The following is a 72,089-nucleotide window of genomic DNA, read 5'->3' as shown; positions in this document are numbered from 1 at the left end:
AAATTATGTGAGCCTTGATCTCCTTTTTATAATTATTACATTGCTTTTACAGATATGAAATTTATTCTGTCTTCTAACAACCTAGTCAGCAAGTGTTGTTATATCCAGACGTAACTTTACAATCAGAAATACTTTTTTCCTCATGCAAATTTTCTATCAACCGCAAAATTTGTTACCTCACTATTCCTACCTTTTAGAATATTCTGAACAACACAAATAACAGCACAGATACCTGAGACTGGCTGTCACCCTTCATTGATGAAATAACAGTTTATTCTTATAATTTATTTCCTCTCTTAATCATTACTTAGTGCATGAGAGGATTTCTTCCTTCTATTTTGAGACAGCTTAATTTCTTTAAAAGCCTATTATAAAAGATCTCTTGAAAGCTTTTGAAAATCCAAGCACACTAAATCCACGTGAATAACCTCATCATGCTTCTTGAGTACTTTAAAATAATTTTAATAAATTTGTGAAACATAATTTCCTTTTGAAAGATCACTCTTTTGTTTACTCCTCCTCATGTTCATACTTCTCCCTTATTTTGTATTTCTCTACTAATTCTACTACTAACTATAATTTCTACATATTTTACATATATTGAGGTTAAGTGGACTGATCTGAAATTTACCAGATTATGTTTTGATGATTTTTTTTTTAAGACTTCACTATTTTCTTTTTCCTTCTTTTGTTTTTTTTTTTTTAACAAGTTACATAACAGACATTCAGGTGTTTTATATTGCAGTTCCTTCAAAATTCAGGGGCAAGCAACTGCTTTCCTGGTGTCATTAAAACTACAGTACAGATGGTAATTATGGACGAGTCAATCACAGATCCTGCTTTCAGAGAGGTGATGCTCTCTCATCTCCAGAAATTGTGGAAAAGTTTTTCCTCATCACAACGTTTGTTTGTGCCTGTTTGAGAATTGTCACGATGGAGCTGGCTTTATTCATGAACCCATTAGTCTCATTCATTCAAAGTGAAAGGCATCTGGGATAAATCTAATCGTAACAGACTGGGCCTCAGGCTGCCACCACTCTTCCTGATATTACGCTGACATGTATATGGGGAGGGACATGAGAAGGTAGGATCCTCTACCTTCAAGAAGAAGAAAGATTTTGCAACTAAATAATCATGAAGTCTTGAATTAATTGCAAAGGGAGAAGTATGTTTTTGCCCAAAGGCATTAGTTTGAGGAAATCAAAACATTACACAATGATCAAACTGTTAAAGCCAGAGATCCAATCAATGTACATTTAGAAGCAGTTCCTGTCAAGAAAATTTCCAGTGTTTCTCACCAGCTGGCCAACTTCAGCAAAAGTCAGGCTTCCAAGTCAGCCCGTCAGATAGACTATTCCCATGAAGCCTATAGAAATTGTTGTGAATATTATCCTGTTGTTGGTGTTTCCAGAACTTGTACTCCTGAAACATAGGAACTGTTATGTCCCAACTGTCTGGATCGCAAGGACTACTGCATCCACATCCGCTACCACTTCCATGTTTCCAAGGCTAACAACCAAGCAGCCTGATACAGTCATCACCCTGTAATGGTAGATTTCAACAACTTCCTGTTTGTTTCTATTTGTAATGAGAGGAAAACTAAATACCAAACTACTGAATTTTTACCAACCAAAATTTCTTCTTTCCTATAGAAGCCTCATAACTTTTAAATAAAGTGAGGTCAGAATTGCATTTATAATCTATGATGCACTTGGGGCTTTTTTTCTTGTAGAAGCAAATTTCTATATCTCTGTGAGGAAAGCAGAGGTATGCAAAACAGAAGAAAGATGCAGATACGAAGAAATAAAAAAAAAAGTAAGAGAATAATTCCTAACTTCACAAGATTTTTAATACATCTGCTTGATTTCACTATAATCTCTACAGACTTCACAGATCTGCACAGGCATTTCTCAGGTTTTTCCCTCCCAGATCTCCTTAGAGAGTTCATGTGAGCCTTTAAAATAAATGTTCATAAGGGGGATTGTGTAGCACAGTACTTCATTTTTTAAGTCTCCCATTATCTCAAAGGAAAAATAAATTAGTCTCTTCTGCCTATCTGCAGCAATGTTTTGAGAATATCTTGCTGGTACTCTACCACTGTGCAGTTGTATAAATAAATTACCATAATATCAGAAGGTAGGAAAGGAAAAAGCAGATGGTAAGGTGAGAAATACTAAGTAAAATACTGTACAGGCTCATAAAGCTTTTGCCCAACCTTTCTCCTTTTTTTGTTTTACAGATTTCTGTACTGCAGCAGAACACTTACATGTTTACACAATCAAGCGTTTAAATAAAAAAAACCCAGTCTGTATCTCAAAACAGCTATGCCATGCTAGCAGTAAGTGTAATGTGGTCTGCAATGCTGAATATCCTGTGAGGTCTTTCATGTGGCTGTTGCTCATGAATGTTGCTACCTTCCTGGAGGAACTCCTCTGTGTCACTTGGGCCTTCCTACCCCCTTCACTAATTGCTAACTAGTATTTAAGCTGGAAGCTGACAGAGGTGTAAAAGAAGAGGAAGAACCCTTGAGAAAAATAATGGAACGGGACTTCTCAATGATCAGGTACATTTTCCTATCTGTTACAGAGGACCATATATTATGAGACTTTTCAGGTTAAAGCAGCAAATGCTTAGTTCTCTGTGTGTCACCACAGCCTTCTCCCTTTTCCTCTGTATTGAAGAAAAGAAAAAAGACATGATGTGTGTATACCTCTTGCACAAGCCAAGCTTTAACTCTCTCCATGTATTTATTGATGATATTCTGTACTCAAACTGTTATTTCAAGATAAGTTTAACTTTTGCAATATTACCCTGTCAACTTCTTTTAAAACCTCTACCTAATAGCCACTTAAAAGGGATGCAGTGGATCTTTTTTTCACCTTTCTGGTTCAACTAACCAGACACTTTAAAATCCTTTTGTTATGATGTAAAGAACGATCAGAGCAGATAAATACTCACTGAGTGTCCATTTCTCCAGTAAATCAGAAAGAGGAACAGATTGGGTGACCGTATTTTCTAAGTAAGACTAAGTAAATGTCTAGAAAAGTCAATATGAATCATCAGCCCCAGGGCCTTGGTAAAACAGGTAACAGCATCACATAACCTTTTGTGTAGACTGATCAAGCTCTAACTTCAAAAAAATTCTCCTGTTTCTGTTTCAAAAGCTTGCTGCTTTGATCAGTAAAGCCCTTTAAATTTACATCCTGAATCACGGACTCTTTATAGCTAGTTGTTGTGCCAGAGTGTCTATAACTTTTACCTGCATCAGGTCATAGATAAATGTTAAATAATATCAGATCCAGCATTGCCCTGAAGTGTTTTACATGTAACATCCCTGGAGCATTTAATACAGGTGTTTTCAACACAATCCTCCTTTACTTCTCCCCTCATTTTTTAGCAATTTCATAATTCCGGCACCAATTATTTCTTCCCTAACTTCGTATACAATTTCATGCGTGAAATCACATTTCTTTCGTAATGTCTGAGTAGGTAAGACCTATTGCATTCCTATTGCTCAGAAAATTTTATCAGGGAAAGCAATGAGTTTAATCTGGTGTCCTGGTTTCAGCTGGGATAGAGTTAAATTTCTTCCTAGTGCTGTGTTTTGGATTTCGTACGAGAAGAATGTTAATAGCACACCGATGTTTTCAGTTGTTGCTAAGTGCTCGGTAGTCAAGGACTTTTCAGCTTCCCATGCTCTGCCAGGTGCACAAGAGGCTGGGAGGGAGCATAGCCAGGACAGCGGGTCCAGCTGGCCAACGGGGTATTCCATACCATATGACGTCACTCTCAGTATATAAATAAGAAGCATGGTCCAGAAAGCAGTGATCGCTGTTTGGGCGTTGCTCGGCAAGTGGTGAGCAATTGCATTGTGCATGACTCTTTTTGTATATTCTATCATTATTATTATTATTGTTATTGTTATTATTATTCTTTCCCCTTCCTTTTCTGTTCTATTAAACTGTCTTTATCTCAATCCACGAATTTTACTTTTTTTTCCCAATTCTTCCCCCCAACCCACTGCGGGGGGAGGAGTGAGCGACCGTCTGTGTGGAGTTTGGCTGCCTGCCAGGTTAAACCACTACATCCTGCAATTTCAAACTTTAGAAAACTTAGATCTAATTTTTGCTTTCAAATTAATTCAAAATGTATAAAAAGCTTTGGACAGTGTCTTACTGAAATCCCATTGCCCGGGACTTTTGATTTTATATACTGTGGGTTTTTTTTGGGGGGAGTCATTTAAATGGTGATGATTGCAAAGATCTAGTCAGCTTTATTTGTCTGAGATTGGGATATGGAGAGGAACATGATATCCCTCAAATTTTCAATGCTGTATAAGTGTTACATGGCGGTGATGGTGCAGCAAAAATATGTAGAAAATGTGTCTAGTTTCTCAACTCTTCTTTACTATCTTTCACTATCATAGGATTCCACTATTTTTTCAGACATTAATGTATTGAGTCAGTTACAAAAACATTCTTTAATTATAGTACTAAACATAATTACTGGACCCTTTTGAACATGTAACGAGACATATCAAACCAGAACAACTTATTTCACTTTCCTCCTTTCTTTTTAAAGGATGTTCTCAAAACAATATTTATTAATATTTCATATTGTTGGTCCCAGTAGAATTCCTTTCTTTTTGTCTTAGATAAAAATAATGATATAAGATGATGCATGACCAGGAATAAGATGTTGTCAATAAGAAGCATTAATTAACAAATTAATTAGACACAATTTGTTTCTTTCCCTCATGAGAGAAGAAAAGAGTTTTTCTATCTTGCTGAAAAGCATACTAAATAAGGAGAAACATGCGTATATTGGTCCCCTAAATACTGCAGCCTTAATAAACTTCCTCTAGGGTTTCTTTCTCCAGGGTAGATACAAATTGTTTTCTTAAACTGGCTCACCCATCCCTAATCCACAGTTTGCCAACATAATTTGCTTCTGCTTTTCGTGATGTCTTAGCAACTGCAGCAATAATATAGCCCCTCATGGCCCTCACTCACATCTAAACCAAAACCACTTTGATGCAATGGAATAATTTCCGTTTAGTTACATTTCCTCAGGCCAGATGTATAGTAGAGTATATTAGATGCTCTGCCCTCTGTGCTGGAAGTGTTCTTCCATTTTAAATAAACACTGGAAATGCCTAATTCTTTACTGTTTCAACCTGGGTCTCTCCTTAAGGCTAAGTATATGTAGGTGTAAGGGAAAAAAGGGGGAAAAAAGCACATCAACAAATAAAAAAATAACAGTTAAGAATATAGCTCATTTTCTCACATGCTTTGTCATTCTTGTTTGCAGAAAGCATTTCTTTTGCAGAAAGAGGAATGGTGTGAAGAAATCTTGTAAAATCACTTTCTTAAAGTATTACTTAAGTGCCATTATTCTTTGAACAGTTGAACACAATAATCATCAGAAAATTGAAAAATCAACAGCAGACTTCCCCCTCCCCCCATTAACGAATGCATTTCCTCTTTTCTCTCTTTTATTTCTTTCACTTAGCTTGGTAATATTTTTTTGAAGGAGTCATGTCTTGAGTAAAATTAGTGAATGACACTGTTGGCAGGAGCTTTTTTAGTTGTAGAAAAAGCCTCTAGGACGCAGCAATTAATCACATTACAAAACAGACATTGTAAGACGTTTAAGGTAACCGGATGAATTGCCCTCTAGAGATGTCTATTTATCGCAAACTATCAAGAAGCCCTAGGTAAGTAACTTAACCTAGGCACCACCTTGTTCTCAGCTAAATTGGGATGACATGAATCTCAAATGAAAAGTTATTTTCTGGAACTTTCTCTGTCCTAGAATAAGAAATACACCTCTGATTCTGAATATAAGGTATTTAATTTTTTTAATGGGTCATGAACAACAAATTTTGTTTGACCTGAGGAAGAATATATTTGGTCTTACAGTTAAAAAAATATGAGAAAATATTAAGGAGAAATAAATGGAGGATTAAAAAAAAAACCTAAAGTGAAGAGAGCAGGATATAAGAAGCAGCTGTTTCTAAAATGCCACAGAGCTTTGCCACTTTCTCTTTGCAATATATAAATAATCATAAAAATGACAATGAAGAATAATATGGCTGTTTGATGACAGTGGAACTGTCAGTGTCAGAACCAATCATGCTGCCGATTATTTTATAACTGTCATTTAATAAATTACTGAATTTCTACAGATTAATCCTATACTATGTGTCTTTGTGGTTCCCTGTTTACTTCTGATTTTCTCTTAATTGAGTCTGACTATACGAACCATGAACAATGCCAGAATATTGCAAACAATATAGCTCTGAAGTAGATAAGGTAGCAAAAGTTCAGTTACAGAAAGAATTAAAAACTAATAATGTGAAAATTAAAGTGAGCTAGTAAATACATTAATTTATACCTTAAAGACAGAAAGGATATCTACCTTTCTGCCTCTATAATTAGCCTCACCAAGGGAAAACCAAATAATTTGTTCCTACCTGGAAGATGCTGAGCCTTTTTAATTACTGTATGTGGTAACTAGATAGTCATTAATGAAAATATGAAACAACACGAAGCCAGAATTAGAAAAAAATATATTATGATATGCAAAAATAGCTAAACAAAGTACTCAAATCATCTTGAAATTTTCTTTTCTTTTTTCTTTTTTTTGCAGTCCAAAATGTTTCTTCCAGCTTTTCCATAAGTGCATGTGATGTCATGATATGATATATATCATCACGTGTTTTCACACGATAGTGGTAAATCATCATCATCATCATCTTCAAAGCCAAGAACTGTGTTTTTCACTTCAAAACGTAGTGTATTTTGTGTCTAAAACAGCAACTTGACTCAGTAAAGTTTGACCATATAAGTAAAATAGTATCCACTTATGTAACCCTGATGGTTGTCAGGTGATAAGCCAAGATGAAAAGTTCATTCTCTAACATCTTTCCCATGTATCAGCCTTGCCAGCTACATAAGCAGCATGCCACTGCTGTATTTACTGTAATCAAATTTCTCTAGAACAGCAAGTTGTTAGGGCTATTAAATGTCTGAACTGGAAACCTCCCATATGGCTAAATTGAAAGGTGGCAGTTAAACAGGCTGTATGAACATTTAAGTAACGTGCCCCAAATGCTTCCATCATCAAACATACAGTTTTCAAGATCACTTGTTTACTGACATTTATTTTGAGCAACCACCAGATTTCTCTTAAGGCTTCTGTCATTAGCTGGTTTCTCCTTATGCTGAATGCTGCAAAAATGTCACTGCACCAGCAGTCAAGATGTTCAGGTTCAAGTGATCTTCAGTTGGGTCACAGACCCAATTATGCCCTGAAGTCCAAAGTTGGGCTTCCTTTTCACAAGCAACGTTGCTTCACTAAATAGCACTGTATTGAATCTGCCTTCATCTGACACAACTTAATGGGAAGAACAGATGCCCTAATCATCCATTCCTTAAAAATGGAACAGAAATAATATTGTATTTGCTTAAATAAAACCTCTTCATTTAAGGAAAAAAAAAAAAAAAGGATGTTTTGTACAGTTTCTTTAGTTTTGAACTCCTCATTGGCAAGTTCTTATAACCTGGCCTTTAATGTCGTAGAGAGAATTTTATACAAGAAATTATGTATTTTTGTGAATTTATATGTATCTTTATAAAGAATATCACCTGTTGCAGTTGGGTTTTGTTTTTTGTTTTTTTTTTAATACACTTCAAATAATCTGCAAAGTAATACTTAAAAAAAATTAAAACCAGCTATGAATTTTAAGAATCTTTCCAGGATTAGAAAAAATAGTCTAATTACAAATATGCCTCACCATAAACAGATAAGTTCTTCCATTTATGTTAATTCAGTGTGATGGTTCAGAAGCTGTATTTTTACTGCAGCATGAAATGAAACACAAAACATCAAAAGCTTGCAATGTTTTGTAGAGAATAAATTGGTGGAATAAAGCTTGAGATGGTTTATATGACTGTTGCTGACACATAATGTCCTAACAAAATTGATTAAGTTAGAGATCTTTTAGAAAACTGAAATTGCCTCTGTACAATTGAAGTACACACCAACTGAAAAGGTGAATATCTACTTAAAAGCAAGTTTATCTTTTTTGGTTTTTATTATTACTAAAAGTGTTTTATATGGCAGCTGTTTTGAACAGATTCCAGATAACTTTAAGTTTGTATTCATAACTTCATGGTCTAGTTAAGAAGAGGGATTACTATTGCCCTTCTCTGACATCCTGAGATGACCTCCTGCCTTCTTTACTCTCTGGCTTTTCTTGTCTCCTCGGACATGAGATTAAAAACTGGGTCTCATGCATAGGCTAGCTTGCATCAAGTTCTCTAATGTGTTGGTAATCCCCTCTGTTTTGGGCTGTGATGTTTTTTTCTTTCTAATGATTGTATGTTTTGGGTTTTAGTTTTTTTCATTCTAGATAATGGTGCATTAAAATCATTAGCTCTTGTTTGCTGTTAATGATCACACTCCTTTTACTGATGATCTTTGCTTTTAAATTTGACCTTTTCTTCCTGTCTGCTAAAACTTAGAGAATTGTGACAAATTCACAATAGCTATTTAAGCATCAACACTAGACTCTGGAGAGTTGGTTTTAACCTGCACAAAGCTTTTAGCTTTTTTTTCTCTAGTATTTTATCTGCTTCTGCTTGAATATATTTCTGTGATGGTGGACTGAAGACTTGTCAGGTTGAGTCATTCACTAATCTTTATCATTACTTTAAAGTAATTGAACTAATATAATCTAGGGTTTTTTTAAAAGAAAAAACACATTAAAAAAAACTAATTAAGGGTAAGACTGAACTGCTGTACCTTCTCAAAGTCTCATATGCTTCAACAGGATGTTTTAATTTGAACAGATCATAGATATAAAAGGTGAAGATTGGCCTTTTTGAAGTAAATAGCAAACCTCCCACTGACTTCACTGAGGCCAAGATTTCATGTCCAGAGCAGCTTGCAGAAGTTTGTGAATTAAAAAAATGTTTAAATTGTTAACTAATGTTACTCAGAATGAATAATTCAACCAAGTCTGTTTAAGAGAATTGTCCAGGAAAGATTTACACCATTTATTTTAAAAGAAAGAAACAGAAAATTGTAATAAATGAGGTGGTGACTTTTCTGAACTATAGCTGTATAAAAATATTTCCCTCCGGATAGAGGTGTTACTTTTATTGTGCAATAATAGTCTTCCATCTTGGACTTCAGGCATTTTATCAGGATCTCAGTAAATGGTCTACCTTTAGGACAATATTTTATCATGATTGCCCTTAAAACTAGTTACTATTTATATGACAGAACATTTATAGTTTTGATGGTTTGGCTCATTGGACATAGTCATGCTGCTGAACAGCCAGTGGTGACAGAGACAGTTTCTTACATCAAACTACTAAAAGAAAAAGCTGTTTTAAATGTAAGAAATTGAGTGTATGCCATGAATGCTAAACCAGTTCAGCATGCTGTTCCCTGAATCCCTAGAATATCCCATATTCCTAGCTCCAATTTGAAGAACAGACAATGGAAAAAACAGGCAATGGAGAAAATTCTCCAGATATATTCTTTTGATTCCTCAAAGAGAGAAAGTAGGTAGGAAATATAAGTGCTAAGTAAATAAAACCAAAGAAACAAATAGAGATATTCACTCCTCTGCAGAACAACTTGCCACTCTTAACAAGTCTTTTCAGAAGCCAGAGATCAGCCACTATAAAAAACTATAAAGTGTTCTGAAGAGTTAATATTAAAGATATATGTTTATATGAAAAAGGAACATGATGTGGCAAACTGAAATGTATTCTACTCATATGTCAGTGCCCATTTAGTATGTAAAGAAAAATATCAGCAACAAACATGTATCTGTGCCACTGTACTGTTACTTCTCTGATATGTAAACAGTTTTAGAACTGTAATGAATCAATAATGTTCACTAAATCCTGTTTTTTTTTTGTCATTAACTTCTTTACTACAGACTTCTGGTAGTGACAGGGAGTATGCTGATTAGTCCTTTGTGCATACAGCATTTAAAATTACTAAATTAATAGAATTTTAATTATTTTCCTCTGTTTTCACCCAGTGCAACTCTCCTTTTCTTACTACTACAATGTTGTTTGGAGTGAAAAAGAAGAAAAAAACAGAGAGCCAATAAGGACAAATTTTGTTAGGGGATTCATTTAATTAAACTTAATGAATCTGAAAGGAGGAACTTGAAAGAAGAATTCCTTCAGAGAAATTTTATGCACAATAAATATTTTAAAACCAGCCTGAATACTGTATGTCACATATGACATCATCAGAAACTGCTTGTATCTCTTAATATATGTAGAAGAATCAGAGTTTCTGCATAGAGAATATGTGCCAGATAGAATCAAGCAGAAGGACTAATCTAACCTAGCTTTAGACCTCTACTGTGCAGCTGTCCACATCTGAACTAGTTATCCCACAGCTGCATTGATAGTCAATGAAAAGAAACAGGGTCCTTTAGAGCAATTACGGCTTAATTTACCTGACTGAGGATGAGATGAGGGTTTCATAGAGGTGCCCACATCAAAGAATCTAGTTTATTTATTTATAGTATTATTTATTTAATCATTATACTGACATTCATTTCTTTCTTTTCCATTAAAGAAATTATGCTGAATGAAGAAAGGTCATTGGTCTTTCAAGGAATTTGGAAGACTTTGTCATTAAAAAGAACAGGAATGGCAGGAGTGTGGACTTGCTGAAGTGGGATCAGAATATTTTTTCAGCTTCAGGATCTATTGTGGAAAAGGGCCTGGAAAGGAAAAGAGCAGGAACTTTTGAAAAATCTTGAGAGCACTCTTTCCACAGTGAAAGTCATGAGAGAAGTGGTGAGAGATGTAGACCACAGTAATGCTATGGAGACCACCAGGAGGAAAACGCCTGGGTTTTGAGAGCATTTCAACCTCCTCTGCAGAGGTGTCCATCTTCTATCGACTCTGTAGGAAGTTTTGGGGACTGAGATCCTCAGTCAGCTGCAGGTAACATGAATCCCCTATAAATGTTTAACGGTGTGGCCAAAACAGAAGCAATGAAAGTTCTTTCCTTACTCTGTCTCATTAAAAGCAACATCATTAATTTTCAAACTTGAAATACCTCTGTCATATAAAACCTTGCTTCGCTACTGCTTATTGCTGTGAATTATTGATATTATTTGTCACACATTATAAAGGCCGACATCACACAGCTGGGCTTTGGCGAGATGGACATTGTGCTTGCAAAGGGAGCAACAGTGCATAATGTACCTTTGAATTCAGGAACAGACAAGCTCGTCTCTTTATAGAAAGCTTTTACTCTTGACACTTTATTTGTTTTGTTGAAGTACATATTTGTAAGCTCAAGGAAGAAACTGTATAAAATATCCTGTCACTTTTTTTGATAATGTACACATGAAGATTCTGTTGAAGGAAAAATTAAAATTAAGAGTTAAAAAACAGTTTAAAATGCACCTTAAAGGAAAATACAGATTTGTTTCTCTAAGGTATAAAACCCCACGTCTACTGTCCAGAACTAGTGTATGCTATACCTTGCTTTATCTGTAGATTACAACTTCAGCAGTACTTCCGATTTCATTTGTGGTTTTTTTCCTAGTCTTAAAACAGTGTTACCCATATCGCTGTGTCTCATTGATTTGCCAAGCTTGCGATTTTTCTTAAACACATAATCGCTTATATCATCTGTTGGAGAAGTAGGAAAATTTCCCTGCTGACATCTATCACCATGTCTGTGATATCACTGATTTCTTGTCATCAGTGATGCTCTCCTACATACTTACTCACACATTTCAAAGAATCACTGATATGGTAGTTACTCTCCACTTTGGTATTTAGTGGCATTCGAAAGACCATTTGCCATTGACACATCCTATGCAATGTAGTGTAAACAGAACATTAACTAAGGCTCATTTTAATTAAGAGACATTTTAAGACAGTTTAAGGGAGAAATAGTGGATCTAGTTCCATTGATGAACTACACAACAAAAAACAGCTGCTAGTATCACTGTAAGTCTATTTTTCCACTGGCACATTAAAGGTCAGGAGCAGGAAAATATTTATATGGTGTTATTGTAATAGACCTGTAGTTTGTTAATTGAAGTTTCCAGCACACATCTGTGTCAGTTCTTATGGTGACAACACACTGGTGAAAGCAATATAGGTACAGGAAGAATAACTGTCTGATACTGTGTCCTTTTACATACCAGATGTGATCAGGATCTCAGTCATGCTTACATTAATTTCATTTCCAGCAGTACTGTGGTATCCAAGGAAGAACAAAAATGTAAGGAGACATTTTTGCTAAACTGTTTTGTTACTTTGTCTTTCCATCTCCATTCAGTTCTTTTTTCTTTTTCTTGTCAGCTTTTGACATATAACATAAAATTTTCAGAAGTGCCTAAGGGCCATATTAAAAAAAGGACTGAGGTATCTGAAGTGGGACTTACTCTGCAGATACCTACAATGAAAAGTGTGATCCTGAAAAGCCCTGTACAACCTCTGTAGGCATTTTATCATTCAAATGTAAAGTTTTCTGGGCACTAGAAATACATACCCAGAAGTTCCTAAATCCTCATACAGTTAAGTTCAGCATCTGAGTTTTCTTGGGATACAGAAATTAGGTATTCCTCCGCCTAAATCCTTCTGGAGTTGGCTCTGGGAGGCGATCTCAGAGTATGCATAATACAAGAGGCACAGAACTGACATCTTTCAAACTGTCTTAGTTTTTGCCACTCTCCTTTGAAACATTGGTGGAAGAGAAAGAACCCTTTAGTTTTTATATATTGATCAGAAAATTCACCAGGCTGCTTTGTTCCCTATTGTCCCTGAAAGACTTTGTATTTCCATTTCTCAGCTTAGTGAAACAGACTTATACCACTAGATAACACACTAGGTGGGGAGATCATTTTATCTTCTTCTTTGTAGAAGCCACAATTCAGACTTAGATTCATTTGGCCAGAAAGAGGGAATAAAAGAATCTATAGGCTAACAGTTACTGTTAGTGTGGATCCTTGCTTTCAAGGACTGTTTAGCATTTTAGATTAGACTTTCCTGGCCTCCCAGGAAACAAGCTTATTTTTGCTCTCTCTTAAGCATTGAAGTGGCATCTTCCTTTTTCTAGATTTTAATGACTTATGGGGGAATTAGTTTCAAAAATCACTTAGGGACTTCTGAGTGTTTGCTTCTACACTGTAAACTATGGGATAGGTACTTCTTTCAACATACTATCCCTTATCAAATAAGATGCTGTTATATTGAATGTAATAATAATAATGATTATTATTTATAATGTATATAATAAATGTATAATAAAGTATTGGACCTTTTTTTGAATCCTGTTCAAAAGACTTGAACAAGATTCAAAAAACGTGTTTTAGATCATTTAGGCTGTCTTTCCTCTCTCATTTTGCTGTATTGTCCTGTTAATGGCACAAGAGCATCACAGAGTGAAACCCAGACTGCTCGATGCTACAGAGGCAGCAGCAGGAGCTCCTAAACATTCCTTTCCAGAGAAGATGAGCAACAGCCAAATTACTCATCTTGATCACAGAACTGGCAATGTCTGCTGCCTGAGTGTGTCAGCTCCAGGTGGAAAGGAAGAACAGACTGATATATTGTGTGTGAGGGGAGATGTAGGAGGTAAGGGAGCAGGGAAGGGGATGGTATGGGAACCGTCTACTTCTAGCAGTGAATAAACTGTTGTGCTAGCAGTAAGGTTTTGAGCAACTCACCTGAGTTGTGGTGATAGGAGCTGTCCTGTCCCAATAAAACTGCTCCTACAGCTGAGTCACTGCTGAGGCTTTAATAACATTGAAGAGATCATTCACACAGGTATGTTTTTTCATCTCAGTAATAAACATGCAGAATCATGGTAGTTGAAGAACTTTCCTTCACATGAAGCTCTGTTTGATAGCTAAAAGCAGTGACTCAATTGTGTGTATCATTCCTTAGTGGCCTGAATAAAGGGATGGGACCTCCTTTGCCAAAACTGGTATAAAGCCTGTCCTTTAAAATGTCTTTTTTTGTGTGTTTCTTTTTTTGTTTGTGTGGTTTTTGTTTTTTAATATTCATAGCTGTATTTACTTCCTAATAATGAATGAGACTTAAAAAGTTTTCCACAGCAGCAAGTGATGCGCAGTGGAAACCTCTTGCTAGAACAGAAACTTTGATTTCAAAGGAAACTATTCTTTAATACTGTCCACGTAAGTGGCGGGTATCCATTACTGATAGTGAAGTACAGCAAGAAGTTTCTATCCTGCGTGCAATCATTGTAAATAATAATAATAAAAAACAACTACTCTGAAAAAAAAGATGTGCTGCATTTGCACTTTTTGATAGCAAATTTTAGCATGAGTCCCTCAGGATTCACATGAGCAAGACCAATATAAGATTGCTGCTGAGATTTGACTGCTCAATGGCTTCAATACAGCAGGGAACCAATTTGAGGGGAAAAATGATTTTAACAAAAAAAAAAAAAAAGGCAGTGAAGTCAGGGAGTTTGAGAATGAAATTTACAAAATGATTTCTCATACAGTTGACCCCTGTGTCACTCCCTCCCTTGAGTGTCAAGCAATGTTATAAAAGGTGTTGCTATAACAACACTAATTAATTATAGTGGGATTTCATGTGTGGCAGTAAAAAGCCAAGCCGCAGTAGTCCTATTTTATGTCATAGCCAGTGGTGTAAGACAAGAGGTATATGATACTGAGATCAAACATAATGCAGTAATTACCAAGAAAGGCCAGCTTGTGTTAAGGCAATGCATACATAACTACCCTTATGTTTTGGATACATGAATGACCCTCAAAAATACTGACACTTTTCACACTGTATATTAGAAAGTAAATCAAAACAGAGTGTAAAATTTGTGCAAAATAGTAAAGATATTGCAGAGCTATCTCACTTTAAAAATAATGCGATTTTACTTGTGCTGAATCTAAGTTAGAGGTTTAGGGGCATCAGGAATTCTGAGGTGACTATGAAATCTACCTTGTGATCTCTATAAGCTTGAAAAAACTAATGTGAAATATTACATATCAGTGAAAAAATACCTGAGAATAGCATTAGCAGGGGCTTTGTTAAGACTTGGCTATGTTAAGATATTACTGTAACTATGAAGAGGAATTATTCTTCAGGGAAAGTTGATGCTCCCTTTATGTGATTGCTAACAACGTATGTTTTTATTTTCCTTTTTTTTTTTTTTTTCCCTCAAAAACTTGTGATAGGAGAGCTTCAATTTAGAGAAGTATTGCTCATTACAAGGATTAATGTTTATGGAAGAAATGGTAAATTTTAAAGTTACTCAAAAAGACTCCACGTTTTTAGGAGAGATGATTGATGTCAAAGTGTCCACTTTAAAATGTCCAGAACCATCCAGAAAACACTTACATGCCTGTGGCCTGAGCATTGAAAGGTGGAGAAGAAGGATTATATGAAAATTGCTATGCCAAATTGATAAAATATATTTATCAATATATTGATATTGATACACTTTCAGGGATATCATCTAAGTCAGAGGTAAATATCTCCCTCTCAGGGATACATTAAAGACATTATACATTGGATTAATTTTTATTTCTTCTTTAGGATGAATGTCTACATTGATCTTCCTAAATATAGGAACCTACATTTTCACTTGTTCAAAGTAAGAAAAGATGTATCCTATTCAAAGTCTTTTTTCACGATAACATGAGTCATAGTTGCTCTGGAACATAAACAAGACAGACACCCATATGCTTGTTTGTTTCCTGCAATCTCATTTCACAGTCTTAGGTACATTTTTAGGTGCAGCCTTTGCAGCATTATTTTTTCATTCACACTAGAGTAAGAGGAAGAAGCTGATCAAAACTTATTAAGCAAAAATAAGGCAGAAGCCTGTAGAGCAACATTCTCAGCTTTAGTACTTTTTTGGTTCCGTGTTGGGCATTATTATGGGCTTGAGTCATTTTCACAAATGATGCATACCTCACCATTTTGATCAATACTAGCTTTGAATTATTTTGTAAGGTCTTACCATTGAAGAGGCAAAAAAAGGCTAATGAGTATAGAAAGACATGGCTAAATGGAAATAAAACCTCTGAGGATCACTTAGGAAATCTAGAGTAGATGTCCAATAAGTTACAAAACCTGTAATTTTTGATTGTCATTGACATTTCCTGTAATGAACTGTGCTTTTCATTGAAGTGGCGTCTTCCAGCTTTTGTAAAGTCATGTAGGTCTGGGGGTATTCTGACTGTAAATCAGCACAAGCCTTTATATGCAAATGCTGCCACTGCTGTCCAATCATAAATTTATGTGAATGCTTATAATAGCTACAATGTTGTTTCAGGGTATTCAGAACATCATACAAAGAGCAATCATTGGATTTTATGTCTAAAATTGTTGCTCATCTCATCATCAATGACAAGCTACGGTGCTTCATCTGCCCAGGTGGTAAATTTCACCTATGTTTAGACACTTTCTCCAGCTGATGACACATCATACAGATCAATTTATTATATGTTTGCATCAAACTTCAGATCCTGATCCTCAGAACCACTGGCAGATCTAGGAAAATAATTATATCCTGGATGATCAAAGGGCAAGCTTCCGAAGCCCTGCTAGATATCTAAGATTTTAATTTTACGAGGAGAAAAACCTCTACAATTCATTAATCCATTGCCCAATACCAATGTTGTCTGGATGGTTTAAGGTACTGGAATGTATCATTCTCCAGTGAATATGATTAGAAACACTGACCAGGCTAAAAAGTACACTGGTTTCCAGTAAAGATTTACTTTCTGAGACCAAATTATGGAGCAAGCTCCTTTTGATGAAAATTACTTTCAGCAAAACTTAACAGATGAATCAAATTTCTGGACTTCACAAATGCTTATGACATGCCAAAAGACTCTAGTTATTTGATCAAAACACCTGGACTTTTTTTCCAGTGAGGAGGGTATGAAACAAGATCATGGATATGACAAATGAATGGTCTTTGTGCTGTCACATGTTATCCAACCTGTGCATCACAGACTCTTTATTCATTTATTCAAATGACATCTGTCTCAGTCTTCATGCTTGGCCATTCTCAGAATTAAACACACGTTGAATACCAATGCTTGAGGTGGTTTCATCTTCAGACAAGGACAAGGAAAATGATACCTAATGTGTTCCTTTTGCCTAATGTTTCCACTGTCATTCAGTTTTAAATGCATTTGAATCGTAAGATATCTCGGTATTTGGTATTCTGAGATTTTACAAACGCTTAAAAAAACCTTCCTGCCAATGTTAAGATTGACAGTGAACTTCTGAATAAGCTAGCTGGCTAAGCATGAAATAAATATGCTTGCATGTCACAGATGTTCTTACTTGTCACTGATCTTCCAGCTTCAGAATATCATGATCTGGTGTGGTACCTTTGATGCAAACACATCCTACCACAGCAGGACAACAGGAAGTAACACTGCTACGAGGAAAGGTTTATTTTTTCTTCTTGCTGTTTGTTTGGGTTTTTTTCCCTGTAAGTGGGTTCTTTGTTGTCTGTCTTACTGCATACTTTCCTGATTTTGACCTTCCACCCTATCAGTGTGTCACGATGAACAACTCATGGATTAGAAACTGTTTTCATAAAAAGGGGAAATAAGACAACCTGCCCTGCAGCTTGGACAAGAGAAAGCCATGAAGAAGCACTTTGTATGGAAGTGCCCTCTATGGAGTTTCAGTAGCATCCAGTTGACATTGAACACTGCCAGTGAAACACCTGCCACTTGGCTCGACAAGCCACAGATAGGTACACAGATAAGCCCAGAAGCAATTTTACAGTATAGATGGTATTTTTCAGTCTGCAATATATCAAATGCCAAGCTGCAAACCGATTTGTTTAATTCTGCTTAAATTATCAACATTTTAATTTCTTTCCATTCTCCTACATAAGGAATTGCTTTATTTTCTGAACAGTGCATTTTCTGGCATGGATTGATGACTCTGCTACAGACAAGCAAGAAGCCCTAGGTGACCCGTTTACCCTTCCCCGGTAGGGTACCAGCTGCCAATTGCCCCCACTCTGCGATGGCTTGTCCTTCTTCTCACCTTGTCATCAAGCCAAGACTACACACTGTAGGAGCACAGGTAAGCATCTGCCTCTCTAATCACTGCCAACAGCTCTCCATTATCAGCTGCCAGGGGTGCTTCGAAGAACTGTGCACAACTTCCTCCAGATGCAGATACTGAGCCTTTTTATGTCTGCAACAAATTCTGCCTTTGCAACACAGGGAAATCTCAAATGTCAAATCTGTTTACAAAGTTGCATTTCATCTCACCATGAAACATAATATATGTTAGTGCACTTTTTTTCCCACCTTAAGTGGCAGGCATTCCCAGCTGGACTAAGTACACAAACTTCATCTAAATAATAGAAATATCTTTTCTGATGAGATGATCTTCTGCAACACAATATTAAAGGGATAAGGTCAGCATCCTTTGGTCATCTTTAAGAACTTATCGATTTTGCCTTTGATAAATGGAGAAGACTACTTCATTGTTTGCCACGTCTCCTCATGGATACCCTACAATTTACTTCAGATATTGAGAAAATACTTAGTTATCCAAGCTGCTTTATTAGTCTGTGATCATGTAAAAATAGGGGCTGCACTCCTTTCTGCTTTCAGACAGTCCTATTGACTTCATGCAATTGTGAAGGATAGTGCCTGGGGACTGCTGTGCAAAATAGAGGTCTTTGGTGTATGAAAAAAATATTAAAATACATTTCAAGCAGCTGCTACTTTCAAAAACAAAAACAAAACACCCTTCCCCCCCCCCCCCCCGACAACAACAACAAAATCCTCAACTCCCTCAAGAGTCAAATCCCAGAAAACCCAAGTGAACAGAAAGTTTTGGTTATTTTCTACTGAAAAAGAAAATATTTATGCACTATCCTGGCTTCAACCTGACAGTAATTGAGGAATAAATACTTTTTAATTATATTTAAATGAACATGTTCAAACGAAAAAGAATCTCAGGAACAACCTTAACAATATTTCCCCTGATTTCAGTGTTTGTTTTCCAGGGAAAAGTCAAACTGAAATAATAATTTAACTATCCTAACTGTTGTGCCATTCTAATCATTCTTCAAAAGTAAAATGAAAATTTTTGGGTAAAGGAGTTGTTAAAAGTACTTGTGCAAGAATATGAGCAATGTCTTTTTTTCCAGCACATAGGAGACTATGACCTAGCAGTCTTCCTCATCCTATGATATAAAACATTTTGCTTATCATCATCATGATTTTCTTACAACAAATAAAACATCACCAAGACTGACTGAAAAATGTCAAGAGACAATACTTTTAGCTTTTGAATAAGCTAGTGACAGTTTACAGAGGAAGGTTGATTTTTGCAGAATTCTAATCTAAAGATTTTATTTAATTTTGTTTTTGTACTCGTTCATCCCTTTAATTGCTTGACCAATTGCAATATCTCATAAGACATATAGTTGTTGGGTCTTTCCATCCTGTTTCTTACCAAATGACAAATCACATCTGAATCATCTTGATGTTTTGCACTTCTGACCAGGAAATTTTCAGATATTTATTTTGATATACTCAAGATGATTGGTAATATTTGATGAGATGTTTTAGTACCAAAATTGTCAAAATTTGAGACACAAGAATAAATGCAAGAAAGATGTTCCTTGTAGGAGTTTTAAAATTTGGCTACATTGCAAAATGAGCAGGAAAATGTGAGATTTTGGTGTCTTCAATCTCCATTTTACAAAGAGGTCACCCTTCTGAAACACTTGATGAAGCCTTTCCTTCTGGTATTTTTCTTTGCCACATGTGGTGGCCTTGGGCTTGACACACTGACTGCTGTGAATGCCTGTTTAACTCTCCATTTGAAGTACAGAGGCTCTCAGTAATGCACTGACAGTGAATTTCACTCTCAGAGATTGTCACAGATCATCTTTATTACCAAATTAAGGATTATAGAACATAAGGTCCTTCATTGATTGGTCAAATATTCAGCTCTGTGGGGTGATATCAGTGGTGAATATGCAATAAGTTTTACAGTGTTCCAGGCTATAGTGCAATGTAAATATTGGGCATACACAATTTCCTTATCATTTGGAGGAGAAAAGACATTCCTCATGAAGACTGGAAGTGTTGGAAATATCTTTTAAGGTCTACATAGGATGGTTAAAAATTGCTTCACATTTTCTTCCTTTCCATAATTTGCAGAGACAAAAGGATAAATAATTTTTCCAAATTTAATCATCTCCTTTAAACAAAACCCTTGTTTATAATTGTGAATATACAGTTATATTTGCAGCACATTTAGAATAGTCCTGTAATTTTTTTACTACACATTGTTTTTTATTTTCCTGTTTGGTTAGAAAATGAAAATTATTTTCATTTTAAAAAGCAACCTTCCCTAAACTCTTACAGATCCTGAATAAAAGCTGCCTTATTAGAAATTCTCAAAGCTCTTATCTCTAACTTGAACTTATTTCCTGTATGAATACATTAGTATGGATAGGTAGGCATGTGTAATGTCTCTGTTAGAGATATTGATAGATGATATATATTTCTCAACTTTCAGCTTTTCTAATGGAAGGCAAGCAGAGCTTGGGAACAGCTGGTGTCTTTTTTATTATTTCCGTATTCCCTAGAACAATAGATGTTTTTCCTTCACCTTTGTATTTCTAAGTGGAAAGGTTAAGTTGCCATAGTATCTGCCTTCTACAGAACTTTTAATATTGTGTTAATCCTTTTAGTTAAATCCAGCTAATAATATAGGAACTCAATATCACTACTTTGTTTTTTTCACTCTGCTCTGGAAGCACAGGTAAAGTGTGAGCAGCCCAAGACAGTTTTCTTTGCTTACCAGACATGAGGGAAAAGACCATTAAATATTAACATGAATTACAGTAACTCAGTAAAAAGAATGTAAAATTATGATGGCATAGTCCACTATTCATTTATCTTTAATTCGTGCAGAAGCAATAGTTCACAGGAATGTATATATGAGACATATGGCTTCCCCTGATGGATGCAGTGGTTTCCATTGAAATTGTTTGACTCGTAAGAATTATCCCAAGGGTTGATAAATTATTCTTTTGTTTTAGAAGTCTCAGAAAATAAAAAGAAGAATACGTCTAGTTCTTTTATATAGTTTGGCTTGTTTGTTTTTTCTTTAATTTATTATTTTTATAAGATGATAGTGAAATGAACCAAGAGGTGGTAACTAAAGCCATGTAAGAGTGTATTCTGATCTTTATTACTCATACTATGTTGTTGGCAGCCTGCTTCAAAAGACACAAAGGAACATTACGTGAGGGAGTATAGCCAAGTAACATTACATCATATCAGCAAAGGTGGAGAGTTCGGTCAGCAATACTCGGCAGGATGGAGACCAGTGATTGCGGACGAAAAATAATGTGTGTCAAAAGAGCGGAATAGCAGAAGGGCAGTGTTCAGACAAAACCTGGAGAAAGAAGATGTCTCATTGTGTAGACAATGAATTACTTGAGCAAGGCTCAGGTCAATGCAGGAGTTTTTGGCTTACATACACATTTCAGGATCCATGTGCCTTAACAAAGCTGTTTAAAAAATGTAATTCAAAAGAATAAAACATGTAGAAATTTAAAATCAAATTCTCTGATGTCATTTCTTTTCCAGTATCTTCTCTGGTCTTTGTTTCGGTAATAAAATGCTCAGGGTGGGATTCACATATTTGATTCTTTGCCAGCCCCTCTTATTTGCTTCAATGTTTTCTTCTTTCATTATTTACATGACTTAATGCCCAAAGGTTCCCATATGGCTGAAGGGGATGAGGACTGATAGTGGGAACTTTGTTAGGTGGTGTAGGTGAGTTTGCTCCTGCACATGTACGACCAGGCAAAACTATGAGGAATGATTATGTGACACATTTTAGCTCTTCAAACAAGACATCGCTTCTGGCTTTGCACCCCCTCTGCCAGCTCTATGATAATCAAGTACTTGAAAAGAAATGATTCATTTTCTTTTTTTTCTTGGAAAATAGTTCACCATTTCTCAAGCACAAATTATCTGTGGCCCTGCTGTTTTTATGTGTTCATCTCAGAGATATCTTAATGAGACCTCCTACACAGTATCTTCTCTTATGCTGTATTCTGATTCTGTTCATATTTTTCTTCTGTGGATGTGGTTATCAAAGTATTTATGCATTGTCAATTTAAATTTTGTAAAGACAATAAATACTTGCTATCACTTTTTTAAGCAAAAACTACGTCATTACACAGATCATCACAGAATCACCCTCTCAGAAAAACATTTACTTTCTCAAAAACAATTGTGATGATTGCTGTTGTTTTTCTTTTTCCTAACTTGATTAATATTTTGAATTCATATTCAATAATAATTCACAATAATGTGGAAGAAAAACAAAATTGCTAATAATATCAGGTCAGAGCTAGAGGTCTTTTACTCATTGTTTATACAATTAAATGTTCAACTGAACAAAAGTGTAGGTATGTTTTGAGTGTACCCTTAGCAAAACTATGGGGATATGGCCTCTACAAAATACAGAAATGTATCTCATGGAAGATGATTAGCTGTCACCAATTTCAAGAGAATATCAGAGGTAAATCATGATCAGCCATAGCTATATGGTTACCTATGTAAGGCTGGGGTTTTTTTTCATTTCATATATGACTTTCTAGCTCATATTGCATCCTATCCCTCATTTGCTTCTCTGAACTGTTCTCTGGTGCAATAAGATACAAATACAGTATTATGCCTTTTGTCCAGGGAATCATAATTCATCTAAATAAAGACATTCACAGGATTGGGGCAATAGCTGAATTTTTGAACCTTTTTTGTTATTTTTTTTCAAGCAGTGCTTAAAACAATTATTCGCTCAGCACTTTGGTCACTGATTCGGGCCAAATAATATCAATAATATTAAATACGTAAATAATAATGACAGTAACAGCAACAACAACAATAACAATTACTACAAGTGATAAAAACAATAATATTAATAAATAATAGAAACAATAATAAATTAATACATATCTTACACAGGTTGAGAGATTTGCAACAGGAATCATGGAATCAGCACAGAGTCCCTTCATCATTTCAGCAAACATCAACACAGTAACAACTTAAACAAAATTAGGCTGAGTAATTTATATAGATTCTTTTTTTGCTCTGTGGCAGCATTTAAAATCTGTAATTCTATAACATGACCCTAATGAACAAGACACTGAATATACAGGAATGAAAAAAGACATCCCTGTCCATAAAAACTAAAAGTTTAAGAGGGGAAATAAGCAAAACAAAACAACAACAACAACAAAAAACCCAAATAAGTAGAACCAGACAAAGGAATATATGATGATAAACAAGTGGCATTGGTCAGTATGATAAGTTCTCTGCACAAGCAGTCTGTGATTTTGCCTAGTGATTTTTGTCAGACCAATATTCATTCTTCCCTTGTTACAACTTCTTTTGAAATTGCAGCTCTTGCATTTGTTATTGAGGCAGCAAATATCTCATTTGGAGACTTCAGAGACTTTGAAAACATAACCTGAGTTTTCTAGCCGTTCTCTTTTTCATTAAAATTGTTACTGTCACATTTGTTTCCAGAACAGTTTATTCTAAATTGCTACTCTGAACATTTCTGATTCCATCTTCCTGCAATCTGGTCAAAGACAACCGAAATTTTCATGAAGTGTTGCAGCAGGTCACTTTGAGGTATTAGTCTTTTCAGCTTCTGAAACAAAAAGAAATTTTCTGTATTCTTAAGTTTTTTTCAATCTTTGCTCGTCATGAATCACAATAAGCAACTTGAAGGAAAAGGCATATTGAATTGGAGTGTAAAGCACAGTCCAATTATTTCTGCAAGCGCATGTCCTCGAGACATTGTGTCAATGAATGACTGAAAGAATGATGACACAAGGGATTGGGAATGACATCTAAAATCTTCTCAGGTTAACAGTTCCAGCCCACTAGAGTTTAGTAGTGGCAAAAGTTGTTAATTACTACAGGTACTTTCACTTCCAGAAAGCAGTTCTCTGAATCTGCCCTTGAAGATAAATGGCCTCATCACAAAAAAAATATTGCCATCTTTAAAGGTAGTGTTAGTAGAGGGCATGGGGTGGACAGATGTCCACAGTGTGGGACTTCAGAGCTTCCAAATTCAGCTGCCTCTACCAGTGATGTGATGACTGAACATCCCAGGGACAGTCTGGGACCACGCTGTCTCCTGGGCCTCGCATTCTGCTGTGTGGTGTGGGCAGAGAACAGCAATATTCCTGTGTGCTCCAATCCGCTTCCTTCTCCAGGTGACTGAGGAAGCATGCTGCAGCAGACACATCATGCACAGCTGCAGAGAAGTCTAGGCTTTACTCATTCAAAGTCAAACTGTGGGAGTGAATCTTAGCTTCATACTGCCCTGGGAAGTAAGCTTGCCTTGCCAGGACGTCCGCATGCTAAAGGTTCATATGGGGCTATCCACTGCTGGATAGACTTGAAGTGTTGGAAAGATAAAAAGAGGACTTCACTTTGTGTTTTAGACTGCACAATCCCTTATCGTCTTCCTGTGTTATTCCTGCATTTTGGGCAGAGCTGTATCCGCACCCCACAAGGCAGCATATTGGCCCTTCTGCACTACAAGGGTTTTATAAGTGGAGCTGATCAATATTTATATGTTTATTTAAAATCTTTTTTCCATTTAAAATGACCTTTGTCTTCAGGGTCAACCTTTCTGTGAGGAAGGCTTTTAAGATTTTTTTGTATATGTATGTTTTTTTCCAAGCTTTTGTTGAAAAAAATGAAATAGTGCTTTTCAGCAAGGCCTCAAAGTCCTTTCCAAAGGAAAGCAGCATTAGGTAGGCTAAACAAGGGAAAACTTAGAAGAAATGGAAAATATAAATTTTGAATGTCTGCATTTTTTTTCCACAAAAGATTATTTGAGGTTTGGAAAGAATATAGTAGAACAGACATAGAGATATGACATTTTTAGATTTTTTTTTCACAAATCAATCTTCTCCTTCCCCCATATATTTGGAGTATCTGTGTTTTTACCTCTTACAAATCTGAAAGAAATTTGTGTATGTACTTACCTGAGGATATAGAGAGATATATATAGGAAGGCTATATAATATGTTCTGTGCAAAATTATAACCACTAACAATTTGCTTATCTTCAGGTACACAGCTCTTCCAAAGCTTCAGTTTGAAATCATGGCCCTGCAGAAGTCCATGGGAGCTTTGCTGTTGACTTCAGCACAGTCAAGGTTTTTATCTTCAATATCTTGGACACAACATATTTTTTCAGTAGAATTTTCATCAATGGTTGGTATTACATCTTCATTGTCCCAATGCCCATGGAGATTTTGGGCAGGTTTTTATGAGGCATTTGGATTTCAAATTGGATTTTTTACAGACTGGAATTTCAATAACTGAAGTTTAATTAGCTGTGCCACCTCCTTCTTCTTCCAGACTTTGAACAAGAAATTAAAATTATTTTTTTTTTCTTTAGAGGAACTACTTTCAGTGTGTCTTTCCATGTGTCTTCTTCAAATCTGTTAGAAAAGCCCATATTTTCTGTTTTATCTCTTTCTTCCCCCAGATAACCCCCAGTTATCTTAAAACTGGGGTTGCCCTTATTGCCTTCTGAAAAAACATGTGATTTTGCTGCAGTTTCAATGAGCGGTTTTGTGGGTTTCTTTTCTGCTCTGGCAGGACAGAAATCTCTAATCCAGACCAAAGACCACCTGAACAGGTCCAGAAGGTAGGGCAAGCCTTTGTTTCATTAGAGATCCCATGGGAATGATGAATAGGACATTGGTCCTATTTTCTTTCATTTTAGGAAACAACTTCAGAAAGCACTGATGTGGGAGGGGTGATACATCATTAAGCTTGCATGAGAAGAAGGTCCATACGCTGACAAAGAATAGTGTGCTTCAGTCTCCTAGTCTTTGCCATCACTATTTTTACGTAGTTTGTTATGTTGAAGTTGAAATACTGCCAGGAGCTTTATTCAATTTTGTTATGGTAAAATCAGTTACTGTGTGTAGTTTGGTTATAGCAATGTTGAGGATTGCACGCTTTGTTTTTAATTTTCTATATTCTCTACAGAGTCTCAGAAGCTGAAATATTGTAGGGGATGAGTGGATGTTATTTCAGCACAGATTTCACAGCTGAGCTAAAGAAATTCATGCTTCTGAGTTGAAAGAATATAAGATACACACAAGCATCAAAATAGGAGAGAGATGAGAGAGAAATAGACAGGAATAGATCCTTAAAGACAAGAATAAGGATTTAGAGAGTGATTGTGGAAGGAAGTCAGAAGCCAGTGTGGGACTCAGGTAATAGAGTGACATCATGGAGAGAGGACATGAAGAAACAGCTTCTAGCTATAAAGCGTTAGGACTTAAGGGAGGGGAAGATGTGAGAGTTAAGAAAGAATAAGTCTGCAGGGAGCGAAAGAACTCAGATATTGACCAAGGATTAACAATAGGGGAGGTGAGCTAAAGAGGGACTTTGACTGTAATTGAGAAAAAGAATTGACGATACTTATTTTCCTTTGCTTGCTCTGTCTCTTATGCTCTCTTCTCACTTACCCCAAGCAGAGTTTTGCCTTGAAAGGATATGAGAGATTTCATGTAGCCTGTGAGCTTCCATTACTGATATTATTTGGAAACACTCAAACATTAGAGTGACGATCTTCAGTACAAGGAGATGTACTAAATATCAGCATTGTCTCAACAAAGTAATTAAATTAAGAAGCAGGTTGAAATAAGAAAGGAGAGTGCCTCCATAAACTAGATAAACTTAGACAACTCTAACAGATTTAATAACTTTCAGACCTTAAAGAGCACTATGTAAGGCTCCCCAGTTTAAAACTATCTGCGTATCTCCCTGACTCAGGCGGGGGAAAAAGGGAGAGTTCAAATTTATGAGTTAATCAACAGATTTTATGTGCTGGTTTTTCGAGTAATTTCATTTGTGTAGACATGCGCAGACTCATTTGCACAGGCAGTGGCCAGATGCTTGTCAGGCTCATTTAATTGCCTGAGTGTCAAGCCTTCAGCCAGGGAGTCATATACAACCACACACACTATTTCATATCTCTGGCAAGAGCATGGATTGAAATCTACCAGTTTCCATTAATCATGCTGTAATTCACAAACTGTTCACCACACTCATCAATCAGATCTATATGTGCAGTACAATTTGCAAAGGGTAAAATATAGGGTACCTTATTTGATTAGTCATGCTAAGTGTGATAATATCAGATCTCCATTTTTTCCTCTTTGTAGACACTTTTTATCATGCAAACATGTCCATGGGATCACTGTGGTCATTACAGTTTTAGAGAAAAGCGCATATTGCTTTTTCTGCTGGAAAAAGGAAAAAGTGATGATATAGAAGCCCACTTCTTGATGGGCTGTCTACTTTTTATGTTCTACTGTATCTTGTGCTATGAAATTTGTATATCTATGTAAGCTTTTAGTTTAGGGGTCACTGGCCATGGAAAGATGTTCAATTCCAGGTAACCAGCTTTGATTAAAATTTCTAAATATTTTAGTTGTTTTTTTCTTCCTCACTAGTTTTTGCTGTCATAGAAAATAGAGCTCCTTCCATTAAATTCTAATGTGTAAGGTGGGTCAGTAAGCCAATAGCCAACCAAGTAGTTTATGGCGAACTGTTCCTTGAAACTGGAGATTGAGCTGTGCAGAGACACTCACCGTACAGTAACTTGTGAATACAAACCTTCAATGGACTTTTATGGATGAGTGAAATGGTGTGGAGAGGAAAATTTTATCAGAGTTAATTTGTCATAATGCTGGACTACAAATGATGTTGCTTTAAAAGGCAATATGGAAAGTAACAGTTTATTTTAATAGTTAATAGACACCAGCTTGATGTACTGAAACCTTGCTTGGAAGCAAGCCCTGTCCCAGTGCTCTGAGAAAGGTTTCTTAACAAATTATTTTTATTTATACTGTCTCCCATCCTGTAGTTTCTTTATTTCAAAAAATAATGGTGTTAGTTAATTTTATTTTTAATCTAGCTTTTAAAATTCTAAACCTTGTCAGTGGTTCTGACGTGCTCACCTCAGAGGAAAAGTTCAAACAGATCCACATTGATGCTGTTTGATTTTGGGTCTTTTTCACATTCACCTACCAGCAATGCATTTGAGAGTCTGGGCAAGTGCAGTTGTCAAACCGTCAGAAAGACAAACTAGAAATAAGGCTTTATTAACCTTCTTGGCAGGCCAGATGTAAGAGGTGCAGCATATTTGAATTTGTCTATAACAACATTTGTGTTATACTTCTGAAAAAGGAAAACTGGTAATGTCTCTCCTCCATCCAATTTACCTCTTCAACAAGTTTGTAGAAATAGGTTCCTGGTGAGCAGAGTCTTGTAAGTGTGAAATTTCCTGAATCTTCAGAAAAGAACCTGGAAAGAAAATTATATTGTAACATATGGAATCAAACTAGATTACACTTAATCACCATAAGTGGCAACCACATCCTTACTTCTTAAAAGAAATTTACTTGGATCACATCGAAGTAACAATCCCAAATGAAGATTGATCTGTGTAACAGTGATCCCTGTACTTTTCTGCTTGTCATGCTTTAATTCCATAAGCTATGAAGATGCAGGAAACAGGTCAGATGCCTGGTTATGTTTTACCTGGTTGTACTTAGTCATATGATCTTAATTTCTGCTTGACAACAGGTAGTCTATAATTTTATCAAGGATGAGAATATATAACAAGTAAAACCAGGAGACGGGGACTAAGTTCTTAAAAATAGAATGACCTCTTTATTTCTCATCATGCATTTTTCCTCTTCTGTTTAAATAGCTTACTACCCTTCAAGTTAGGAAATTAAGTGGTCGACAGATGAATCATGCTGCTTGCAGGTACTAGAAATATATACACTTGAGATGTGAGGTTATTAAAATGTCTGCATGCCACTTATTCCTCTGAAAAGAGTGAAAAAAATCTGCTCAAATACATTGGTGGTTTTAGGAAAGCCCAGATTAATTAATAAAGACTAATCATTTACTGTATATGCCAAATAGTAAAACCTAGGTTTGAATTTTTATATACTGCTTTTATTTCCTCAGTAAAACACCAGTTTGATCAACGTTCACAGGTGGACTGTCTTGGAGGCACCGAAAGATGATGGATATATACTCTAGAGATGTCAGGTTATTAAAACTGCGGCAAAGTGCTGAGCCTGAAGCCATGGCCATCACTATTGCCTGGTGTGGCTTCATGGGCCTTTGGACTCTGCTTCTTTCAGTTGTACTTCTGCTGTTCCTCCCATTTGTACATCTTTGCAGGCAGTTGCCTTGGAACTTTTCATTTTCTCCTGCTCTACAATCTTTTTCCCCTTGTCTATGATTCTGTTGTTTTTTTTTTTTTCTTTTTTTCCTTTCTCTCTGCTTTTTAACCTTTTGCACACTTTAATGTTGGCAACGCAAAAGCTTGACATAATATTCTTCTACACACTTACATTCATGACTAATGAAACAAAAGGAAAAAAGAATGTTTTTTCTCTCATTTGTACATGAAGTGTAAATTAGACCTAAGCTGGTTTTGGTTTGGTTTTGTTTTTTGTCCCCCGAGTTTTCTTCTTTGTTCTTTAATGGGTGTCTGCACAGTTGCCTTCAGACTCTGAGACTGCTGTTTAGGGAAAGCCAATACAGAAGAGTTGAACTTTGGCTGAGCAAATTTCAAAAAGTTTAGAGAATTTTGACAAAAGCCGAAACAAGCAATCCTCTATAGACAAAGAAAAGGAAGAGCTAAAACAAATAGTGTTACTCCTATATAAAATTCATTACTTCTTTTTTAACTGTCCTTCATTACTGTCGGAGCTCTGCTTACATGTCTAAGCAGAAGAATGGCAGAAGAACACATGTGGTATGTCTCACGTAAGTAAGATATTCTTAGGCTGTGAGTAGGTCTCTATCAAATGGATGAATTTCTTTTGTCATGTAGTTATTTTACAGCCCTCCTTTCTGCCCTGTGGTGTCCCAAATCAAGTATTTTATTCATATCTAAACTGCTTAACCATCATGCAAAAAGTTTCCAGTGATGCCTGTGTAGAGCTCACAGATGCTACAAAGTGCCCAGAAATAGATGCAGCAGAGGTATGATGCTGAGGCTAGGGTAAGATCTTGGATCAAGCAAAATAGTAATTCTATTCTACCTGCAGGACTATGACAATATCTTTGAACAGCATGACACTGTCATATGAACAGCAGTGGCTTAGATCAGCATAAAGCTGAGTATTTTTGCAATAAGGTCAAATACATAGGCCTGTGAATGTAACATTAATGTAAAGTCACTGAGGACACTTTTGCTTCAGTAACTGCTGACAATCTTTTTTTTTCTGTTCTTTTTCACTGAGGTTGTGGTCTAGAGTTGTCCTACCCAAGAACTACTCTCTCATGCTGTCTTGTTCCCTCCCTTTACTATAGAGGGAGCTAACTGCTTTTCTGACTTAGAAACCTCAGGTGAGTCCTTATCAGTGGCACTCTTACTGCTTTTTAGCAAATTTTAACTTTTTTAGGAAAGTTTTAGTACTGCACATGTGCACATGTGCACGTGTCTCTGTGTGTATGCAGACATGTCAGACAATGCAGTTTAAAAATACAGTATCATACAAATAATATGGGATAGTCATCAACAAGAAAATATTGGCAAGATGAGAGTATTTACATCTTACACGTTGAAGAAATGGCCGTCCTTGTAACACATCTTTTAACTCTATCCTACATGTCCCCTTTTGTGCTCAGCCCAAATTACCACTTGCCCAGTGCTGGGAGCTTGGTGGTATTCAGAGAAATCCTGCCACTGTGCAGGTGCAATGTGCTTCCTCTTCATTCCTGCTGGAGCTGTTGCTGTGCTGGGACTGGTGCTGGTTTAAAAAACAAAGGAGATAAGACTCAGAAAAATTTTAGAGAGGGTTATAAATTTCTGGTGGGAATGGATCCCACTCACCCCTGGGAGCCCCACAGACCCCTTATGCTTTTATCCCTTTTGTGTAATTACAATCCATGTAAGACACAGAGGTAAAAGGGAGAAGAAACTGAGTTCACAGGGCCTGAAACCAGATGTAGGCAAATTTAATCTTCTGCTAGCTACAGAGATGGATAAAATACACTTCCCAGATGTCCATGCTTGTTTAGTACAAAGAAAACAAAAGACTATTTAGCTGCTTCCCAGACTGCAGAGCTGTCCAATCTGCTGTTAAAAACCATAACCACATCTAAAACAATTAATATTTTTGTTTCCAGTGTGAAAAACTATTTGTTCTGGATGTTAAGTGGTTTTCAACAATAACAAGCACTTTTGCAGTTCAGCCAGAAAGCATGCATCTTCTCAAAAGTGATGGCTGATGCAGCTATTGCGCTACAGTCATGACAATGACTGAAAAAAGGCCTTGTGATTCTGGAAGGCAGACAAAAGAGTCTGAAAAATTTCCCAACAGACCTAATCTCAGAGCAAAAATACCTGAGTCAGGCAAGTCTATCTTCAGACTTTTCTGATCTCAGAATATATTGATGTTGATTCTTTGGATCACTTAAACTTCCAAAACTTCAGTTGGAAATGTATAAAAATAATAGTTATCAAACTCTCAGCTGCTTTTAGAACTCTTCTCAGTTGAAGTCTTCTTGAGTTGAACTCTTCTCAGTTCTCCACCTGACTACACAACAGCAGATGCTTTAGCCTCCTGACCTGAGCTGGGATTTGCTATGTTGCACAGATTCATTTGAGGTGGTGCATTCCCCAACCTGCTTCTCCTGGGCCGCATTCATCTGGGTCACTTGTTGATCTCAGAAATTCCTGTGAAACCTCGGCCTTGGTGTACTGAGTCTGACGGTTCAATGCTCCTTGACCATATGAGAAACTCTGCATAGCTGAGGCTGGGAACGTACTCCTATTGCCTGGCCCAGGTGTCATCCCCTGATACCTTTATCTGAGTCATAGTTTAAGTGGAACAACACTGAAACCTTGAGAATTTTTTAGTAACTACCACCTGGGACTGTGGCCAGGATGGAAATTTATAGATGACTAAAACCGATCATCTTGCAAACCTATAAACGGTGGTCCTGAGTGAGACCCTTTGAGCTCACCTGGACTGCAGCGGGCTGTGCCCAGCATCTTCCTCTGAGTAGGACACCTCTCAGAGCTTGTGACCTCTTGAGTCTGCAATATTTGGAAGACTGTCACCGAAAGCTAACGACGGGACCTGGGCTGAAACCCTTCACTCCTTGAGGCTCAAGCCTTCACCCGTTGAGAAATGCCGAGACATATGGCATGAATATTTCTTCACAGAACTCGAGGGGAATTTTTAACAGATACCTTTTGTACATTTATATATTTTTCTGTCTCTGTGTGTGTGTGAACTAATACTAAGTATAATCTGTAATTAAGTCACTGTTGTGATTGCAGTAGACTCTACTAATTTTCTTTGTAAAAGTTAAATTGGTTAATGATTAAGTGCTGCTAAATTTTTGTGATCCATCTTAAAACTGTGAATGAACCTTAGATTGCTGCTAAACACATATAATCCTTTAGACATAAACCGTTGACCAAGTCTGGGACTAGGGGTAGATCCAGCCGGTTCTACTCTGAACCCCATGACTCAACAGGAGGGTCTCCCTTACCCTTTTCATCCTCGGTCTCTGTACAAATCATTCTAGCTCAATTATAACACGATTTTCCTTTGTATACTTCATCCATGTAGTAAGTGACAAAGTGAACCTTGCCATCAAACTCTGTTAAGTCGTGCTTTTATAAATCCCTATTAAAATCACTTTCTGCTAATACCTTTGACGGTGATTCTTTAAGCAACCTCTAACTCATTCGTGACGTTCATGTCCTTAGGGTCATTTGTAGAGGTTTTCACAGAAGGTCCACAACGAAATCAAGGCTTTTCTCCTCCCTCCCTCCCTCCTGTTTCTTTTTTTTTTTTTTTTTTCCTTTTCTTTTACTTTCTTTTTTTTTTCTTCTTTTTTCTTTTTTTTTTTTAATTCATTTATTTTCTTTATTCTTTTTTTTTTCCTTTTTCTTTTTCTTCTTTCTTTCTCCCTCCCTCCCACACCACTAGGAAAAAAGGAGGCACTCAGGTAAGTGACTGCAATGTCACTTAGGTTCATGTTTATTTTGTCAACTAAATCAACTCACATCAAACCTCAGAAATACTCTTTAAAGCAGTTAAAATATTCACCTGTAAAGCAGTGTAAGTACTATGTTTACATGATACATCTGGAGCTCATATTGTGGTCCTACAACAGAACTATTCTGGTCTATTAATGCTTAAAAAACAGTGTAATGGTACCTTGGAGCTGTTCAGCTGCCAGGGATCCCTTAATGTGCAGCTGCTGTAGTGTGAATCTGAAAAAGCTTCTCTGTTTACTCTGAGTTTACTAGTAGCTATATGCTCCTAACTGGGAAAATGTATTGCCTAAATTAGTATCTCTGAGCTCCTGGTAGCACACTTCTATGCTGCACCGAGTAGCACATCTCCAGCTTGCTTTAAATACAGCTCATTATTGCTTTACCCTACAATTCACATGAAGATAAAAATTGTCTTAATGCCCTTGTAGCATTTGCCAATTGTAACTAAAGCAGTAAGTTTGAACAGAGCCCACTCTCGCCGACAAAAATGCACATTTCTTTTCTCTTTTAATGCTGATCTGTGACTGTTATTAGCTGAAGGCATAGAGCTTTTTCGGTACATGGAGGAAGGCTTTGTGCTATAACACCAAAGTGGGACTGATGGCCCATGAAACATACCTTTGTACTTCTCCAAGCTTACCCTTATGAGAGAGAGAGACACACACAGAAACTCAAAAGTGGGCATACAACATTTTTAATAGCTTATACTTCACTTGCTTTTTATTTTTGATAGGATTTTTTTGTTTGCTTTTTCCACATGACATTTTTCATTTGAAATATATGGTGGATTTTAGTTTATGAAAGCTTATTGAAAATTTAGTGCAATATGATATTTTGGTACCTCCATTCCCAACAGTTCTCTAATATTCTCAAACAGTCAGCAGGATGTCTGGCTGTCTGCAATATGAATGGCTGAACATTTCTTGTAAAGAATGGAATGGACTACGTTGCTGGAATCGCATAAAAAAAGTCTTTAGTGATATGGAAAAAGGCTCTGGGACCTTGGATGTCAGTTCTAGGAGAGATGAATTTATAGGTAGAGCAATCTTTCTCCTAAAACTGACATCCGAGGTCCCAGAGGCTTTCTCCGTAACACTGAGGATTTTCTTTTTTTCATGCATTTCCAACAATATAATGTATGGTGCATGTAGTATTTTGAACAGTTTCACACTCATCGCAATAATGACAAACTTGGGCTTAGAAACTGCTCACCCTCACCCCCCAATATTACTGAATAACTTCTGGTTTTAGCAGTAATTTGCTTAAGAAAGTGAGAAGCAGCTCTTTGCAATGAAGGACAAAGGAGATCAGAGTTCAAAATCAAATGGCCACATTTGCTTTTTATTGAAACCTTTTCTATGTCTTCGGAAGGGGTCCATTCTTGAAAACTAAGCTACAAAGTGTCCATACATCTAAATTAGACCTCTTTTTTCCCCAGTACATAAACATTTTTATGTCTCCTTTCCATTTCACTTATTACAGTAGCTCTCTTATAATTACCTACATTTCTCGAAGAAATTGCCCAAACCTACACCTTTTTCCTTAGAAAATACTGTGAATTTGCTGAGTCTCCTTTCTTAAACACAACAGTCAATACAAGTCTACAGCAGTTTGCCATTGATTTGAATGGAAACTTGGCTTGGGCTCACTGATTTGCAATAACCTTACCATCTCAGACAGAAACAATGCTGATTATTTCACTTAAACAAAGAGGAGAGTCCACACAACAATCTCTTCTCTTTCCTCCACAGATACTGTGGAAGCCTAATATGTAGGGCCTTATACATTTTTCATTGCAGAAGTACATCCCTTAAGGAAGTTTATTGTTAGACAATTAGATTCTGAACACATTTGGAGATGGAAAGGTAAAAGTTAATTTTATGTGGAAATTCTCAGAATTTGCAAATCAGTCCAGCCAAGGATCTCTGTTCTTCTAAAATCCTTAACTATTAAAAAGCACTGATGTTCTCATGTCTTTCCTCAAGTGCATAACTCTAAAAGCTACATCTTTCAGTATTATAGCAGAATAATAAAACAGGTTACTCCACAGATTCTATAATAATTCAATTAGTTATTAGAAAACAGAGTTTAAATTATATGAAAGCATTTGAACTCAGTTATAATAAACAGCAATACATAAGCATTCTACATTTTTCAGATTAATAAAAAAAAAAAGTTTATTGGCACTGATTTGCCACACATAAACTAATGTTTTTAAGGGTGGTTTGGTGGTGGAATACATGACATAAAAAACCTCTGCCTCCCATCTGAAGGAAATAATTAGCTAGTAAAAAGCTGAAAACAATGATGCGATAAGAGGCCACCTTCCACAGTTTAATCAGCCTGTTTCTTTCTTTTCTTTTGGGTTTTCCTGCCACGCTGGAATACTGTGTTTATAATATGTAATGTATTGTATAGTCACATCAGCCAGTGTTTGCAATGGATACAGAGACTTTAAAACATCACATGTGGGTACATAAAAATGTACTATTAAAATATATTAAGATATTTTATTCATCATCATCATTTTGTCTCTGTGCAAGTGAATATGTGAATCAATTATTTCAGATCAGTTGTCAAATGAGTGCAAAGAATAATTTCAGTTCATCACAAAACAACGCTGCAAATGTTAGTCGAAGTGGTATTTTTCTCAGGGAAGTAACTAAAAGTAAAATTTTGTTTGCTAGGCTGAAAATAAAAGATTTTTTTTTGTTTTTTTTAAGCTTTTTGATGCTGTTCATATTGTTGTTATTTATACTTACTTCATTAAAAACAAAAAATTAAATTGTCAAAACATCCAGGCTTTCTTAACATGTAAGGTTTTTTTTTGTTGAAATTGTTCAGAGAATTTTATATTATCTCAGAAATAATTTGAATCCTACCTTCCCCCCACCCCAATATACATTTATTTTGGAGAAAAAAAGTATTCAGTAAAAAAAATGCTAATAAAAACTTTCTTTGTAGAAGCTGAAAGCTGATCATGTCTGTCCCTAACAGGGTGGTAGATGGCAGTAAGAGTAAAACCTCCTTTATATACAAAATGTTGCTGGAGTATCAATGTAGTTTAAGTTCAAATGCTAAAGTCATCCTTCACACAATGCTTTTGAAGTCACTTAAACCATGATCGGGTTTTAGCCATGGTGGTTACAGAGGCAGTTGTGCTTTGATCTCATAGTTTTTCATTACTTGGAAGTTCACAGTGTTTAGTGTGTCCGTAGCTTGGTGCGAGATAGAAAGTACCACTCTCCCCCCCAGCACACTCAAAAGTTTTGTCTCTTGTACTGGGGCAACTCCGTTAACTTCAATGAGACTGGTGTAACTGAAAAGAGAAACTAGACTAGGAATCACCCTGTTGCTCATACCTATCCTAGTTGTGTATATTTATCTGTGTCTGTAAAATACATCACATAAAAATGTACAGACTGCCAAACAGTGATATATAGTGTCAGTTTAATGCAGTGCTTTGCACTTTGTATTCCTTTCCCCCTGATTTCTATTTAGGTGGCAATCACTAGACTTGGATTCAAGATAAGAGAGGTTTTACTGGTAGTGATGCCCGTTTTTCAGCAGACTCCATGAGTAATTGTGTGGGCAGCTTTTAAGTTGCCTGTGGGTCACTCTCATGGTTAGACTGCTGATGAGAAATCTGAGCTACCTTCTCCCCTTGCATGTCATTTCCTTTTAATTCACTTTGATTCAGGGAATGTATTGGTTTTTTTATCTAGCTATGAATAAAAATAAGCTCCTGTAAACCCAGTTACTGAAAGTGTACAGAAACAGGCATGTTGTAAGACAATACAGGAATATGTGTATAACACTACAACTGTACAGGTTTAAGATACCCCCTACTTTTGATGTCTCTCCTCACTCTTTTATTTTGATGTGTACAGCAGTGACAAAATACACACACTTTTTCCTTTGAACATACGAAGGCACACATTTATCTTAGATGAATAGAATTAAAATTATTTTCTTTTTGAAAAGACCTTGCATTATGGTGTAAAAGCTGTAATTTGGAAAGGTCACAATCCTATATTTGGAATCACTGAAATTATAGTGGATAAAGCTCATTTTTCATTCCCGAAGTTTTCATTAGTTGCTTTCAATAATAATATTTGCATTTCCATTCTGGTGGAAAAAAACTTGTCTCTTTCAGTAAAATGGACAGAGATAGGAAGCCAGATAATTGCTATGTGCTTGTACCTAACAAAGAGGGACAATAAGAAAATGTAATTTTTTTGAACCAAAACTAAAATTATTTGTGAGCAATACTGTTGTCAGGAGGAGCATGCAGGATGATTTCTGTATTTGCTTTTGACACCATCAGTTTTCAGGGCAGAACACGGTGTTGTTCGTAAAAAGGAGAGGTCTCTGCCTGGAGCTTACAGGGGTTTTGAGTGAGTTTAGTACCCCTTGATGTGTGGTTTATAAATAGAAGACTTCTTTAAAACAGTGTGCCAGTGTCAACATTGCTTTCTGTGGTGTCTCGTGGTGCTGCTGAGGATTCGCAGCACCCATCTCAAGGTCCTGATGATCAAGGGTGCAGGGTTTCTGAGGGAAGGCATGTGTGAAGGCAGGGTAAGGATGGTATAGTTTCTGATTAATTATGAAGAAAATTAAAAGGAAACTGTACATATTCACATTCTATCATGGAATGTATATACCTGGAGAGGAAGGCAGGATCTGTATAGCCTTGAGTCAAACACAGCACCCATGAGGTGAGCGACAGTTTTGCAACCGGCTCCTGTTTGTAGGATTTCACCCCTAATAACATCCTAGGTTACAGAAGCACCTAGGAATGTAGAGATCAGTGTTTCAGTTTTTCTTCTTGAGATTTAAGGTTGTTGCCACCCCCTTTTGGGTGAGCAGAGTCTAATGTTTCCAAATGACGTAGCTTTTGGCAGAAATGTTAAAATCTCCTGCTTCCTGCATCAACGAGGAAGCCTGACAAAGCAGTTGTTCCCATTCTTTGCCATCAACTCAGACCCCCTTCACAGTTTTGAACCTCTGCTAGTAATCTGAATTCTAATTTATCTCCAGCTCCCATTATCCTTTAAGCTGTAAATGTAATCAAACTCTAGGACTTTATTTCAGAGATCCCTTAAAGGTATTTCCTCAAATATTTTTGTGTTGTCTCCTACACTCCTTGCTCATTACAGGGACACTCCCAGTGATTCCTATTTTCCAGCTGATCCTCCTTTTGGAAAGTGTTTCTGCTCTCTACAGGTCCTCTGTATATGTACCTCTGAATATGTACCATTCTGAGGGATGGATTAGCTTCCTTCTGCAGGTGATATTTTTTTATATCTTGTTATATCATACTTGATCTCTCAGCCTGAAGCCTAGACTGATATCTAACAACTGAATGATTAGACATAGTTGAGATTTGGACCCTTAAAGATCCAGTTGGTGCAATTCCTTCTGGGATGAATGTATTCATACAGCAAGGAAATATAAAATCTCAAGTGTTCTTCGTTTCAGTTGTTCTGGAATAGACATTGGATGAAATGAGTCAGCAGCACTAAAAGCATGATCATTTTGGGTGACTGTTCTGTAATAACCCCAACTGAGTGAGCTGTACGCTTGGTATCTGTCTGGTGTGTGAATCTTCAATAGTGAGGTTGGTTTTGGGTTTGTATTGTTTCAGAACTTAAAAATGTAATATTTTATTCATAGGAAATATGCAATCTGGCAATTGCTTAGGACAGGAGGAACTATCGTTTTATAAGCTTTACAGCGTTGCCCAACATATGTTTGAAAATCAAGAAGGAAAAACATATGTCGAGGGATTCTGCATTGCAAAAAGTCTTATGAAAGGGAAAAGATTACAAGAAGACAAGAATGAGAAAGTGTATTAAAATAAAAGGAATCCCATGAACACTCAGTCAATAACTCTTGTCGCTACTGATATGCCCTAAGAGTTCCTGAGTAGTGGGCAGTATGGGTTAGGTGAGACAAAGGCAGACCATACATCTCTACACCCTTGGGATACTTGGTCACAAAAAGAATAGATTAAAACTTAAGAGGACATTGTCAAATACGTAGCACATTGGGGTCCATGCTTGCCTTCAACTTGTGTTGCGTAGGGCACGCATAATGTTACTACAGATCTGAAAATAGCATTTAATTTTTTCAAAGCGGGCTTTCATACTTGCTTTCAAACTCTTTAGCAGCTCCTGACAAGAAAGGGCACCATTCTACATCAAATGTACATATCATATCGGAGATAAAAGGTCAAAAATATATGGCAATGTCCACTGAATGAAGTGAAGATTAAATCATAATAGGTTTGGCTATCTATGTCTTAGTCCCTCTGCTAAGACTATGCATTTAAAGATAAGCAGAATTTAATGGGATCTCTTATTTTCCTATTTTTTTAAAAATTAAATATCTATAACATGGGGTTACAGTTACTTTCAGTAATATTGTTATGTCTTGCAACGTGTCTGTAAAATTGTACTTTACAGCTATTATACTGAATAAATTTTATCTGGTTTAGACAATTAAGTTATTTTAAAAACATTGTTCTTCATACATAAAAATAGAGTGTTAGCTATTTAATGAACCATGTGAGGATGTAAAATTTCTGCTTCTCTAACAATAATGCCTTGCAATTACCTATCTGAAAGACAGGGAAAAAGAGAGTCAAGAGAAAAGGTTAGTGCCTTTGATTGAAATATTCCTAAGAGTAGATACTTCTAAATTTAACTGAGAAGGAAAATAAAATAAAAAAATCAACTGGAGGAGAGACAAAGCACATACAAGATATGACTGTGAAATGACAAGTCTTTTACAGATGTCTCTGAATACCGGGGAATACAAGTGCCTATAGTACACTCCAGTACCACAATGTAAACACCAGTTTAGGAAGAGCGCAATTTAACACTGTAGAATTATTTCATCTTTTGAAAGGCATCTATAGTAAACATTCAATGAACTTTAGTCTTGGACTTAACATTTCTGCCCTCACCAATACTTTAACTGAAGGTGTTCCATCTTGTTTCAACATACAAGGGTCTGGTGGGGGCAGTAGGTCCACACACATACATGTTTTACATAATCTTTTTACCTGAAGCAACATGCAAAAGTATTATACAATAAACATATACCATTAGGTGTCTCATAATAAAATAAAGTAAAATAAGCACCTAAGTGTAAATTTCAAATGAAAAAAATCTTTTCTTTTTCTCTCTCTGTGATAAACCGCTGAAAATGGGGAATGACTCAGTATATATTCTGAAAAAATTCACAGTGTAATTTTGGATTTATGCAATATATCTAAAAATTTAATCTGGTGCTAACACCTTGTAAAAACCTTAAATAGAATCTGTTTCTCCTACATAACAATAGACTAAAAAATTGTAGTAAAATACCTCTTACTCTTTTTTTCAGAACAAGGTAAATATTTGAGGTGGTAGAATTTATTATGTAAACACAAGCACACATATCAAATGCTACTTGATCTGAAATAAACAAATAATATACAACACCACTTTTTTCTGTTCTCCATTATTTGCTGTAGCTTAAGCTGACCAAAATCTTTAATGTAGTATGCCTAGAATTAAAAAAACCCATGAGTTCTGTAACCCAAAGTTATCAAACATATAAAGTCACAAAGCAAATAAGAAAAAAAGAACCCCGTGAACTCAGTAAAGAATAGAAATATTACATCAGTTATACGTCCATTTTTAACAGTTTTGCATTTTCTGTAGACATTGAAAAGTGGAGCTAACATGCTTAATTTATAATATCTGCCAGGATATCAATACTGGGTAAGATACTGGTACTGAAGAGATTATGATTATAAATGCATGAAATTCAATACTAAATACAATATCAAAAATTATTAATCCTTAATTTTGCTATCACCTTCTATGCTCTGTATAGCCTCTGGCTTTCTAGACCCATTTAGCAGAGCTGTGTTTCTTTCGGCTCTTGTGCTGTTAAAAGAATGAACTAGGGAAAGCTTCCCTTTCTGTCCCTACAGCGGTTTTCCTTTTTGCTTTCAAAGCAACAGACCAGAGCATAATTGTTGTGCTTAAAGTACTAGTGGGGTCTGTGTTGGGGTATCTCCTCTTGTATCCCAAAAGTTGGCAGGAAAAGGAAAGGGAATTTCAGCACCAACAGGGCCAATGTATGAGGCAGCCTCCATCATGGGCTGGAGGCCTCCAGCAAGAATGCCAGCTTCCCTATGAGACCAGATAACCTGCAGAGAAGGAGGTAGCCAGGAAATACAGACCTCGAGTCATACTCGTTTCTCATTCAAAATTTTTAATAGCACCACAATATTTGCTAGTATTGAGATAGTTATTCTGATTTCAATAATGTGCAAGATTCAGACGGTGTTGCCCATCACTTATATGTACGTTTTTGTGTTAACTAAAAAGTTTACTTATTGATGGACAGATAAGGTATACTTATGTATGTTAATTAGTATGTGTTTATGACTTTATCTTTTGTTCCACTCACCTAGTTGCAACAATAGTTGCAGACTTAATGGGTACAAACTATTGGAACACATGAAGATATTACTTATAATATTTACTAGTAATTTCTCAAATATGTTCCTGTCTGACTCATCTGTATGACACCACATAGCAGGACATCAGTAATACCTCTGGCCTGAATCCTTAGAGTTGCATAGCTTTTGTACTAGTCAAATCACCACGCCAAACCTTAGCCAACTGTTGAAGAAGGCATCACTCAAAATGAGGTAACCAGGTTCCCACACGGAGCATGTTGGGCACAGACTACCTGAATCAGGAGTGAAATATGGATAAAAGGATCATATTTAAACACACAACTGCATATAAAAAGCCAAAGAGAGAAGCATATACCTGATTACACGTCTCTTCCACGTGAAGGATTCTTCAATATGAACTCTGTGTTGGAGCTAGCGCATAAGCCCAGTCAATTGCACAGTTATATCATCTTGTAGATGAGCAGATGAAGAATGAAGCCACAACAGTCAAACAGGCTTCTTACTTGTTTCTGTTGTTGCTGCTCACAGCAGCACCAGCAATTATACAGTGCTGATCAATTCCAGCCACTGAGCGCAGCAAACCTCTCAGTCTTCTCAGCTCTGAGTGATTACTGAACACAGGAAAGCAACTCACACATATGAATAGGGAGGTGGCTGTTTAGAGCCCAAGCAAAGAAATGTGGAGGACAAACAGGGAAAACTTAAACACACCTTCACTCTGAATTTAGAATTGATGGTACAAGTCAAAAGAAGGCTATCTCAGAAAACTTTCTTGCTGGAAGGAAATTATATCAAATGCTTGCTTTTATGCAGTTTTCCTTTAACTCAAATTGTTTACTCAGACTCCCGTGAAACCTCTAACTATCCTGCAGAAGTTTCAGAAGTACACTACTTCAGACAAAAATGAAACCTATAAATCACATATCTCTTTTAAACAGAATACAGAAATAAGTTAAAAACAGAGTGTTTCATACATGCTCTACAAATGCATAGCACAAATGCTAGGGAACTGACACTTTCTGAAAAATGTACAACTTGCTCTGGGCATTAGTGTTAGGTCTGACACTTCACTGAAGCATCATTACCCTGTGAACGTGAACTGTGCTCACCCAAGAAATCCCCAAATGACAAGTGGAATTGGCCACTCTAGTTAATATCAAGCTGGTTACAGGTGAACAAGAAAAGGTGCTATCAGTGAGCCCAATGACAAGTCATTGTCAATGAAGATGAAGGAATATAACTCAATATACTAAGCTGTATCCTCAGAATAACTGGATAAATTAGCTATACACTGCATCTGAAAAGAACAAGAGGGAAAAAAAAAATTCATCATGGAGTTAAAACCATTGCAAGTCCTTGGTCTTATCAAGAAAGTGTGCTACTCGTTGGAGTAGAAGAGGACTTGAGGAAGCATATGATGATGTCTCCAGGGGAAACAGAAGCTCTTGATAGAATACAGAAAAGAACTGAAAGTACCCAACAGACCTATGCTTCATGTCTCTGGGAAAGGTTTTCTCACCTTTGGGAAGAGGATAAAAGAAAACTTAGATGGTTTCATTGTTTTGCTCATAGAATGAACAAAAGGATAAATAGAGTACGTAAACCCACTAATCATTGTATGCAAGAGTAAACAAAATAAAATTTATTTTGTACAGAACCTAAAAAAATTTATATACATACATACATACACATATATATATACACACACACATACATATGAAAAGCAACATTTCTACTACCTTCCAGGATGGAAAACAGAAAAGATGTAGAGGCCAACTATCCTCCTAAACTTCTTCCAGCAAAGAGACTACACACGCACAACCAGCACTTACAGTGAATGTCTTAATGAGCAAAACCTGAAATTCTCCAGGTACTAGGAGCTGTTCTGCCCTTCCACCTAATGATGGCCTTTATCTAGCTTAGACAATAATGCAGGGCCACCCGTGCAGCCCCTGACACAAAAATATTGCCACCTAAACTCAATACAGATATTTGTGTGTGTATTGCATGGGTGGGGACAATTTCTATGCATGCAGCAACATGCTAATTCATGCACAGCTGGATTATTGAACGATGAGTAGTTGGTATGCTTGAGAACCTGATCCTTCATAGCTATTACACAGCTCTAAAAAGTTTTAGTTCCTAAAAGCCCACTTCCAGGTCATACATGGTACTGTATTACTAGAGAAAACAATAATATAGAAATAGAAAACAAATCATTGCTGCCTCATCTCAGCTTCAGGAAAAAATTATGTGATTAGAGTAAACCAACTTTTTTTGTGGGGCTTATCTCTCATTAGTATATTTTATGAATGTAAATTTGAACACTAATTCCCAAAGCAGAAAATTCCCAAAGTAACATAAAAATTCATCAGAGCCCTCAGATACAAAGCAGAAGGTATAATATTCTGGTAAATAAACATAATAAATAAAGTGAAATGAAAATGATAAAACCAAGTCAAGGGAGCTTCAGATGATTTATACCAGCTGAAGGTCTTGTTCATATAATTGAGGCATTCACAGTTAGACCTAAGTATATTTTTCTCAGGTGGTATTCAAACTATTTTCCTCAAAATCTCTCAACTGCAACATGTCACCTCCAACCACAATTCTACAGACATTTTCACCTGAGGATAGCGTTTGCAAAGATATATATTCATACCTGGCAAGCAACCCCAGCTCCTGTCAGAAAGATTCTTAGCTTCTGTTTAAATGTCAAAAGAAGCCTACAAACCAAACTGCTGCCAAACCCAGACTGTCTCTGTGAATGTCACAGAGATGCATGCTACATACATACTGTTTGCGTACTTTTTATGTGTGTCAAATTATGTCAGCTTCACCTTAAAGAAATGCTGTATTTTAGAAGGAGCTACCCGTGGCCTACAGTAAAATAATACTTATGCTCTGCATGGGTCAGTAGTTACTAGAGTTTGCCACCATCAAGATGAATAAAGGCACTTTACACATCTCTGTTTCCCATGTTTTAACTCATTCCAGTGTCTGTTGTCATAAAATGGCCTTATTAACCATATTTTAGGCACATTTATCAAAATTACTATTTGCCTTACACACATATGGTTAACATGGGGCTTTGTTTCTTGATTTTTGACATGTCTTTGGTATAACAGTTAATTTTTTTGTCGTGGAAAGAACTCTTGGCTAGTTAACCTCAGATTTCTAAAGATCAAATTATTATATCCAGTTGCATTGGAGGACTTGCTATGTCACTGAGTATCACATATGAGGTTATAAAAATTGATATATTTCATTCTGTGTCAGCAAATTTTCAGACTGAAACCCATGGATATAACATATAAGTCCAAATCTAATAGTTCTATGTCTACATGGAGCCCACAACTCCTCAGGGACAAAAAGAGTGTGCGTTGGTGCCCATTTATAATCATATCACTCTCATAATAATTCAGCACAGTGAAATAAAAAAATTGTCATAGCTGTGTCTCTCTACTTAAGATACATTTTTTGAATGTGTGTGCCTTTGGCTTCTCCTCCTCTGCTGGGGTTTGTAAATTACTGTTTTAATTTACAGCTCAACTTCAGCTGGTATTAACAGAAAGACAAATCTTCAATCAGGGACTTTTTAATTGATTTTTTTTCAGCCATTCAGCTTCTTCCAAATTCAGGAAAACATGCTGACTTCAGGGTCAATGTTTGACATGCTTCATTTCCAGTTGTACTTTCTCCTTTATTCTGCATATACTACTTCTGGAAATGCTGATTCATTGGCGCTCAACTAACTACTGACAGAACTAAGAAATTCTCTTTACAAGAAGAGTTTTTTCCTAGCTACAACCACTGAAATAACTGTTAATTTACTGCATTTAGGTTAGACCTAAAACTTGGGGACTATTTATACTCCATAGAACAGTTATTATTAAAAGGATTTTTATATTTTGTATAAGATGTGTGTTCATGGTATCCACTGCCAACATTATGGAAACATACATTTAACACATGAGAAAATTATATTGATGTACCATCATTTTATTTTAAGACATGATGCTACTGCCCATCAACTTTTAGCTAGTTGTCCTTACTAGTTAGCTCTTAGATTTGTAGAAAAGCACCATTTTGTTTCCTCATGGTGGAAAGTTGCTAAATAGTGTAATAGAATAGACATCACAAGATATGCTTTCTTTGAACCTTGACAGACTTACAAAACTGACTTTTTTTTTCCTTCCAGCAATTATTTTTGAGTCCTAGGAATTAATCTACAAACACATTACTGGAAAGTTTGAGTTAAATGAAAGGTCTAAAATGAGCAACAGTGTCAGTTGTTCTTTTAATATACATGGGCATTAGGTAACCTGCAAGCAAAATCCACAGGAGACTTTATGAAGCAAGTACATGGTCACCAATGGAACAACATCTGTTATGTTCAAAATCTTGTTTATGGGCAAAGAGGAAGCACATGCTATACATAAAAGAGTCCAAGAATTTATTATTAATATAGTGGAATTCTTTACAGTCTAATTCAGGAATCATCATTAATCGAGATCTACTTATTACAGGGGGGAAAAAAAAACCAAACAGGTAGAATACAGAAAAAGGTACAAAACAAGCAGCAATATAATTAAAATAGTAACATACATACTTCGTAGTTTCTATACTTTCCCTGGTGTTATGCTCTCCCTTCAACTGCTGCTCTGGGTCCTAGGGTCATTGGTTTCACCATGGTGTTCATGGTGGTGAGGGAGGTGTGTCCTGGTTTTGGCTGGGATAGAGTTAATTTTCTTCCTAGTAGCTGGTATAGTGCTGTGTTTTGGATTTAGTTTGAGAATAGTGTTGATAACACAGGGATGTTTTAGTTGTTGCTGAGCAGTGCTTACACAGAGTCAAGGCCTTTTCCTGCTTCTTACACTGCCCCACCAGCAAGTAGGCTGGGGTTGCACAAGAAGTTGGGAGGGAACTCGGCTGGCACAGCTGACCCAAACTGACCAAAAGGGTATTCCATACAATATGATGTCATGCTTAGTATATAAACTAGGGGAAAATCTGGCCAGGGGTCTGCTGCTCAGGAACTGGCTGGGCATCCGTCAGCTGTTGGTGAGCACTTGCACTGTGCATCACTTGTTTTGTATATTCTTTTATCATTATTATTATTTTCCTTTTGTTTTCTGTCCTATTAAATTGTCTTTATCTCAACCCACAAGTTTTACCTTTTTTTTTCAATTCTCTCCCCCATCCCACTGTGGGGGAGTAAGTAAATGGCTGTGTCATGTTTAGCTGCCTGCCGGGTTAAACCACAACAAGGTGTTACAACAAGTTGTCAACACGTGGAGTCCCTTTGCTGGGAGGAATATGGTGCTCATGTTGATGATTTCCTGTTCTGCAATTCTTTTTTTTTTTTTTTTTTCCCATGTAGGGTCTTTTACAACTTTTTCTTTCTTCATTCATCTGCAGCTCCAGGTTACATCCAAGTTTACTATGTATGGTGACTTTGACATGTCAGACACTGTTTCTTTGTTTTCTTTGTTACCCCTAAAACCAGTTTTGTCCAGCTCTAGGTCCGTATTATTTTTTAACTGACCATTACTGAGCTGTTTATAGCTGTGGGATCTCCAGTGCTAGGGGAAACTCAGCTGGATCTGGCAGCTTAAAAGTGGTAAGGCTGTTGCAGCTCCATGCCCCCAGCTCCACATCCCCAGCTCCACCAGCAGTAAGGCTGAGTGGGATCAGCCTGGACACGGTGCACGGTGTTTGTCCTCAGGAGTCTGTAATTTGGGTTCCTGCCTCCATTGTGCCCCTGTGCTCCTCTGAGCTTCTCGACATGGGCTTCTGATGAGCTGATGACTCCCATGGTGGGTCTGGGAGGAGCTAGGGAGGAATTTGAGCTCTCCCATCTGCTATTGTCTCTGTCCTCCTTTGTGGGGTGCAGATGAGCTTTTACTACATAACCTAACACTAGCTTATGCCCCGTTCCTTATCATCACATACCTGCACTATCTGTGCTACTCCTGTGTCTCTGACTCTGAAAGCCTCTGCTGCCCTTCCAGGCGTGTATCTCTCTACATTCTTATGTTAGAGTCACAAATATATCTATCTTTCTACCTAGAAAAACTGCTTGTTACTGCTATCTATATAAAACTATAATACCACACAAAGATAAACAAAAGTAAACGGAATTAGATACGGACACCTGGTCGGTTAGAGAAACTGCTTCCGCAGCAAAATCAAGTAAGGCCTGGAGGCAGGTCAAGAAAAACCCAGTCAGAGCAGGCCTGACAAGCCTCTGTCCCGAGGCCATGCAAACTCAGTACAAAGCTTACAGCCTGTTACTAGCACTGGCAATAGCGTATTAGAGGGCTGCGTGGTTACACTTCTTCACAGTCAGGAGATCGGGAACATGGAGTCTAGACAGCCAGACCACATCTTTCAGTCCACATCACACAATAACAGTCATTTGGATATGCACTCTGGAAAGATTTCTACTCGTGTAATCAACTATTCAAGACTTTCCAATCTAGGGACTCTCACAGCATTGTTCTGTGATATACAAAGAATTCCTGAAATTCCCTGGGTGTTGCCTTTGTCCCCTATATTATCATGCCCTATAAACTTCTCCATGCACTGTAAATGCGGTATTCCTGCTGCACTGTGGCCTTTGGAAAACAGATCTGCATGGATGGGTGCAGACAAACACAAATTCCTCTACTTGTACTAAAGTAGAGGAATATGAATCAGCATCTGCTGATTCAAAGCTTTGTGTCTTCATCACGTGTAGTGTTTTACTTAAGGTAAGAAAATCAGAATATATTAATACCAAAGAATCCCAAAGAATCTCACTAAAGAGGTATAAATCTCTCATACTAGAGCTAAATGACATGCCTTTATCAGAGACCTCATCTGTTTTTACCTATCCAGGTAGACAGATGTGGGTCTGTAGACACATACAACTAGGATGTATCTTTCTCACAAATTACCTCTCAAAGTGAGTTGCTGAATGACCATGACTATATCTGGGCAGCAGATAGAATAATTGGGGACTTTTAAATCACTGTTTCATTCCAGTAGATCTTGCAAAAGTCCCATGTTTTCATCAAGCTGCCTGCAGAAATACAAACAACTGTAGGCCTGGTCTTTGGACAATCATAAGGATAGCAACTACTATTTTTGTGATTCTCAATGACCCAAATATTAAGAGAACAGGGCACAATACTGCTAATTGCCAGGAAGGAGTCAGCTACTGACTCCCTTCCCCATTTTTTTAGCAGTTTTCTTCTCAAATAGTGCTGCTGGATGATTTTAAATGTTAGACAGAAAAGTACATGTCTTGTAGGAATTTGTAAAACATCTTCCTACTTGCTAAGAATGTCTATGAGAAAAAAGGTTTTAACAGCAGAATCATAACACAGTCATCCAGAGCTGGAAGAAGGATTGCAATCCCAACTCTGCAATTCTATAATATGGTGAAGAACTTTATATAGAAGTTGATACTGTCACTTGAACTCCAACTGGGAATTTGTATTTGCAAATTTTTTTGTCAGTCAATAAGTCTTCTCAAAATAAGCACTGATTATTAGCTTAGAAAATTAGCTTAGATTATTAGCACAAGTAGAAATAATGCAATATCTTATAGCATGTCTAAGAACTAAGTAGAAATTCAATGTTATATAAAAAATGAGTGATTTTTTTTTTTTTAATGTGTAGATCTGAACCTTATGGTAGACTGTCATTACTTTGTCTGTCACGACTGTAAGAAATTGACACATGTAAGAGGACCTGTTTAACTTTTCATAAATATTATTTGAATAGATTTAAAAGCAAATTAAAGTATAGCCACTTTTTTTTTTTTCTTTAAATAGGTGATACAACATGACATTTTCATCTGGTTTGGTCAAGTCACATCAAATTATGTCACATCACAGAATATGTTTAACCTGATGTAATGTGATATAAATGCAATGTCTGCATCAAAAATTTAAAGGAATAATTTAAAACAAAATTTAAAAGAAGTGGAAGAAAGTAAGAAATACAATACTTGGATCTGCTTATTCCAAACATATCTCTGCTTTCTTGTAATAGACAGATGCTCCTATGTTCTCAGAGTCAGTAGCAGGTACTTCATCCCCAGCTAGTTGCAAATAATATTAAAAAAAGAGGACAATTTTATTGAAATGCCACTTACTTTTTTCTTGTAATGGGTCTTGACAAGAAAATGTTCATGCTGTGTGACTTTGAAAATGCCCTTTTCTGGCAGGCAGCCTTCCTGCCAGTGCTACTGTTTGCTGGCTTTAAACAACAGGAACAGGGACCAATTTAAAGTCCAGGAATTAACCAATTTGAGATGCACAAGCTCCCCATGAAGCAATTATTCCCTTGGATGGACATACTGTCTTTATTATTCCATAAATTTTGCAGAACTTAAATATTCAGCCATTGATGTACATTTGCACTGTCGGTAACATATGTGGTTGATATTGTCCAAAAAAGAAACCACATTTCTGTCTCAGAATGCCTAGTGTGATATTCCAGCCCACAGGGATGGGAGTGGAAAAAACATACATATATACTAGGATTAAATTATGTCCTGTGGAGATGAGCTGGACAGGTTTAAAAGAAAGAAAGAAAGAGAAGTTTTCAATAGTCCTTGAATAGAGTAGTCTAAAGATGTGAGTATATGCTTTATTCATCTCTTGTTCAAAATAGGGAGATTCATTCTCTGCCTCGTTTGAAGCATTTTTATATTTCCTATCCTCCCCACTAGCTGGTAGCTTATTTTTCTTCAAATTATTGGGTAACCTCAGTACTTCTCTGCTAAGCAGTTTGCTTAAGTTTGCTAGCAATTCTTATTATCTTTCAAATAGATTACATATTTTTTATTTTCACAATGGGAGAGCAATAGAAGACCAGGAAAAAAACAAAGCGAAAGAAAAATAAAGTCAATCTCTCATGTTTTATAAAGTCTACGGAATTATTCTCTGAAATTCATTTGGAAAAAAAGAAAAAATATTTTTAGTGTTCTTTATCGTAAATTTGTTCTATTGATCAGTCAATGATTTTTTTTTTCCCTAGGTTTCTGCTAGTAATACACACTCATCCTATAAAGTGGGAATCTAGCAACTGGTACCTCAAATTTATGAAACTGGAACCCTCTCCCAAATAAAGGCCAGTACTAAAACCAACAGACTTAATCACAATCATGATGTTCTGTCTTTAATATTTATTTAGAATGTAAACTCCCATAGGCTAAAACTGTACCAGTGGTAGTGTTTAAGTAGGAACAAGATCAACCCCCTACAATTTAAGCCTTATATCTGTTAACTAAATTTGTGTCTGAACCTGTTTTCTAATTTAGCCTTGTCTTCCATCCACTATGCTTCCTCATGGGCAGGGGTTTAAACTGACCTGCAGAGGTCCCTGAGATGGGAGAGTCCTTGCCAGCCTAACATCTCTAATTTGTGCTTTCTGGTGAGCACAGGTAAAATCACGGAAAGTATGCCATCCACCAGCATGTCCTAAGCCAAGCTCTTCCAAAAGGCTGGAAGAAACCTTTGAATTCCATCTACATCCCTTCAAGAAAATATATGGAAACTTTCAGGAACTGTGGACCCTCTCTTCTTACGGAGTAAAAACTTCTCAAATTTTAATATACTATTGGGATTATACTTTAGTCTATTTTTTCAGGTATAGAAATAGGATGGATACTTGAGGTTAAGTCAAATAGGGAATGCAAATGTGTATTACAATATAAAAATATTTTGGTTGGACAAAAGGCACAATTTCCAGTGACTACTATGCTAGATTCTACAGACACTTTAGTTAAACAGAAGGAGAGGAGAAACAGACATGCAGACAGACAATCTGATAAGTCTGTCAACTGCTTCCTCACTTCTTTTAATAACACCTAAAAGTAACAATCTGCTGTCTAGCTAACTATCCAATTTCATTCTGTCATTTTCTCTGTGGGTGTGTTGTATCATATTAAAATAATTAGATGTAAATCTGTGGTCTTGATGATCTCTGTTTGATTAAAAAAAAAAGATTTTGTGTGCTGACATGCTCAAGATAGCTCCTAGTAAAGAATTTATGGAACCAGAAACCATAGAGCTGTATTATTGAAGCAGTAGAAATAAACTAGCTTTACAGAGAAGGTTTGAGTCACATTATATTGGTTCAGCACATTGTTACATTATATTGGTTCTGATATCACAGAATCACAGAATGGTTGAGGTTGGAAGGGACCTCTGGAGGTCATCAGGTCTAACCACCCTGCTCAAGCAGGGCCACCTATAGCAGGCTGCCCAGGACTCTGTCCAGATGACTTTTGAATATACCCAAGGAGGAAAGCTCCACAACCTCCCCAGGCAACCTATGCCAGTGCTCAGTCACCCTGACCTCAGTTACTTTTTCACAGTGAAAAAGCATTTCCTGATGTTCAGATGGAGCCTCCTGTATTTCAGTGCGTGCCCATTGCCTCTGGTCCTCTCACTGGGCATCACTGAAAAGAGCCTGGCTTTATCCTCTTCACACCATCCCTTCAAGTATTTAAGCACATTGATAAGATTCCCCCTGAGCCTTCTCTTCTCCAGGCTGAACAGTCCCCGCTTTCTCATATGTCACATGCTCCAGTCCCTTAATCATCTTTGTGGCCCTTTGCTGTACTCTCTCCAGTATGTCCATATGTCATGGTTTAACCCCAGCCAGCAACTAAGCCCCACACAGGCGCTTGCTCACTCCCCCACAGTGGGATGGGGGAGAGAATCAGAAGAGTGAAAGTGAGAAAACTCGTGGGTTGAGATAAAGACAGTTTAATAGGTAAAGCAAAACCCGCGCACACAAGCAAAGCAAAACAAGGAATTCATTCACTGCTTCCTATCGGCAGGCAGGTGTTCAGCCATCTCCAGGAAAGCAGGGCTCCATCACGTGTCACAGTTGCTTGGGAAGACAAACGTCATCACTTCAAACGTCCCCCCCTTCTTTCTTCTTCCCCCAGCTCTTTATTGCTGAGCATGACGTCATATGGTATGGGATATCCCTTTGGTCAGTTGGGGTCAGCTGTCCCACCTGTGTCCCCTCCCAACTTCTTGTGCACCCCCATCCTACTCGCTGGTGAGGTGGGGTGAGGAGCAGAAAAGGCCTTGACTCTGTGTAAGAACTGCTCAGCAATAACAAAAACATCCCTGTGTTATCAACACTGTTTTCAGCACAAATCCAAAACATAGCCCCATACTAGCTACTATGAAGAAAATTAACACTATCCCAGCCAAAACCAGCACACCAGACTTCTCTTGGGCTGAGAAGCCCAGAACTGGACACACGACTTGGCTGCAGCAATTCTGAGTAGAGGTGAGTATTCACAATGTTATGTTAAAATGTTTTGGACAAAGCAATGGACTTGAAGCTTATGTGGTAACTTCAACAGTTGAATAACTTCTGTTACATAGCATAACTGTGCTCAAATTTCCTTGGCATTTTTTATCATTGCCCATGTTTTTTAGCCCTTGCAAGTATATCTAGACTGACAAACAACATAGTTCTCCAGTTTATTCCCACATGTTTAAACTTGGACTTGTTATTTTATAACCACTCATTTTTCCCCGACTGTCTTTTGGAGTGAACCACCCAGTTGCCTCTCCAGACAAGATCCAGGTGAATTTCTGGGGTTCAGAACAACTCAATTTCACATTCAGAACAGCTTCTAAAACATGATAAATGGATTGCTCCACATTTGCCTCTCTCTGCTCTACAGAATCCTTCAGCAGTATCTCGGAGGACTTTGAAATCTCAAAGATGTCTACATCTTACACCATCAGGCACGAATTGCATACCCTAGCTTCATTAAAACACCAGTCTGGTGGGATAGAATACATCCTTGAATTATTTCAAGCACTTGGAACTAAGATAAAACTTCCATGTGGGTGCCATTATGCATCCATGTGTTCCTACATGCATTCATGTGATTGTATGTCTGTCTCCAGTAAACTACTTAATGACCTCCAGGATAATTTCAGCTAAGCTAAACGGTGAAGGTTTAAATCATGAAATTAATACATTGCTCATGAAAATTGGCTCTCAGTTACAAGACAGAAGCTGTTAAATCTCCATCATGCCTCTATGGAGGCAAAGGTTGAAATCTGAGCTTTACTCTAGTTAAGACCAAAGTAATCCACACAACAAAATGAGACATTAGGAATGCCCTCACTGTAGGAACATTTAAAAAAACCCTCAAACACCAAAACACCAAAAGATTCAAGCATGAAATACATGAAATATATTGGTAAAAAGCTTAAATAATTGTACTGCTTATTGAATTCTCTAAAGGAAGAGAAGGAAAAGTTTTTTCTCTTCTCTTTATACATTGATCTCTTGTTGGTGGTCTCTACCACCAAAATACAAATGCACAGGTGTTAATATTTGGCTTGTTCAAGATGTCAAGGGTTTCAAGAGGGCTGAGTTAAACAAACTCTAGCTGTTCAGAAGTTGGCAATTTATATTAAGTAGGTGTCTAAACTTCATCTACGGTCAGTAGAGAGAGCCATCAACCAGAGAAGGATTAATCTAAAGTATGTGTGGAAGTTCTGTCATTTGCAACACTTTCTAGAAGTTTTTATTTTGTGTAGAAGGAGGCTTCATAAATTGCTGAGATGCTTAATTTTTAGATGGTTGAAAGATTTTAAGATGATGGTAAAAGTTAAGTAACATTAATCTCATTCTTACTTGCTGCTTGGATGCATCTTGCTTGCCAGAAGTATCTGTATGTAGAAAGACAGAACTGGGAGAGGTCTCAAAGGCTACACTGTCTCTTCTTTTTTTCAAACCACCATATCCTAGAATTTGTTTTGTTAGCAAGCTCCAAGCACCCGAAGTAATTCAATGTATTTCATTACTTTAGGATCTGATCAAAAGCCCAAAGAAGTCAATGGAAGGAATCCTATCAATTCAATGGGCTTTAAATCCTATTAATATTTCTTCTATAATCCTCATTGTTTATTCTCTTGTTTGGGATATGAAAGACTGGAAAACATTTTGTTATCTAAAATTACTATTTCAGTTCCTCTCCAGCAAATAATTTGAAAAATGATAAAATGTATGGGTTGGGTTTCTTTTTTTTTTTTTTAGATTTTCTTTTTAAGATGATCATAATATACCCATAGTGATAAAATGGAATGGAATACTTTCTTTGTTATGATAAATAGTTAGGGACTCAAAAATAACCTTTTAGATCAGAAATTTTTCACTGACACTGGAAAATTTACTGATTTACTGATTAAAAGCATTATAAACTATCTATTTGTACTTTAAGTGGGTAAAGGTCTGTCTGGTATACTGTAGGTAAGATATTGTTATATCTGCTTAAAAATCTTTTTCATTAAAAATCCTCTTCCATTATCTACTGTTTTGTTTTCACATTTGAACCAACTATTTCTTAAATAATCCAGTATTTTCAGTATTGAAACAGAGTCACAGTTATGGAGGAGAAGTATGTTTGGACTCCATTGTTTCTCCACATACATTTGGAAGAGAAAATCCAAGAAATTTCGGCTTGATTTGAAACTTGGGTGTTCATCTGATAAAATGTTCATAGCACTCCTGCTGAAATCAAGTTATACTGGTGAGCCTAACGGCAGATCTGTCTTTAAAGTTCTATTTCCCAAGCTATTGGTAGTGCAGCACTTTTTTGATAGAGGAAAAGGTGAATTGTTTTGCTTTGTTAAGTTTTTGTTCATAAAAGTCTTTTAAGGTTGGGGAAGGTTTTAATCTTTCTTAAAGAAAGTGAATATGAGTCAGGGATCATAGGATTAAAATACAGTGATAAAAAGTTGATAGTAGTTTCTCAGAGCAAAAAGAAAATACAGTATGAAATAAGATAAAATATTCCAAAATGCCTAAACGACTTAGGAACCTAAAGTCAGTGTCTAAATGTATGTAATTATCTTGGATTCTATACATGTGGAAAACAAGAATTCTCACTTTTTGCTGTTAGTCTCTTAATAGTCGTTCTGGATTCCCTGAATGGGATTCATCTCATCTTCCTTAAACATCTACATTGAATCTGAATTAATCAGCCAGGGCTCCCTTTATAGTTGGTAGAGAATAATAGGCACTCTCAGGGCGCAGTTCATCTGACCTACTTCAGATGCCTATTTTAGGACAAGAGGAATTGTGACCTAGAAGGGCCTGTTTCTCTCCTTTGACTACTAGGGAGCTTAAAGTGATTAGCTCAGGTGCAGGCATTCACACTCTCAATATGTACATTTAGCCAAATGAATTCCTCCTTTTTTCTGTGTGATTTATATCTTAGGGAATTTTACATACCAGAGTACATAGCCATACTTTATCTGCTTTTTCTTCATGAAGAATATGTATTTGTGCAAAAACATTTCTTATGTTAGCACTTGTGCTAGTGCTTAAGCTTTCACCTTATTACTAGAAATATATTTAATTTGCAAAGGGATAAAATATAGCTATATACTTCCATATTTCTTCCAGTGAACAAAACCTCTTAAAATAAAATGTAAGATATGGGACCTCAAAGACAACATGACAGTATAAGTTAACATTAAGACAAATAGACTAAGCACCCAGCTGCAGGTTTTCCTGGAGGGGATAATGAAGGATTAGCTCTCTTTCACCCAACTCCCCATTATCTTTCTTAGCTCTGGTTCCCAAAAGTCATGAGCCAAAGGCTATATTAAGAGCAAATCCCGTAAAAAGAAACAGCAGGGGAGAATGTACCTATCTTGTGGGGAGCTTTACCTGCATATTTTTCACTCGTCAAGTGATGTGACGGAGTTGTGGTCTCCTCTCGCTCTCGCTGACACAGCAGGAAAGGGCACTTCTGGTGTCCTTTCACTTCAGGCTGCAGCTGTTTCTAGGAAGCTCTGGTAGAAAAAGCCAGAACAGGGAGGTGAACACTGTTTTAGTGAAGAATTACAAGTAACTAGGTACTTTTTCTTGTGTCTTTCTTCATACACGTACCAATGTTTATCTCCTACTTCTCACTGTTCCACCTGATGTTTTAAAACTATTTGCATGTAACATGAGAGAAGTCAGAGAAGCAGACACAGCAAAGAACTTCTGAGGCAGAATGCGCTACCTGTGTCAAACAGCACATTTTATCAATTAATTTGGCAGCTTTTAAAACTGACTAACTATCCAGAGGAAGATCTCTGACAGGACTTTTTCTACAGGGTTTTAAAGTTACTGAACACCACTACTTAGTCAATACCTAAGTTCAAAGTAAGCTATTAATTAAAAAAAGCAAGCAGACCTAGATGACTTGCATAATTTAGGAAGGTTATGTCAAAGATTTCAAACAATAATAGCCTGCTTTTCTGAGGCTTTCTTTTTCAAATTATTTTTATCCTTTTTTTTTTTTTTTAAATAAATTCTATCTAATTTTCATGTGTGTTTCTCCCTCTTCTCATTTCCAGTTTCTTTCCCTGTGCTCAGTTCCACCTGCTTGTTGGAAGGACACACTTAGGCTTGTCTGTGTTACTCTCATGGCTTACTGAGGCTTGATTATATATTGAATGAGATCTGGGCACAGGAAATCTTCTCCACCCTGCCCTGGTTTCCATGGAAAGGAAAGCATGGTATGTAAGCTAGTGGGAGCCACTGCACTCTCCAAGAGTTCAGTCTACAACTCAGAATTTCCTATTCCAGCAATGTATGTGACCAGCTAACAAACAGTACAAGCAGAGAACAATCTGTACCTTCTTCCAAGAAAAAATTTTTTTTGCCAATTTCCTCTTTATTCTCTGCTTGCAGCTAATGCTCAGACCCTTCAGGCCATTTAGCTGTGATATGAATTGGTATTTAATTTTTATTTTGAAAGAACTTTTTATACCCAATCTTTATTTGTTTGGGAAAGGTAAATACTGAAGCTTTTTTCAAGACAACTAGGTAATCGTATTGCTTTGTTATCTGCCCCTGGAATGAAATAGAATAAGTGCTTATGTGCTTTCTTCTTTTCTAATACAAATATATTTGTTGAAAAATGCTATACTATTTTTATCATGAATAAAAGGAGGATGGTGCCATTTCTACTATACTTATTCGTGGATCTACAGACAAGCTGATGGATGACACAGAGAGAGCAGTGGATGATGGTGTAAATACTTTCAAAGTACTCACAAAGGATAAACGTCTTGTTCCTGGAGGTGGTGCAACAGAGATTGAATTAGCCAAACAGATCACATCTTATGAAGAGACTTGTCCTGGGCTTGACCAATATGCCATCAAGAAGTTTGCGGAGGCATTTGAAGCCATTCCTGGAGAATTGGCAGAAAACTCTGGAGTAAGGGCTAATGAGGTAATCTCCAAACTTTATGCTGTGCACCAGGAAGGGAACAAAAATGTTGGATTTGATATGGAGGCTGAAGCTACTGCTGTGAAGGATAAGTTGGAAGCTGGTGTATTAGACACATACCTTGGAAAATCCTGAGGTATCAAGCTAGCTACAAATGCAGCAGTAACTGTCCTAAGGGTAGATCAGATCATTATGGCAAACCAGCTGGTGGCCCTAAACCTCCATCAGGAAAGAAAGACTGGGATGAAGACCAAAATGATTGAACAATTTAACTTTACTTCTTAAGTGACGATTATGTGAGTTTTTTAATATTCCAGTTGGAGCCTGTCACAATGTTTTGCTCTGTTGCCTTTAAGTTATGAACTGTGTCCAGTGGAGTGCAGAACTTCAAACACTTCAATAAATGTACTTACTGTCAAAAATTTTTTTTTAATTTAAATTCAATGATCTTAGAGGTCTTTTCCAACCTTAATGATTCTATGATTCTATGAAAATAGCATAATTCAAAATTCTTTGTTATTCATAATAAAATGTATGCACATGCATTGTTTCTGTAATTTTTTTCTGAGATCAGAGGTATTATGTATAAAAAGGCCAAAAGACTCTATCTGTTAAAACTAAATAAACTAAATCTGAGGCTGAAGACTTATTTTTCCCTGAAATAATGAATAATAACCTGTCAGTATAGTACAGGGTTCTTATATGTGCTTGTAGAATAATTAACAACAGGTTTCGGGCAGAGTACTAGCAGAACATGTTCCTCTGGAACTTCATGTTTAGGAGCCTTCCTTTGCTCAGCGCTGATTCCTATCAATGGCATCCTTAAGGAAATATATCCATCTTCTCTTTGTTTCCTCTTTGAAGCTTTGAGCTAGATTCCATATGAATGATCCCTTATTTTCCAGAAAATGCAGTAATATTTATCCTCTCAAGGCTATTACTCCAATGTTGATTCAAGTTCCAGTTAAACAGAAAACTGCGTATCTGAGAAGTAGAAGAAAAATGTTATCATGTGCTTGTAGTATACTTATACATATTGCCTTGGGAAACAGCATTTTTGTGAATAATCAGGAAACAGGGGCCAGTGGTTAAATGTGTTTGAGATGAGCCTCTCTCATTTTTTTTCCTTCTGAGTTTGTGAGTCTCCTGCTCACATGAAGGTGCTGGTAGATGTGATCAATCTCAAAGCTGAGCCTAAATATCCACAAAAAAAGTTAAAGCATTTCTTGGAGATGGGTTGGCAACAAAAATCTTAGTTGAAAAGTCTTATCAAGCCTAGCCATTCAATTACATTAATCCTTAGGAAATTCTTTTAATGAGGTAATTACTGCTATTGTAAACTGGGGAAAAAAATCTGTGTGCAAAGTTGGAGACAATGTAATCAATAATGAAACCTGCATCCTGCCTCCTTTTTTAATCAGTGTTGAAACTCAAGGGAACGAATAAAGCAGTATCAGTAACCATATATCAAATGCACTGCTAAATATCATTATTCCTGGCCAAACCCATGCTGCTGTTTTTCTATTTTGATATTTGTTCTATGACTAATTGGACAGCCAATTTAATGTCTTTAAAAATGAGATAATTTAGGATGTCTTCTTACTTCTTAGAATCAATAAAAAATAAAAACACTTTTCTTCTTTTAATTGAACTAATTAAATGCCTCACCATTTTACCTCAAATGCTAAATAAACAAAATATTTTAGGGGATAACTTCCTATATTTTCCCTTTTTTATGAATAATGAATTATTAATTCATATATTACTTCTTAAATTTTTCATTGTATTTGAATTTTTTATTTCTTAACAACTTATTTGGAACTTCATCAGTCTTTAAAAAATATATATTGCATTTGTCCTCACTGAAAAGATGGCATCTGGTTTCTGTACCATTGCATACAGTTATTCCATTCCAAACACATGACTTTGTGTCTGCCTTTATTAAATTTCATGAGGTTCCTGTCAGTCCATTTTTCTAGCCTGTCCAGGTCCCTCCGAGTAAACAGCCTTGACTTCCCATATTGACTGCTCCCCCAAATTTGGTGTTATCTCCTTGGAGTACACTCATCCTATCCTACACATTATCAATCCCTGAGGGAAAAAACTGTTAACTGGCACGTGTTGGACTTTGTACTTGCTGATTACTACCCCTTAAGTCTGATTGCCAGTCAGCTCTTATCCATGCCACCAGAAATCTCATCATAGCAGGCTACAAGGTTACGGAAGCACAATTTGTTCTTGGTAAATCCATGCTGACTCTTCCCAGTCACCTTCTTGTCCTTCATAAGCCTGAAAATGGCTTTTAGAAAGATTTGCTCCATCACCTTTCCAGGAACTGAGGTAAGGCTTAGTGGCCTGTAGGTAGGTGGCTATGATATTTACTTACATATTGGGTTTAGGTGGCAAGGTTTTGGTAGTGGAGGGGCTGCAGGGGTGGCTTCTGCGAGAAGACACCAGAAGCTGCTCCCATGTTAGCGAGAGCCAGTTCCAGCTAGCTCTAAGACAGACTTGCCACTGGCCAAAGCTAAGCCAATCAGTGACGTTGCTAGCGCCTCCATGACAAAATATTTAAGAAAGGGTAAAAAATGCCCTGCAAGAGCTGAGAGAGAGGGGAGTGAGAATATGTAAGGCAGCCCTACAGACACCAAGGTCAGTGAAGAAGGAGGATGAGGAGGTGCTCCAGGCACCAGAGCAGAAATTCCCCTGCAGCCTGTGGTGAAGACCAGGGTGACACAGGTTGTCCCCCTGCAGCCCATGGAGGTCCATGGTGGAGGACCCCACTCTGGAGCAGGTGGATATGCCCTGAAGGAAGCTGCAGCCTGTGGAGAGCCCATGACGGACAGGCTTTTGTCAGGAACTGCAGCCCATGGAGAGGATCCCACACTGGAGCATGTTTTCTGGCAGGACCTGTGGCCCCTTAGGAGACCTATACTGGAGCAGTCCGTTCCTGAAGGACTGTGCAGATGCGGAAGTCTTGGACACAACACAGCGACCAACGTGATCAAGTTAATGCCACTTTATTGCCCAAATAGCTCGGTTTATATACATTCTTCTACCCAGATACACACGCATCTAGTCCCCCTATTGGTCTACAGTCAGCAAGCACACAAATCTTAATATACACAGATTGGTCAAAAGCAGGTGTCCACGCGAACGCTTCCCCCGCCTGCATTCCGTAACCTAATCTGCTGATAGTTACATTTCTCAGCCTGCTTCCCTATTCTGCTATCGCTTCAGAGACTCTAAAACCACAATTGCTCTTTAGCAACCCTTTGCCTTATACTGTTGTTAACAAATCCTCAGTGCTTGCAGTATTCATAGGATGTCCGTTATTTAATAAAAATCCTTCCACAGGACTGCACCCCATGGAAAGGACCCGTGTTGAAACAGTTCATGAAGGACTGTATCTTGTGGGAGGGACCCCACAGTGGAGCAGGGGAAGAGTGTGAGGAAGAGGAGCAGCAGAGACAAAGCGCTATGAACTGACCGCAAGCCCCATTCCCCATCCTCCTGTGCTCCTTGGCAGGGGAGAAGGTAGAAGACTCAAGAGTGAAGTTGAGCCTGGCAAGAAGGGAGAGGTGGGGGAAGGTGTTTTTAGATTTTTTCTTATTTCTCATTATCCTACTCTGATTAATTGGCAATAAATTAAATTAATTTCCCCCAGACAAGTCGAGTCTGTTTTGCCTGTGATGGTAACTGGTAAGTGATCCCCCTGTTCCTATCTTGACCCATAAGCTTTTTTTTGTCATATTTTGTCCCCCTGTCCTGTTGAGGAGGGGGAATGATAGAGCAGCTTGGTGGGCATCTGGTGACCAGCCAAGGTTAACCCACCACAACCTTTTTTGAATCAGCAGAAACTTCCCCTAACAACATTGGCCTTTCAAAGATCATCATCTCTGAAAAGCAGTTGCAATGATATCAGCCAGCTCCCTCATCAGCTTTGGATCCATCCCTTCTGGTCCCATGGAAATCTGTATGTTCGACTGTTTTAAGTGCTCTCTGATTCTATTTTACTCTAAGACAAGCAATGCTGCGTTTCTACAGACTGTCTGCTTGCAGTCTTGGGAAACTGGAAGGCCAGATGGCATACCTTACCAGTGAAAAACAAGGTGGGGAGTGGGGGAAACACATTAGCTACCTCATCCTTTTCCATGTCCTTGGTCACAAAGTCCCATGCCTTCACATTCATTGCTAATTTCAGCTCCATTTGAGCATTGGTTTTCCTAACTTCAACTATATGCATTCAAGAAATGTCTCCTCCTTCCACCTTCATATATTTCCTTTCTGTGTTAAAGCTCAATTCAGTGGTCTCTGTTCATCCAGGCTGGCTTTCTGCCATGCTTGCTTGATTTTCTGTCCACTGAAAAGACTGCTTTTCTGCTCTGAGGAGACTGTCCTTGACAATCAACAAGCTCTCTTGGACCCTTTGCCCTCCAGGGAGGTCTCCCATGGAACCCTGCCAAGCAGATCCTTGACTAAGCCATAATCCGCTCTCCTGAAGTCTAGACTTGTGATTCTACTATTTGTATGGCTCACTTACCTCAAAATCTTAAATTCTATTTTCTCACAGTCACTGCAGTCAGGACTTTCCTCAACTTTCGTGTCCCTGATCAGTTCTTCCTGCCCAGCCATGTTGCTCTCCCAGCAAATATCAGGGTGGTTGAAGTGTCTTATTAAGTACCAGGGCTGGCAATTATGGGCCTTCTTTGAGGTGTCTAAAGAAGACATCATCTACCTCCTCTTCTTGATCAAGCAGTCTGTATCAGACATTTACCAAAGCAGCAGCAGTGTTGGTATGTCCTGTAATCCTTACCATTACCTCTCGACTGGCTCATCACCTATCCCATGCACTCTAGGTGCTCCTTTGCATAGAGTACTAACCCTCCTCCTCACTTTCCCTGTCTTTCCTGAAAGCCTGTGTAAGGGGATATCTCCGTTTGAGATCTCTAACATACCAAATTTGGCTTCCAGCTGTCAGTCCAAACAAATATTTCCAGTGTGACCCATATGCCAGATACACAAGAACATCTCAAATGACAATCTGGGTCTATCTGAGGATAACTGAAATAAGTGTTAGATGTATACTGCATTATCTTCTATGCTTTATCAGTTATATTAAATTTTCCATTTACTGTTATGGGATCATGGTAGCCTAGACATCATCTCATACATAGACTTCTACATACAAAGACCTAAACCAAGGTATTATGTTATGGAAATGAATCCTATCTGAAATTTCTACAGTGGATGTCTATGCACATCAAAGTTCAACATCCCAACCTTAGCTAAAGCAGGGAAATAGGTACTTTTTGGTCTGCCTATTGTAGTTATCTACAACAGGATGAGATGAATCCCATCAGGATGAGAAGTGCACCTCTCTCTCTTGATTACAAAGTGATCTAGCTGATTATGTTTAGCTAGCTCCACTATATATGGCCATATGGCAGATATTTAACTATAGATAAGATTAATTAAATGCTGATGTGTTCACAAACACTTCATTTTGTAACAAATTCATAACCTGAGTCCTGAACATTTGACTATGTCAGTGACTGGACTTGTTGGGATGATTTGCCCACTTGAGATTTCTGACACCTTAATCTGGCAGTTTTCAGACTAAATCTCCATCAGTAGTGGCATTTTGTCTTGGTAAAGAACAAAGCATTAAATACAGTTCTGTGCCTTAAAGCTGAAGTTTCAGTGACAAGCAAACAGACTAAGAGAGACAGAAGTATTCCATATGAAATGACAGTCACCTAAAGGTTCAGCATTGATGACAATAACAACAGAGAAAAGTAACTGAACTACCAAAGTCTTCAGACAGCGAATAGATTGAGATGAAGACCAAAAACCTTCAGAGCTAACTTATAACAAAGCAAACATCTGCAAAATGAAAAATGAACCTGGAAAACTTATTTCTAGTAGACAAAGGGTTGATGTGATTCACAAAGGGTTGCCATAAAGGGTTCCCACCTTAACATAGAAAAAGCACACAAAACAAAGACAAGTAAATTACGGTTAAAATCTTTCATTATTAAGTTGTTTCCTCATGGACAAACTGTCCTGCAGTTTTTTAGTCATGAGGAACTTTCTTATCTTTAACTGAAACATGTGGATTTTAGCCGTTACTGAGATGGGATCTTCAGGTGATTCTAACAGGAAGTATGGTATCTCTAAAGTGTCACTAACTGCATTGTGAATTAAAATTAAAAAAAAAACAACAACAAAAAAACAAAACAAAACAAAACACCCCCCCAATTTATTCTTGTAATAATCATGTTGATATTATTAATAACAAGAATAAAAAAGGTAATACACGACGGATACATTTAAATTTGACGTTCTGCAGAAACAACCTAAGGCCTTAAATATCCAAGTTAACTCTATCTAGAGGAATATTATGAGACTATATATGAGAGTAGTGAATTGCTAGAGAGACGATGTTGCCTGAAAGTTGCTGATCTAAACCAGTTAAGCAGTAGCAAATCTGGTGACTGACTATCGCCTAAGACAAAATCTCCATGATGAGACTGAGACATCCAGTTTCTTACTTAACCAATTCTATGGCACAGTCATTTATAGTTGCATGAGGACAAGCATAGATACAAACTGAAAATTTATGTCTATGTGTTGTGGTTTAATCCAGCAGGTAGTCAAACACCACACAGCTGCTCGCTCACTCCCCTCCCCTTAGTGGGATGGGAGAGAGAATCGGAAAAAAAAATAAAATTTGTGGATTGAGATAAAGACAGTTTAACAGAACAGAAAAGGAAGGGGAAATAGTAATAATAATAATGATGACAGAATATACAAAATAAGTGATGCACAATGCAATTGCTCACCACCTGCTGACCAATGCCCAGCCAGTCCCTGAGCAGTGATCGCTGCTCCCCAGCCAACTCCCTCCAGCTTTATACGCTGAGAATGACATTGTATGGTATGGAATACCTCTTTGGCCAGTTTGGGTCAGCTGTCCTGGCTATGACCCTTCCCAGCTTCTTGTGCACCTGACAGAGCATGGGAAGCTGAAAAGTCCTTGACCAGTGTAAGCACTACTTAGCAACAACTAAAACATCAGTGTGTTATCAACATTCTTCTCATACTAAATCCAAACTATAGCACTATACCAGCTACCAGGAAGAAAATCAACTCTATCCCAGCCGAAACCAGGACACTATGACAAAATTATTTCTACACACATGAAAAACAAATAGCAAAAGACCTCTCTTTCAATGGTTTTAAACTGAAAGAGGGTAGATTTAGATTGGACATAAGGAAGACATTTTTTATTACGAGGAAGGTTTTTTTATTATGAGGGTGGCACAGGTTGCCCAGAGAAGTTGTGGATGCCCCATCATTGGAAGTGTTTAAGGTCAGGCTGGACAGGGCTTTGAGCAACCTGATTTAGTGAAAGATGTTCCTGCCCATGGCAGGGGGGTTGGATCAGATGGTCTTTAAAGGTCCCTTTCAACCCAAACCATTCTATCATTCATTCTATGATTCTATGAAAACAATTGAGGGTTTGGGGGTTTTTTTTTATCAAGTCTCTAAAAAGTTCCTTTATATTGCAAAGATTTGAGATCTTTATGACAAAACTGAGGCCTCATTTCCATTGAAGCTGACTTTAAGTACACACCTCTGACATAGAGAGGTTAACTAGCTGTTTTTATATGTACCGACCAACTGTGGTATACTACATGGGAAAAATGAGAAATAACAGAATAAATAATGAAATTATCTGCAAAATCAGCTAGTAAAACAAAAATGCAGTTCTAATGGTGGATCAAAGGCCTCTTTTGTGACAGATAACATTCTGAAAAGAAATGTATAGAGAATAAAAGAATGAGATTTTTCTACAGCTGGAAGCATTCCAAACTGATATATTAGGTCATTTTCAATACCCAAGTTGGATTAGTGTTTGCGATAATCCTCAGAAGAAAAAGATATTTCAGAGATATGGTAAAAGAAAAATTACAATGGAACTTTGAGAAACAAAAGAACAAAGAAAATTACTAATATGAAACAGATATTTAACAGCCTTTTTGTCTAAATACTGAAGTTTATCAAAACACGAAGCTAAGGAGATGAGGCAAGAATTACAGACGGGGGATCAAACTCTTCCTGTGCCTGCCTTCTCTGCTGGATATAGCACTAGTTACGGATTTAGCCTAAAAAGTTTAGGACTGCATATGAACAAAGAAAATGAATTTGGAACAGCTTGTAGGTGCAGATAGAAAGTTTTCCTGGCATTTGAAAGTTTAGTGAAAGAACAACTTTATCAGTGAATGATTTAAAATGAACAGTAAAATACTTGATAAAAATATTTTGAGGAAACAAGGGCAGCAGGAAGAATAACACTGGCAGTCTGATTTTAGAATCTGCTGCTGTTTTTTTGACAAGTGATTTTTCATAAACTTATATTCTGATATATCAGCCCAGGTGAGCAGCCTAAATAACTGACATTCTGCTTCTGACCATGACCAATACCAATAGAAAAAAATACAAGCAACCTTACAATTTAAAATATAATTATGAATAACAGAAAAAACATTCTTCTCTGTCCCCTTTTGAATTCCAGAATTACTCCACAATTAGTTTACTTAGCTAATATGTGATTCAAGCTCAGAGCTAAATCTAATGAAAATAAAAAGAGGAAAAGTAGTTAGTAAAACAAGTTAATAAAGATGGTCATGCTCATTAGAGAGTTTCAAGAAAAATGTTGAATTCCACAAAAAAAGCCCTTAAGCTATTTTGCCTCTGTGTTTGGTAACTAGATTTTATGGGGCTGAGAACTGCCAATAACTTTAAAAATCTACTAGGTTTTCCAGGATGAAGAAGAAGAAAGACAAGTTTCTTAGTTTTACTGTGGCATTTCATTTTTTATTTGTTATTTCTTGCTTGATTTAGAATTCACATACTTTAGCCTTTGAATTTTATTTTGGGCTTAAGGTGGAATTCAGATAAAACAAGTCTGAGTAGTTTGCAGCTATAAACTTAAATCCTCTAAGAATATAACAAGAAAGGGAATTTTCTCAAATGTCATCTGAAGTCATCTGAATTGGAATAAAAATCTCATAAAATCTTTGGATAAAATAGTTGATTTTTTTTTAATGTAACTGTCTATAAGGTATTTTTTCAAGTTTTGGAATGATTGTTTTGTAAATATCTGCTCATCAATATTTTTAATAGTGTGGCTGAATTCAAATGAATAGAGCATGAAAACACTTCAGCATAATGAGCTTTTCAGAAAATAGAAACTCATGGATGTGATCCTTATGTTCTATATCATTAGAGGGAAATAGAGAAAGTATAATTCTCCTCAGATCAGAAGGAGAAAGAAATGCATAGAAGACTTAGAAAAAACATTGTAATAAGAATCTACACTGGAAAAAGGTGACAGAAAGAAGGAATTTAATTTAGACAAGACAAAACATGTAGACTCGCAGGGATGTGGTAGAAGCTGCAGAAGTATAGGAGAATTCCTAAGTTTCATGTCCTACAGTCCATCAAAAGAAACAAAAAAGTAATCTGAAAAAGAAAAAGCATGTTATTAAAAAAGGAAATATGCATTTTTATATCACTGTCCTAGAAGTAAACTTAAGAAATATTCCAACTTCATAAGCATATAAGGAAAATACTCTTTGAAATGACCTAAAAATTAAGGTGGTGATGTTTTGGGGTTTTATGGTTGTTTTTTTTTCATATAAGGTCATGACTAAATCCACCAAACTGATGTAGTACACTAACAAAATTTTGGGACACTGCAGTAGGAGTATTGAGCAGCAAAGAAAGTACATGGTTATTGTGACACTGGCCTGGTTGTGTAGTGATTCTATCTGTGTGAAATTTATATGATTTCTGTTTATATGACAGAAAAGTTTTGATTTATGGTAATATTTTTTTTTAAAGACAAGCCTGTAAGGAAAGGCAATATATATTCAACAAAGAACATATAATTAAAATATGACAATAAAGACTGGCTCACAAAAGCTTACTTAATTTACAAATAAACTCAGGCATTGGCAACATTTAACCTGAAGTTCTGTGGGAAACAGAAGCCATATTATCATTGAAAATATTGGTTTTGTGTTAGCTGAATTTCTAGATGATCAAATGCCAGATTTTACATTACTGTCATCCACCATTAATTCAATAAAATGGGTCTATTACCTCTCTCATCAGAGCATCGTGTTTCATAAATATTGTAGCTGATACCTCTTTTTTACCTAGTACAAAACTGTCTAATATTTGAATTCAAATATTGCCGCTTTCATAGGTTTCGGGCACTCACTGTTCCACCATAATCCTGTAGTTATCACAAATGGAATCCTGTTTCAAGTGTCAGAGGGAGGCTTTTGGCATATGCAAGGCACAAGCTACAGCAACAGCAACAGTGAGGTGACTTTTCCATGTGGTTTGCTCTTCAGTAGAAAAGTTCTTCTTTGGATATAGGTTGCTTTGCAAGATGGCAACTGAAAAAAACTAAGGTACATTTTGATACTATTTAAAAAATAAAAGTTGATACAAGTTTGGTTTTGTTGTTGTTGTTGTTCTTGGTTTTTTTATGTCACATGAAATAGAATTGAAATTTACACCCACAGTTCCAATAAAGACTGACATTACTCTCTGAGTTAAAAATCTGTAGGTTCAGACAAAATCTACTCTTGGATTCTCTTATTCTTGAACAGAGTTGTTCAAGTGAAGTCCCAGATATAGTCACCATTTAAATTACTGTAGACTTAAACATTACTTAAGACTGCAACACCACTTAGTTATTTGAAGGTTTCAAATACAATGGTAGGTGCTTCTGCTCCCCGTCTCTCACTGAAGAGCTTGTTTCATACAGTGCCTGAAGCTGCTCCCTGCTAACAGTACACTTGGTAAAGTAGAGAAGTCTTCTGTGAAGTTACCTGTCTTGCTCTCCAGTTGAGCCTTATGACTGAGAAACACGGATTTAATGAAAAGAAGTACAGAGCGACCCTGTGAAAAGGTGAAAAGAACAAGGAATTTGGTATAGATGGAGGTAGACTCACAGGGATGTGATGGAAGTTGGAGAAGGATGAAGAGAACTTATAGTGGTCTGTAGAAGTTCAACAAAGTGATGGCTGGAGACGAAGAAAAGGTAGGGAAAGAGGAAGATGCTAGTTCACAGGAGTTAATGGAATGAAGAAGATACCTACTATTGGGCAGAAGAAGAGGGTAATAATCAAGGATAGAACTGACAACTGCATACAGAGAGCCATGATGCTATAGGAAAGTTTCACCTATGTTGTTGTAATACGGGCTTCACTTTAATTGACAACAAGCATGTTTGGTATGCATTCATCGTGAAATGCATTTTTTGGATACTGTACATACTATTCATCTTACTTAGTTTCAGAAATCTAAAAGTTCGACAGTAAAGTGTCACTAAGTCATCCAATGTACACTTACAGTCAAGAAAAATAATCATGACTGAAGTGTGATTCATATGTTCCATTTTGGATACCTGTCTTAAGATGATACAAGTCAGCTTTTGGAAGTCTGATGTGGTTTTAAGTCTAAAATTAGGCCAGAGGAATTTTACCGAAGGAAACAAGCTGTTTAAATAGGCAAATGACATGCATAATTTAGTAACTAACTAAAATTGGGTCAAATCAACTACCTTAAACCTAAAAGTAAAGATCACTGTACCTCTTTGCTGATCAAGCTTTACTATTTAATCTGAGCTGTTGACAAAGAATTCCTTCCACAGAAAGTCAGTTTGTATCTCATACTGTTTTCAGTCTACTGTAAACAAAGCTTTAAATATGAAGCACTAAGTAACCCCAGGTGACCAGCTTTAAGGAGTTTAGAGGCATGCATAGGACTATGTGACATGGCCAGACTTATTTTTCATGTCTACGAGGAATACCGGTTAAGGACTTTCAAAGTAATTTTTCTGCTCATTGACCTGAACATGTTGAAACCCAGCTAATACTGTAAAAGTGATGTGACTACCAGTTTTGTAGACCAGTATAAACAAAGGCAAGAATAATTATGCTTCTAGAAAAGACTCAACAAAGGCATTATTTCACTTGCCTCTTTCAACCCTATATACTGATGTGAAAAAAAGAATTAACTCGTCATATCAACTATCTAGTGACAATGCCATGCCCGTTGGAGTCCAAGGTTGGGTCTCTTGAGCTATTTACCATTTACTGTTCTTCTCCTTGAGCCTCAGAGCATGGCTATGTAAGCAATGGGAACAAATCTGCACTTGCTATATTTGTAAGCTCCCCAAAGAGCGTACATGAGGAGCCATGCTCTGACTGTCTTGGCAGGAAATACATTTTCTCATAATGTGAAACTTTGAAAAGGTTTGTGGGGAAGATACAAAGACAGGAAGAACAAAGGGACTGCAGAGGAACAGTCCTTCCTGTCTTGTACTATCACAACCTCACTTGCAAAAAAAAAAAAATGCTTATCCTTTCTCAGTGAGCTGTGCAGCAGTAAAGCTTGGCTTTGCAGTCAATGTTTCACTCTCACTGCAGTGACAGCGCTATCAGAGTACTGCAAGTTTATACTGAAGATTCTTGAAGATTCTGGGGGGTTTTATTGTTGTTTTTTATTTTGCTGTTGTCATTTTTGTTGTTGTTGTTTCTTCTGTTTCTTCTATTTCAAAATTCTTCCATGATTGTAGTGCAATGAGAAAAGGCAAAATTTTGGGTCCTTACAAGACAAGATACAAAAACTCTAACAGTAAAAAATAGGTGTAGGAGGTTACTAAGCACTGACAATTGTCTAATCCTCTGCTTATACTAGAAGAACCTTGAAAAAAACATGATAAAAGTGTGTTCATTGATTCTCTACTCCTATAAAGGAAGCAGAAAACTGAAGCAACAAAAAAATGGAAATCCCCTTTGTTTCTCATGCCTGGTTTGTGTAGGAAAAGAAGAAATTTACATTATGTGGAAGGACACCATGTATTTTGACTCTATTGAAATCCTCATTTCAAGGAAATTTTTTCCTTGTGAAAATATTGTCGCTGCAATACTGGCAAGGTCAATGTCAGGTTGGATTTTCTGTTATACAACTATCACTCAGGCAAATTAGTTCTGCCATAGGGGCTAGTCTAACCTGGACACTGTTTTCTGAAACCTTTTTCTTCCTGAATCAGCATTTCTTTTGTTCACATGGCACATCCTATCTGTTTCTTTCCCTGCTACTCCCATTTTTTAACCCCATGTCCTCATTTGATTGAGACTGCTTTTTAAATTTTTTATTTAAGATACTTACTCGACTCTCATTGCCCCCATTTAATTTTCCTTTTTAATGCAGTTACCATCACAACACATCTGTAAAATACGGGGCATTGCAATCACAAACTTACAAATGGGAAATTTATGCACAGTGATTATATAAACAGATCCCTGGGAATAGAGCAGAGACTAGGTATTTCCTGATCATCTTTTGACTCAACATCACTTAGTGAAAGAGATGCAAATACACCAGTTTTTTCCCTTCCCCCAGCTATATGAGCACAAGGTTTCCATTAAATCCTTAAAACAATTGAAACTCACACTCCTAATCTACCAGAAATATAGGTTAAGTAGGAGCAAGGTGTATGTGCATTAACTCTCCCAGTCAAAGCTGGCCACAACATGATAAATAGATGGAAGAGTGTTAAAAGCAGAGGGTAAAGAGCATGGCAGTTGTACAACGATTTGTATAACAATATTGGGGGAATTAATCTAAGGGAAGGCACCTAAGTTCCTGTTTGCACTTCCATGACAATTTTGGTTTTGTCAGATAATTTTAGTGAAAATAAGTTTTCAGGCAACCAAATCTGAGGGACACTTGTACTTTCTTTAAGTTCAGTTGGCCTGTGTTTAGCCAAATAGGTCAGTGAGTCTTCCATTCAGTGATAAAAAGAGCTCCTATGAAGAGTAGCAGCTCCTACTGTACTTCATGAAGGGCTCCCTGACCATAACGTTTATTACCACTTTTGCACTAAGCTTGGTGCAATTACACATGGCATGGTTCCGGTCCCTATGGGCGTCTTCGACACAAAGCACACCTAGCCCAGTGTATCATCCTTGTGGTGTGTCCTTGAGGAGAAAAGAGAGAAAACTGGAGAACCTGTGGGAAGAGATGTGGTTGAAGGACTGTTCATTACAGGTTTTTCTAGGCATCTAGTCTTACTGGGT

The 72,089-nt window shown here is 36.9% G+C and overlaps 1 pseudogene; it reads left to right on the top strand.

Moving 5' to 3' along the window:
* Nucleotides 1–30,054: 30,054 nt before the first annotated feature.
* LOC142078810 (T-complex protein 1 subunit theta pseudogene) lies at nt 30,055–58,283 on the top strand (annotated as a pseudogene).
* Nucleotides 58,284–72,089: the final 13,806 nt, after the last annotated feature.

This window comes from Calonectris borealis, chromosome 1 (assembly GCF_964195595.1).
Source record: "Calonectris borealis chromosome 1, bCalBor7.hap1.2, whole genome shotgun sequence".
Classification (NCBI taxonomy): domain Eukaryota; kingdom Metazoa; phylum Chordata; class Aves; order Procellariiformes; family Procellariidae; genus Calonectris; species Calonectris borealis.
Note: the sequence above shows the minus strand (reverse complement) of the source record. Positions and strands in the feature narration are given on the sequence as shown.